This window comes from Rhinichthys klamathensis, unplaced genomic scaffold (assembly GCF_029890125.1).
Source record: "Rhinichthys klamathensis goyatoka isolate OS25496 unplaced genomic scaffold, OSU_Roscu_1.1 h1tg000259l_1, whole genome shotgun sequence".
Lineage (NCBI taxonomy): Eukaryota > Metazoa > Chordata > Actinopteri > Cypriniformes > Leuciscidae > Rhinichthys > Rhinichthys klamathensis.
Window position 1 is genome coordinate 1,987,230 of NW_026606781.1, and position 72,089 is coordinate 2,059,318.

The following is a 72,089-nucleotide window of genomic DNA, read 5'->3' on the forward strand; positions in this document are numbered from 1 at the left end:
AGAGCCTACTCTGCTCTGATTGGTCTACCCGCTTACAGTGCGTGTCATAAACAAAATGACCATATCCATACCATATCTTAATATGATATCTTAATATAAGAGGCTTCCTCAGAACTAGGGCTGTAGCGATACACTAATCTCACGATACGATACGATACACGATATTCGGCTGACGATACGATATATATCACGATATTCAGCCAACGATACGATTCGATATAATTCGATACACTTACATCATTTTCTGAAAGATTTAAAGGGGACAGAGTGATTTTGGTGACATCTTGTGAGTCTTCCATTTACTTGGATTGAATTAATTGAACTGAAAACTGAAAACATCATTTACACAATATATGTCTCTGACTGGGCAGAGAGTACAGCTTGCAAATGCTGGACAAAATGAATCAAATATGTGTAGAGAAAATTAGTTCTATTTATTGAAAGACAACAGTGCAAACTGTAGCTTATAAGCCTTTGTTAATTGCAATACTGCACTTTATTTACTTTTCAATGGAGAGTTAAAAGGTGCAGCAAGTGGCCTGTTGTGAACAGTTTCTTTGCACTGCCTTTTCTTTGACAGCTTTTTTAGCTTGACACTGAACATGTGACGTGCTTCAGTTGTGCGCGAGGTCAAGCCGTCGCACGTCAGGGAAACTCTCTCCGCGCTGGCCAGGGAGGCTTTGACGTGTGCTCTTGCCTGAGTGTACAGCCTGGGAATGCAAACCTTGATGAGGTGTTCGCGGGTTGGAATAGGATAGCGGGGCTCCATCGCGTTCACCATGCGCCTAAAGCCGGCGTTTTCCACCACCGAATACGATTTTTTTTACATTTTTTTTTTTTTTACTAAGCCTATTTAAAATCGTATTTGATTGCAGAGCGCCGCAGCGCATTCACGCAGCACTACCTCGCTCTCGCGCTCTCTCTCTCTCTCTCTCTCTCTCTCTCTCACACACACACACACACACACTCATCCGTACCTCGCGCACTTTCTCACTCACGGAACACCGCTGCACAAATCTGTCCAACACAGCGCTGTCAATTTCGGAGACCCAGCTTTAAAAAAAGCTACTAGCCAGCATGCAAGGAGCCTAGCCAACAAGGAGAGCTAAGTTGTTGTTTGAATACAGCTGGATTTTCGTCAATATCGATGCACGCGCGCAGCTGGCCACTAGCGGCTGGCTGACCAAATCACTCTTCATGCAACGCGAACGGGTTTAACACGGGGGATTTGAATGGGACTTATGTATCGATACTCGCGGCCTAAAAATCGATACTTTCTTGGGAGAAAAAATATCGATTTATATCGCAGAATCGATAAAATCGCTCAGCCCTACTCAGAACTTGTATTTACAGTGATATGAACAGTAACAATGGTGTCTGTAATTGCTTACACATGACAGAAAAGAGCACCTTCTCAACATGATGACAAAATGAACCAAACTTTTTCAGGCCTTAGCTACAACTAGTGTTTGAGGGCGGGTCAAAGCAGACGTTGTTTGCAGGCAGCCAATAAAGACTGTTACGTCCCTTTTAATGTTGTCTAGAGATTAAGGGAATAACACTTTTAAAAATGGTGTGTGTGTGCCTCAAAGTGCAGGACAGAGTAAGAAAAGAAAGCGTACTCCTCAAATTCAGCTCAAAGGGATTTATTAATCCTCAAGGCCATAACGAATGATTGAAGAAAATAATATTTACAATATGTACAAACGATGAATAACAACAACAAACAAAACAAACATTTAAACACAAACAAAACCCCAAGGTGGAAAGGCGAGCACGAGAGATGCCAAATCAAAGAAATCAATAAAACAAAACAAACTAGCTAAAGTTAACTCAACTAATCTAACTACCAAACAGAAAATGTAGAAAAGAAAAGTCTTCGGCGTCAAGACGCTCTGATTAAACTATACTAACTAAATAACAAAACTTACAAATTGGGCACTCTCCTAAACTGGTGTGTCTAACATATTCACAAATATCCTAAGTGCAAAGTGTATGTCGCGCGACCTACTAACCTGCTCTCTTCCCAGCTTTACACACTCCGTGTAAACTGGTCAGGCTGAACAGTATCCTCAAAACACAATGCAACAATTAAACAGAACACGAATGTTAGACACACAGACAAATCACTGACAACAAGTCAAACAAGCGCAACCGACAAGGTGAGCACACAGCTGTCCGACATCGGAGTAATCACGGCATTTAACTGCAGCAGTAAGATGTGATTGGCAGAGGTGAACCGAGACGTCATCGCCCTTCATTAAGATTGGCAGTAGACTGATCCAATGGACACCTGAAACACACAGACCACAACAACAACAACAACAACACCCCCACATGTCCATATTGCAACACTAAACTACGTACGAGTACGTAACACTTCCCCCCTTAAAGATTTAAATTACTTTTAAAGAAAACGTAGATATACCAAAAAAAAAATATATAGTTTAGTTAGCTATATTATACTCTCGACAAGGCGTCAGCAACAACATTTGTAGAGTACTTTATCTGGTGCTTGTTAAATTTTCGTGAAAAATAACAAACTGGATGATCTAGACAAATGTCATCTTCCTGAAGAAGTATAACGCCAGCACCCAACGCACTCGCATCCACTTCAAGCCTAAATGGACGCGAGAAATCCGGAGCGGCTAGGACAGGTGCACTACTTAACAGGGTCTTTACACTATTAAAAGCATGTTGGCATGATTCTGACCATATAAAATCACTTGCAGGACTTAATAGATTGGTAAGGGAATGTACAACAGTTGAAAAATTTCGGCAAAAATTCCCATAATACCCAGCCATGCCTAGGAAACGACGTAACTCTCGTCGTGTGGTGTAGGCAAAGACAGCGATTTGTCAAACCGAGTCGAAACGGGCTGACATTATGCAAATTTGTTACAAACATTTGTTTCTGCAGATAGTGAGACTGGAATTACTGATGACTCGTTTCAGTTAGAATCAGTACTATCTTTTGGGAGACCTCAATTTGTCGTGAAATCTGATCATGGAAACTTTGCGGACTTTTTACATTTACAAACAGCTGTATTTACACCTTACATGAAAGGTAATATCAGAAAAATCACAATAGGGGCACTTCTTTGACTAGATTCACACACACTGATACACAAATGTAAAGACACACACATATATATTTGCACACATCTGTACACCTCCCTCCCCCCTACACACACACACACACACCCTCCCTCATGAGATCAGTAACAGGAAAATTGGTCTCTCTTTCTGGCCCACTTGGGATTGGCGGAACTGATTAGCATTGCAGGGACAATTAGCGCCACTCTCAATGAGCAGCACTGAAAATAACCTCTTCCTCATCATTTTCAGTTCACTGAAACAGCACACATTGACTGGATGTGTTTCCATCGGCCTGGACATAAATAACGTAAAAGCTTAATTCATGTGGCTTTCCTCAAAGAACATGTTTAGATTCTTTGAGCACCTGCTCATCCAACAAGTGTAGGTCATTTTTAATGTTTCTGATTTCTTTTCATACAAATCAGAAAGGAAAAAAAAAAACAGTAAAATTTGACCTTACAACATCTTGTCAATAGGGCAGTACTTTTAAAGGGACACATATATACCGTATTTACTATTTAACATTAAAAAGGTGCATTTCAGAGCTTAGAGTAGAAATATGTACCCTCCTGGTACAGCTATGAACCTTTTAGGGGTAAGGTACAAAGTTGTCCTTTAAGGGTACTTCCTCAGTGACAAGCTGTTGTACATGTTTTCACTTTTTTCCTGAGAGCTTACAAAGTAATAATTGGACCCCAATGACTTGTATGGACAAAAAACAACAAAAATAGTAAAAAAAAAAAAATCTTTTTAAGTTTTACAGGTTTGAAATTACATGACGGTGAGTAAATGATGACAGACTTTCTATTTTCTTTTTAAGCACTTACATTTGCTAACAAAAAAGTAGCATTGATTAAAATATAGACAAGAAAACTAACAAATGAATGACAATGATTACAAAATGCTCCCCCCCTGGTTTTGAGTTAGCAGCAAACTGATTGGAGAAAGGGGGCAGGACATGGAGGTGGGCGGGGCTGTGTGCCAATGAGCCATGTGACATGCAAGTCAGCAGACATATGGCTTTGCTTAGAGAGGGTGGAGAGAAAAATAAAACAGGAGAGAAGTCACATGGAACATGAGGCTAATGGTTCATGTCCATCGACACATTTAGAATGGAGAAAACAAGTGGGATGAACAATTTTTAGTCCACAAATTTGTAATATACAAAATATGTTTGTATTGTTGTTTGTAACAAAATTTGTAGAATACAAATTTGAGTATTATTTGTTAAAGGGACAACCATTCAGTTGTGGCATCTTAATTAAGGTCAGGAAACCTGTGTATCTGATATGAGGTTTCATAGGTTTTCCAAACTGGATTTTATGTGGAGCATGTACATAGTGCAGAGGTCATCCCAACGTACTGCAGCTAGCATTCCTCAACCAGACTGAAACCTGAAGATGAGATGAGAAGCGGAAACCTTTTTTCACCACTTTTTATGCTGATTTTGGGGGTAATGGACAAAAGGATCATAAAATGTCTTGAGTGGAGCTGACAATACTACACTCTTATTGTTAGCTGAATGCATAATCAATTTAGCCCAAATATTTAATAAGCAAACACACAAAGGGCAGTATTTACATGTGCAAAATTTTAGACTTTTTCAGTGAATGTGAGGACCACAAAGTATGTAAAACCAACTGCCATCTAACAATTTAAAGAAAGCGATTGGATGCCTATTTAATACATTAAATTGTTTAGTGCCTAATTAAGAAGCAATACTGCTGAGACCAAAAAGGAAATTATTTGGCAGATGAAGCAAGGTCTCTACGGAACAAGAAAAGCAATACATTTGACATTTGAATTTGGCAAAAACATACATTTGAATTTATGCATTTGACAAAAGCTTTTTACACCGCATTCAAGGACTACATATTATTTATTTATTAGGGCTGTCAAACGATTAATCGCGATTAATCGCATCCAAATTAAAGTTTGTGTTTACATAATATATGTGTGTGTACTGTGTATAATTATTTTTAATACATAAATACCCACACATGCATGTGTATTTAAGAAATATTTGCATGTATATACTGTATATAGACTGACTGTAGCCTATATATAATGTATATTTTATATAAATATAAACATTTTATATATAAATAATATATTTTTCTTAAATATATACATGTGTGCATTTATATACAAAATAATTATACACAGTACACACACATATATTATGTAAACACAAACTTTTATTTTGGATGCGATTAATCGTGATTAATCGTTTGACAGCCCTATTACCGTATTTATGCATTTCCTATGAATCAAACTCACAGCTTTGGTATTGTTAGCACCAAGCTCTACTGTTTGAGCTACATGAACACCTACAGATGGCCCTCAGATTAAAGAAACACTAACAGTCTACACTTCAACCTTAATGCCATTACAGTTAACAAATTACCGGAGTATGCCATAAGAATGAAAAGAAAGCATTATTGTCTGAGACCGGTATGGAGTTCACAGTATACATCTGGCCTAAATGACTAAAAAGTCATGTTAATGGGAAATCCTCCTCTTGGGACCTCCAAATGTGTGGCTCCATGGATTAATGACATGTGTTCACCCCTCTTTAGCCGTTTCTTGTTGGCTCAATAATGTGGCTGTTAAGTTGCGTAAAGACCTTTTGAGTCTTCAGTGCTGCCCCATGTTCTTTCCATATTTCAGAATCAGATAAATTACACATATATTAGACATCCGATGCATTTCCTGATAAATCCTATAAAGAAACAAACTGTTTAGGAAAGTAATAAATATTGAGAAATTAAAGATATGTAAGGAATAATAAACCAGACAAATAAATACATATAAATGGAATATTGAATTGAGGTTAATTTTATTTTATATTGTTACAAAATATTTCTATTTCAAATAAATGCTGCTCAGTTGAACATTAAATTCATCAAACAATCCTGGAAAAACGTTTCATGGTTTCTAGAAGAATATTAAGGAGAACAATGGTTTCTTTTCAACATTGATGATAAGAAGAAATGTTTCTTGAGCAGCAAATCAGCATATTACAATTTCTGAAGGATCATGTGACACTGAAGACTGGAGTAACGACTGCTTTGCCATCACAGAAATAAATGACATTTTAAAATACATTTAAATATTATATTAACAGTTATTTTAAATAGTGAGTAATATTTCAAATAGGTTATATACATGTCAGATTTATATATTTTTTCTTTCTTTCTTTCTCTGTATATCTTTACATCTCCCTGGAAGGAAACCTCAAAGATTTCAGCCTCTTTCTCTTTCTTTCCTGGCACTGGTGGGAGGCGGAGGTTATAAAGATGTTAGTCCTTCTTATTGAGATGCAGTGTTAGAGGTGCTGGGAGGTTTCAATAAAAAAAGTTTAAATTGTATAGGTGAGGCTTCACTTACAGCGTTGGAGCTAATTGGCAATAAATGAGTCCATCTGGTTTCATTTGCAGCTTGCGAAAGCACCTCCTGCTTTGTGTGTGTGTGAAGGAGAGTGAGGAGGTGGAGGTGCACCCCCTATTTCAATCCCCCACACGTGCCTAAACACTATGCTTAAATTGAAATCTAATGCATGTATGGGAGTATGTCCAGACAGCAATGCCCCAAAGTGATCAGTGAGCTTTAGACAAGCCAAGTTACAGCCAACAATGTTGAGAAAAAGTCAAGAGGGAGCACCTCTATAAATAGCCATATGATAGACTATGGAGAATATGTGATTACCTCACGGCTTTGTGCGCCGAACATTTAAGCAAAACAAAACAGTGGGGGTGAAAAATTATTGAGAAGGACAGAAAGATTTCTGAAAGTCTGACCAGAGATACTAAAGGAAGGAGAGCACTGTTTCTGATGTGACGCGCGCCTGTATGTATGAGGCTGTTTGGGGTTGAGGAGAGACGAGTGAAAGATATGTGTGTCCTGGGCTTCTCGTAGATTGCCGGTTATTTTCTTTACCCGGGCAGCTCAATCATGCCCTGTGTGTTTGCGCAGCTTGTTAATCAACGCGAGTGTGATTAGCCCAGAGCCTGGCTGATCAAACCCCGCCGAGCCAAGCGGAGCCAAGGCCAACCCCATCCCTCCCTCCTTCCTCTCCCCCACCCCCTCAAACAGGCTTCATCCATCCCAGAAACATCCTACTTACTGACTGAATTCTTTGTGCATTTGCAAGATTCTCCTTCCCATCGCCTGCTCCACCTTGAGGAAATCGAAGGGAGGAGCACCTACAGTAGCTCCATTCTCAGGGTTTGGCATTTGTCTTGCAATTACAGGAATATTCTGGGTTATATAGTTAAGCTCAATTGATGACATTAGTGGTATAATGTTGATTACCAAAAAAAATTCTAATAATCAATTACCAGTCATTTTAGGGTTTATGGCTTTATGACAAAGTTGTACAATTTGATATAATTTTACACAGAACAAGTTAGTACGGGATATTTTCACACTACAAGCACGTCGACACGCATATAATTTATGTCTTGTGGCTTATTCTTGTGACACAGAAACAAACTTTAACGTTTACAGATTGGCCACATTCACTTCCATAGTTAGTGTAACCCATATTTTTACCTTTTATTTAAGAGAAGGAGGGACAAGTGGAAATTAGTGCTTTCAATTGAACCCGGAATATTCCTTTAATGACAAAACAGCTTGTGTTCCTCTCTCACTCATTATCTCGGTTGATAAGGAGAGGACATAAGGCATACACTAGATCACAAGAGAGCAAAGGTGTTGCTTTCCTTTAATTTTTCATAAACAAAGCTGAACCTAAGCACCTCCGGTTGGTCGCCTGAGAACCACTGATGCGATCCGGTTTGTGAATGCAATCCGGTTTCACAGGACGCTACTGTTTATGCTGGTGGTCAAGGTCACACATGAGCTCTCCCTCTCTCTAGCTCTCACTGTATGTCCCACTCTTAAGGCTTCTCTCCATTTCTGTCTGATGCCCAATTGGGTTTCCATCCATCAACAGAAGTCCTAAATCTCCATATAAAAATATCTGGCCAGTGAACAGCCCTCCTGGCTATTGTTTGAGAGGCACTTTTAGGGTGGCCTTACTTCCTGTATTAAAGCTATGGGGTTAGATCGATGCTGTACATTCTGTTTCAAATCAAGATTTTGGCCATAGCAGAGGGAAATTTCCCAGGTTGACTAACACACTGTCAGAGTTCCACTGTCAAATATAATCTAAAACAATAATTTATGCTAGGGTTCATCATATGGAGTAATGCAGCAAAAAGTTTTCTCAAAAGTTTCAACTATGGGCACTTTTTTAAACTCTCCTAAAGGGACAGGTTACCCAAAAATGTCATAGGTCAACACCATTGTTGAGTATTTTCTCTTTAAAAACTGCAGTGAAAAAAAAAACGCGGTTTGAAATCACTTGCGTTTCTGACGTCACAAACTACCTTGTAACCAATCATTTCAACATGCTTTAGCATATCCTCTCAAGAGAAGCCAGGTTATCCTGGTATATTTTTCTGTTGATATGAAAAATCGAGTACATTTAGTAATACAGGGGGTTGAATTATGTATATGATGAATATACGTAATGATGACCTATATGCCGTTCTCCACTGACGTTTTGAGTTGTTCAAAGCGTTTCTACGGATACTGATTGTTAGAAGGCAGCTGTCTGACTCTGAGATGGCAAACAGGGAACATGGTTTGTGTAACATTAGCAATACATTATTAGCTGTTTGATAATGCAGTCAAGCCAAAGACTAATATTAATTACCGTTATGTATCCGACGTTGTAGAGTGCGATACTTAAAAACGCATTACCATTCTGATGCATCAACTTGTAGACGAGCCTGTATGAGCGAGTGGAGGAGGCGGAGCTCATTTGCATATCCTTGGTTCCGTGTATACGAAATAAAGCAAGGGTGCAGAGTTACATTCAAGCAATTTTTAGGCATGAATGATTTTTGTTTCACAGGAAAAACATTTAAATTTAAAACATTTAATCAAAGAAGAGTTTTAAGGGAACAATTATTGACTACAGGGGGGCTTTAACATTTCCAGCACACTGTCATTTCCACCACATCTGTTCTGTTGTGGAAATTACATTTAAAACTTAACAAGTCCACCACAGAGAGGTGTGACAGTGTGTGCTCCAGTCTACCTAAATCTCTGTCATCACGAGCCCTAATCTCAGCTGACTGAGGTTCAAGGGAAGCGCCAGCCCTCGCTCACTATCACAGTCACAAAGTCTAGCTACCAAACATAGTAGCATTGCCTTGTTTCACACTAGTTTGTGAGAGGTGCTATACCTGAGGGGAAGGAGTGAGCTTCATCTGCATAAGCTGTGACAAGCCGATGGTAATTAGCAGGAAGACGTAGAAGTAGATGGTGGCTCAGGTTAAGAGAGTCTCTGCTCATTAGGAAAGATGGGGAGACGGGGGCTCGGGAAAGTGATAGCTCAGTGAGGGAAACAGGATGAGCGGATATTGGGATTTGGAGCTGAAGAAAGATGTAAGTGAAGAAGGTGATGACACCTGTATTTCCTCACATGCTCTTCTCCTTTGTTTTTTTTAGTTTGTTTTTTCACTTTGCTTTCTTTTTTTTATAATTTCAACTCGTTTAAAACAGCCAGCAACATGCACTTAATAAACCTTCATTCTCACAAGCTTACTTGCTGAGGTTCACACACACACGATAAAACCTCTTGTGTAAAGGACAATTGCTGTATTTACTCTTTGTCACGAACATCCTAACAGACATCCTTTCTGAGACCTACCTATTGAAATGGGTGACAAAAGAGGGAAGAGACAGCATGGAAAAGTGCCCAAACCTGTATCTGTTTTCCTCCGCATGCACAAGGGAGAACAGCCGGACGCTGTGTTTGGGTGAGTTCTGATAGCGGCTCTTATCGAGCCCAGTCTCTCTCTCTCTTCCTCCTCTCCTTCTGTCTTCCGACCTGCGCCTCGAGGGGAAGGCGCTTATGTCATGCCGATTCTCCGGGCCTTGTGGGAGAAGGAATGAAAGCAATATATTGAGAAAGAAATGGGAAAAGGTGCATGCACTGCGTTTGTAACTTCATCTGCATGTTGAAGTAGATAGTGATTCAGAAAATACAGATGGTTTAAAAGAATCTTTATTCTGTCTTTACCAAAAAACTGAAAATTAGGTCCTCATTTATTTACCCTCACGTCTTTTCTAAACCTATAATCACTTTTTCTTTCTTTCTTCTGTGGAAACACAAAAGATGATATTTTGAATGATATTTGATTGAAGTCAGTGGGGTTCAAAACAAATTTCACTTTTGTGTCCCACAAAAAAAAAGAAAATGCATCATACAGATTTGGAATGACATTAGGGTGAACAAATGATAAAAGACTTTTCATTTTTGGGGCGAACTTAAATGGCTTCAAAGTGATTTTTACTAACTTTATAAGCAGCTGAGAAAAAATAAATAAAGATGGAGAGACCCAAACAACAGCCAACTGAAAGTAAGAAAGAAGAACGGTGCCAAAGAAGAGAAGTCGTCCAGGGTCTGTGAGAGGAAATGAGCATTGTAACAGAATGCTGTGTGGTGTTGAGGCCTGAGGGCAAAACTCAAAACCTCATATCCAGGAAAAAGAAGCCCCCTTTCTCTTTATTTCTCTCACATCCTCTCCTCTCCATCTCCCTTCCTCATCTCTCTCCCACACAACTAGCATTCGGGTTTGTCCTACTACTATCGCTGCCCCCTCCCCCCCCAACAGGAAATGAAATCCATTTTAAAATCATTTGGAAAACCACAGGGGCTTCAGACCAGGAAATAATCAGCGTGGGTGAGAGAGATGAGCGAGAGAGATAGAGCTCTATGGATGGATACAGGACAGAGATGCTCCATGATCTCAGATTTGTCTGCCCTCCCCCTCACTCTCCGGCTTTTTCTCTCCCTTCTGTGTCTCGTCTATTCCCATCCCTCAACGGAAACTGGATATTACACAGTGGGTGGCCAGTCCTGGACCTGGATCTCCCTTTGCCTTGCCAGCCTGACCCCGTTCTGACCTTCAGTAAAAAAGTGCCACCTAGGGGGCGCTGTCCACTTATCACTACACTGATAAGATCTGGGCTGACATTTCTTTGGTGCAGTATCTTAAAGGCTACCACTGAAGTCAAATGGCCAAAATCCCTCCTTTTCATTATTCTGTTTTCACCCATGAGACTCTCGCTCCCCCTGGACAGTCTGAAGGCAGTACTGAGAAAGTAGACTTTTCTATACACGAAGGACCCTAGAGAAGGTTACGGTGAAACATTGAGGCTATCAGGATAAATGTGTTGAATTCTGAAACTAAGTATGAAGTATACATTCTCATACAGCTTTTACATTCTATTAAATTTGAACAATGACTAAATAAGTGGTCAGAAGTGAGAGACATTTACAAAACATTTCTCTTTCAAATAAATGCTGGGGTTTTTTTGAGCATCAAAGAATCCTGACAAAAATGTCATAAGCAGTACAACTTTCAACATTGATAATAATAAAATATGTTCATTGAGCACCAAATCAGCATATTACAATGATTTGTGAAGGATCATGTGACACTCAAGACTGGAGTAATTGTGCTGGAAATTCATCTTTTCCATCACAGAAATGAATGAAAATAGAAAATTTTATCAAAATAGTTCACAATGTTAAGTGTTTTTAATGAAGCAGTAAAACCAGTAAGAAAACATACCGAGCCCAAACTTTTGAACAGTAGTATACAGTGTGCTTAATGTTGGAATTATCACATTTGTGAGTCAACTGCACATGAAAGTCATCAGTCATAATAACCGGTGGGCAATTTTTTTTTTTTTTTTTTTAAGATTTAAGAGCGATGAAGCCTGCCTGAAAATACTACATAGAAAGCCGACCTGTGTGACCAAACTACATTTCCCACAATTATCTGTAGCAGCAAAATATATATATATATATACACACATTAAAAAATTAATTACAAACCAAAATGGGCCTACTTCCATTTGAATGCACAGCAACTATACTGTAAGTGAACAGTTTTATTAACTTAAAAAAAAAACATTTATAAAAAAAAAAAAACAATTGTCCCTTTTAGAGCAACTTTGTAATAGGTCAAACTGACTTATATTCACCATGTACATTTACAGATATATCATACCAGATATATTTATGCTGACTTTAAATTTGATCTCCAAAACAATAAATGGTATGATATCATTAGCAGTTAGCATAGCATTCCTACAAGCAGTTGAACACATTTTTTAAAACATGACTTCAGTGTTTAGAAGGCCTCGGTATGCTTTTGTGTACTGGTTGCAATTGAGCATTCTTGGCACGTAGCAGGCATATCAATTTCCCCCTGCTATAAAACGGGCATGCTAAAGAGAAACAACCCAGAACAGATCATTTTCCAGGTGTGTTTAGTACTGGTTAATTTACACCAAAAGCAGAGTGTGCCACAGCCTGCTCCAGTGGTTGCCTGCCGCTGCCTCCTGGTGGTTAAAATCATGCAACCTCAAAGTCGTATCTGTCATCAAGGTCCATTAAGTATCTACTTTTGTTTTTCTAATAAATTTATCGGGGTATAATAAATCAAATAGATTGATAAAAACGCTTAACAATAGCAATAAGCCTGTAAAGACGAACAATGATTTGGTATTAAAAAATTATCCATTGATAGAGTAAAATTACATTTCTAATACAGTATGACTAACTTTAACCAAGTCAATCCAGCACTGTTCCAAGAACAACACAGAAACAGAGTCATGCTCCACTTAGGCCTGTACAGACATTCAGATACAGTCTCAATAAAAACACAGCAACTAATCTCCCAAAGTCCACTACCCTGACCAAATCACTTTACTTCAAAAAATGTGAATCAGAATTTCGCTGTAATCATGTCCTCGTTACCCCACAAATTGTGAAAAAGTGGAATAGATTGTGAAAAACAAAGTCAGTTTTGTATTGCAAGACACAATCAGGAGGAAAAGCCCCCACGTTCACTCATCAATCAATGTATGCCATTAGTGATGTGTACTGTTCTGATTAAAGGCCACCACAGAGAGGTGTGACAGTGTGTGCTCCAGTCTACCTAAATCTCTGTCATCACGAGCCCTAATCTCAGTTGACTGAGGTTCAAGGGAAGCGCCAGCCCTCGCTCACTATCACAGTCACTGAGAGACTGATTGCTTTGAGGACTTTCACAAACATCAATGCATTTACAAATAGGCAGACTATACAATAAAGGTGTGAAGAAAAAAAATTACTTTACAACATGGAGTTCTAATATATATAGAGTACAATACAAAGTATTAATATTTTGGTAGTGGTCAACAAGATTAATTGCTAACCTTTTTTGACTTTCTTAATCTTGGGCCTGTACTATTACTGCATTAGGAGTTTTATAGATATTTTATAGGTAAATAATGAGATGGTTCTAGACCAGTAAATGTAAAATTGGTAAATCAATAAAATATATTTTAAATAAATGAAACATAATATTAAAATAATATAATAACAATCTTTCACATTTTATTCTGCATCTCACTGTCTCTTAAACATAAAAAATAAATATTATTAGTATTAATAATCATTATTATTTATAATATTAATAACAATAATGGTGATTATTATTATTAAATAATATTATTAGGGTCATGTCTGTTCTGGAGTGATATGGTCACTTATTTAAAGCATCAAAATTGAAATGCAAGAGTTTAATTACAAATTGTTTGCTGTCTGTATACAGTACAGTATACATATAGGTCATTTTGACTGCTTCAGTACTGTGACATTTTTGCAATTGACCTTGAATACAAAAATGTAATCTTCACAGGCACAGCCAAATGTGTCAAATGAGAGTGTAATCATTGCCAAAACCTGGTTCACACAATTTTTTTTATATAGATTTTCCATTTGACAATTTGGCTCCAGTATTACGAAACCTGTCCTATATTATAGGCTACTTAAGTTTTGCCACTAAGAACAAAGACATAAAATATATATACGTCTACTGAAGAACCACATACTCTCATAAAATTATACAAAGCTTAAAATAAAGTAATCCAAGCATCTCAGGAGAGCACAAACTCCAGAGGGAAAATCCAAGCACCAAAAGTATTTTCCACTAATGTCAGTTTGTAAGTCACTTTTTCAACTTTGAATTCATACATGTGTGAATGACATCTAATGTGTGTGCGCTCCGTGTACGAAGTGTCGCCACGGCGCGTGACGCACCCCAGGATTAGACAGTTCCAGCGTGGTGGGGCTTGATTGATGAGCCCATTCCAAATGTTTTCGCGTCCAAGTCAGTGGGAGTTTGAGTTGCCTTTGCGCATCTTAATACCAAACAAAACATTAGCGTCGGATTCCCAGGGCTGGCTGCCTCTCACTGGATTTCATTAGTCACCCCTCCACAGCACACAAATGCGCTGCATGGCTCCGGGACATGGAGAAGAGGGAGAGGAAGGGCAGGGGGCCATTAAGGGATCATCATCTCATCCCTAGCTTCCCTACCGCTAAGGATCAGTGTGTTAGAGGAGGAAAAAGGAAAATAGAAAAAAAATGTCCTTATTCTTCAGTAGTTTCTGATCAGCTCTGCCGCTCAGTGACACATCATGAATCTGGACCAAAATGTGGATACACATGAAATAATTCATTTTAAATCAAAGGCCTCAGTTGCTATTTGCTTATTTAATTTCATGTTTTTGCAGTGCAGAGACCCCCAAGATCCAGCTCACTTGTCTAAACTGCTATATTTAAACGATCCCTGCCACATATGCAACCGGCTCCATCAGGAGAAACACTGATCTCATTCCCCCACTAATGAGGGCACTCATCTGTGTGTTTGTCTCCCCTGCCTACTTTTCCTCCTGCCAAGCCTTGATGCAATTACACCCCCACATCTGCAGGGGGCTCCCTCCTCCCATCAGCACAGGGCTTTCGAGGGGCCCTGGTGCTCCTGATTCACGGTTAATCAATCATGGTGCCTGGGTAATGACGCCCCACTGCTCCCCTAATGTCTTCTGGCGGGAGCCTCTGCCGCTGGCATTGAGCTCACGCAGGCACACATATGGCCGCTCTGAGTGAGTGACAGGACCCCTTTTTGCGTGTGTGGCACCCCGCACGACAGAAGCCATCAGCTCCACACATAGACACGCATGCTGACAACCACACACACGCGCCTGAGGCAAGGAGGAGAGAGGGAGGAAATAGAGAAGTGCCGCTTGGCCAATCTTCTCACGTCAAAGTGAACTGTCAAGAACAAAGCAAGTAGGGCAATGTGATATTTTCCAAAGCAACTTGGTTTAGGGAGCATTTGGAGGCCAGTGACAGAGGGTTTATGACATTGAGAATTCAATTTAGAATATATTTTTAACTTACAATTCAATTCCTGAACCTGAGCAAACAGGATGCAGAATTGCAATTCAGATTTGAATACAAGGAAGTAGATTTAAAATGAACAGAAATTCACAGAAAGTTATATAACTAAGTTTTAGCTGGAAAAGCAAGGTTTGTCAAGTCAAACTTTGAATATTGGCTTCACAAAGCCCTGCTTGAAAGTTTTAAAAAGTTTATGGGCAGTTCCTCACATTGATAATAATAGGATATTTTACTTCAGCACTAAATCAGCATATTCAAATGATTTGTGAAGGATCATATGACACTGAAGACTGAATTAATGATGCTGAAAATTTAGCTTTGCCATCACAGGAATAAATTACAGTTTAAAATATATTAAAAACATATATTTTAAATTGTAATAATATTTCACAACATTACAGTTAAAAAGTTTGATGAATAAAGTAAAATGTGAATACAGTAAAAACAGTAGTGTACAGTATCTATAAACACAATTTTGTTTAACAACACTTCATTCCTCAGAATGCATTTCCTGCATTGAATTTATTTGAATTGCAATAAATTATTTTTGTTACTTCAGATCAAATTCTAATTCAACTTCCTGTGGGGTGTGGTCAGTACAATTCAATTTAATTCAGATTTCTGGTAAACAAATGCTGTTGATATTTGAAATCACCAAAACAAACTCACCCCTACCCAAAAGGATCACACCCCTATCTTTAAGCCTCTGCCCCTTCATTCACATACGTACACGCTATGCAACACAGGCAACAACTATGGCGGAATCTGTGCCCGCCGCCAGAGGGTATGATGTCATCAATAAGTGAAAGCAAATTGAGTTACTATGATAATTCAGGTCGAATGTCTAATTGTTATTTAGTTATGTTTATTATGTATCTGCTGTGATTATTTTATGATTCTTTTTATGTAAAGCACTTTGAATTACCATTGTGTATGAAATGTGCAATATAAATAAACGTGCCTTGTCTTCTCCTCTAGTCTTCTCTATATAATATATATATAGAAAGAAATTGTTAGAATACACCTTGTATAATATTTATTTCCTCCCTTTCGTTTCATTTACTTGTTAAACCCAAGTCAGCAATTAAAGGGGTAGTTCACCCAAAAATGAAAATTCTGTCATCATTTACTTACCCTCAAGGTGATATTTTGGAGAATGTGGGTAACCAAACAGTTGATAGTATAAAAAAATACCATGGAAGTCAATGGGGCCTAAGGAAGTCAATGGGACCAATCAACTGTTTGGTAACCCATATTCTTCAAAATATCTTATTTTGTATTCAGCAGATGAACAAAATGACATTATGATATTAAATGACATCATTTTCATTTTTGGGTGAACTATCCCTTTAATTAACCTGCTTCTTATGGTCATTCTTAGATTTCATTCTTCATATACTCTTTGCCAGATCAATTTTATTTAGTACACTTAGCACATATGGCTTTAATAGATTTGGCTGGATTTCCAAAAAGCCCTTGTCAAAATTCAAAAGTAAAAAAAAAAAATACAAGAAATTTCAGATTAAAAAAAAGAAAAGACTATTCTGGGAACTTAAGTGAATTTGTGAGATTCATTGAGCATAATTTCATTAAACCCATCTTGTCGACTGTCTGTGTCTTTGTGGCTTATATGGGTGGCCCATTCAATCTGTTTGTATGAAGAGATGCTCCTCAGGCTCGAAGCATTTGTATGCAGTATATAGAGTGGCAGAGGCCCATCTGTGCAGCCTAAAACCATACTAATTTATGTTTCACACCTCTTGCTGCTGCTACACTTTGCATCTCATAGCACATACTCTCTCTCTCTCTCTGTCTCTCCCTCCCTCCCTATCTCTCTTTTCAGTGGCAGTGACAGTGACAGTGAAGTTGCTTTGGCTGTTAAAGAGCAATCCATCATCTGTTTAAAGCGCTTCATCAACATTGTGTATATAGCAGTGCTAAAACAGAGAGGATTTATTGTTCAGACAGAAGCTTTTTCTAGTGCCATATGGATGAGATATAAAAATCACAAAAACCAATTAAAAGGAATAACGTGCATGCATTAGGTTGTGAAAGCTGAGACAACAAAAGATCACATTGGCAGCTCTTATATGAGCTTGTGCTTACAGTATCAGACTGAGGAATACAATCTGGTTCTTTCACAGTATGAAAGTCTCGCCATTTGCTGTAGTCTTTTGATCTGATTTTTTTTTTTTTATTGTATCGTGCTTGTATTGCCACATTTGAGCATGATATGGATTACTGTGACTATAAAATAGAACTGAGCTTTTACAAGAAACGACTGTGGTTCTTCTGTACCATGGTACTTTCAAGAACGTCATGCACTAAGAAGCAGAATTCAGTGTTCACTCAGATTTACCAAATAATTGTTAAATATTTTCTAAGAAATAATTAATGATGCACCAATATTAAAATTCTGTACGCTGATAATTATTTTCATGTTATGACTGATAACTGATAAATGGTGGCTATTAACTACACGATTGTGTCTAAAGACAAACAAACAAAAACAGTCAAATTAAAATCAATAATTTTACAGTATGACAAATGAATATTCATTTTGACATTTAATAAAGATTATATTTTACAGAGTTAGAAAATTAATGTTTTTAAAGAGTAACTTAAAGTGTGAAACTTCAAGTGTTAAAGTAGGAGAAATTGGCATGTAAAATTAAATATCCACTTGGTAGATATAAATATTTTAAAGGTCTCTAAAAACCAATAAGGTACCGATATATTTCCCATCCCTATAATACGTTGCAGGGATTATAGACGTAGGCTATGTATGAAGTATGATGATCTACTTTGAACCTCCAGGAATTTGATTTAGAGAAAAGGCAATGTCAATGGTCACTGTAAACTTAAGACACGATTGCTCAGTAAATGAAGTCCTCCTCTGCGATTTTCAACTCACAACACAGCTAGTTGATTGAATTAATGTTCCTTCTTCCCCCTCTGCTCTGGTGTCGACTGCAATTCAACTCAGAGCTTCCTTCCTTCAATGTTCCATGAAATTGGGCCAGATTGTTGTGTCACGTTAATTAATGTAATCCTCGTTGCATTGAAAGAGCTTCAAGTTAATAATTAGACCGTCTTGGTGACAAGATTTAATATGACAAATCTCATCTAAGATTAAGAAAGGTGTGGACACGATTCAGCAGAGCTGTTATGCAACTGTTAAGCAAAACTTTATATAGCGTTTCATTCCGTATTGTCCTAGGTTGGTATAACCTAGTACATGTAGTTTTCTGTAAATCTGGCTCAGTCACATACCTTTCAGGTTTATGGAGAGAATACTTCGGCAGAAATCCGGGTTTAAAACATCACAGGATTTTTATCTGTGAAGTGTAAACCAGTCACATCAACTCTCCTCTCCTTCAACACTCAAATCTCATGAGCGACCTTTTCAGTGACTATCCAGCGCCACCTGCTGGTGAGAACAGAAAAACCACAAAATTCCACAACATTAACGCATTGTACTGAATGTTTTATGATCAATTGAAATGTGAAACACCAGCAGTAATCAAAGTAACATTTTCGTATCAATAAACAATTTGTAACTTTTGCAGTCTGGAGCTTTTTATGATGTAGATAAAACAGTGGAGTGGTAGCAACGCCAATGACATGGATTAGATTCATTTAATGCACTGTAAGTCGTTTTGGATAAAAGCAAATGCCAAAAGCATAGGCTACATTTAATGCACATTCCGAAATATAAATATTTCATATGGATTTAATCAGGGACGTGCAGAGAGATCCTCAGGGGCAGGGGCTCAAATGTAAAAAAGGGCCATAGCCTATATATAGACTATGCTTTGAAACACAGAAATAAATTATATTTTTTAAAGTATATTAAAATAGAAAACCATTATTTTAAATTGTAATCATTTTTTTTTCTGTATTTTTGATCAAATAAATGCAGGCTTGATGCGAATAAGGGCCTTTACATATATATATATATATATAGTATACTATATATATTATAGTATATATACAAATTACTATATATATATTAAATTACTATATATATATATATAGTAATTTGTGTGCAATTTTTTTTTACCAATAGTACTGTATTATTTTAACATTTTTGATAATTTTGCAGCAATAGTATAAAAGTAAAGTCACCATTTCGCGTGTTGTTGTCAGCCTACACCATACTACTAGGCCTGCTGCAGGCCTGGGCTTCATTTAACAAACTATGATAGTTTCATGGTAAACGGTGTATCAATATAAATACAAGTGACTTGAATACTATACTTACCATTAACGCTACTTTTGGTGCTGTTTTTGTGCAGTGCTTTGCAGTCAATTAACATCCACTAGTTCAATGACGCAGATTCAGATCGCTTCATAAATGTAAATTCGTCTGTCCGTGTAATTTTCAAACGATTTATTTATAAATGACCGCTCCACTTCACATATTGTCCAATGAAATTTGAACTTTTGTTGTGCCAAATGACGATTGGTCGGTGTATTATTAATGACAAACAAACAGACTTCAATGAATTATGTAATATTTTAAAATATGTGGATTTTTTATTGAATCGACACACAACCTTTTATCATTGAAGTAGAAAAAAAAGACTGTGGCAATCGGATACCTACGTACGTTTCATAGACTGTAAAAAAAAAACCGTTTACACTAGTGCATTTTCATTTTAAAACGCATAACTTTTGCTACGGTTATGCCTGCCGTCCACACACTACTCCGGAGTTTTAGACCCTCGAAAACGGACACTGACCCCGTCAGTCGAGTCCGAAGCAAGACACACGCAACTTGACGCAAGTGACGCAACCCATAGCAACGCGTTATAGCAACGACACCTCAGACTGACAGAGAAACGTAAAAATAAACGTAAATTTAGGCTACTTTACACATTGTCATGTTAATTATAATCAAATACATTTTAATTTATTGACTACAATATTATCATTGATAGTTGTTTGAGATGGGCACTTTTGATTAATTAATCGAGTACCCAAAGCCCCGCACGTGCCTGGATTTAATTGTAACAGCCTATTCCCCAGTTTCACAGACAAGGCTGAAGTCCCAGACTAAAATGCATGTTTGAGCTGTTTTAACTGAAAGCAACTTGCACTGGCATATCTTAAAATATGTCAATGCCATTGTTTTGTCTCAAGATACACAAAAGTAATGTTTTTTTCTAAGGCACGTTCATAAGAACTACTTGAATATCGTATTTGAACTAAGGCCTAATCCTGGCTTAATCCAAGCCCTGTATGTGAAACCAGGCCTATATGTGTGGTTAATAAAAGTAATTTATTAATCTTGGCTTACGCAAACATGCTGTTGATTTAGTTGCATAGTGACCTTAAAAATGCTTGTTTAAAGATTTCTTAACTTATGTTAAATAAATTATATTCAAATTTTTCTAAATAAGACATTGATATCAGTGCTACATTTGATTAAATCTGAGAGAAAATCTCTAGTGTACTTATGGATACATATTTTCTCACCTGATTTTTTTCCCAATCTATCTCGTTTTAAACGCTAGATGGCGGTCTTGTATCATTGAATGATCTGCACACTAACATGGCTTTCATCTAGTTTGCTCTACTGTAACTGCAAAGTATTCAAATTAAACATTTTTGTAATTAAAGAAAACACTAATCTTACTAATTTAACATTTTTATATATTCTGTAGTTACACAAAGAATGAATGGTAACCAATACAATTAGTAATGTTCAACCGAGCTTCATCTACAATTCACTTCAACACATCAGCAAGGAAAAAGGCCAAAGACAGACAACACACCCCAAAAGACTGCTATCAAATTCAGAGATTTTTATTAGACATTGTTAGACATTGTAGGAACATTGAGAGCTTTTTAGCAGCTTGTGAAACTGCTTGGGAGGAAGAGATCAAAACAAAAAGACAAACCAACGAATAAGGAAACTGAACAGAAAAACAATGAACAAGAACTTGAGCGGTCAACTCTTTATGCAAGCTCCTCCTCTCCCTCTTCCTCGAACTCTCCCTCCTCTTCGGCAGTGGCGTCTTGGTACAGCTGGTACTCTGACACCAAGTCATTCATGTTGCTCTCGGCTTCCGTGAACTCCATCTCACCCATCCCCTCACCCGTGTACCAATGCAAGAAGGCCTTGCGCCTTCATAGACATGCGGCCTCGGAAAATGGCGGCCACGGTGAGATAGTGACCGTGGCGGGGGTCACAAGCAGCCATCATGTTCTTGGTATCGAACATCTGCTGTGTGAGCTCAGGAACCATAAGAGCTCGGTATTGCTGACTCCCCCTGCTGGTGAGGGGGGGCGAAGCCCGGCATGAAGAAATGCAGACGGGGGAAAGGCACCATATTGACGACCAGTTTGCGCAGGTCAGCATTGAGTTGGCCGGGGAAGCGCAGGCAGGTGGTGACCCCGCTCATTGTGGCTGACACGAGGTGGTTGAGATCGCCGTAGGTGGGTGTAGTTAGTTTGAGTGTACGGAAGCAAATGTCATACAGCGCCTCGTTGTCGATGCAAAACGTTTCATCCGTGTTCTCCACCAGTTGATGGACGGACAGCGTGGCATTGTAAGGCTCTACAACAGTATCTGAGACTTTAGGTGAGGGCGCCACGCTGAAGGTGTTCATGATGCGGTCTGGGTACTCCTCACGGATTTTGCTAATGAGGAGCGTGCCCATGCCTGACCCGGTGCCTCCTCCAAGGGAGTGGGTGAGCTGGAAGCCTTGCAAGCAGTCGCAGCTTTCCGCCTCCTTACGGACCACATCAAGAACAGAGTCTACAAGCTCAGCACCTTCTGTGTAATGACCCTTGGCCCAGTTGTTTCCAGCACCACTCTGACATATGATTGAAAAGAATTACAGATTATACAGGCTCAATTTAAACATCAAGAATTTAACATTCAGTCAAATGGCATATGAAAACAGGCTTACCAAAGACAAAGTTATCTGGTCGGAAGACCTGCCCAAATGGTCCAGATCTCACCGAATCCATAGTACCAGGCTCCAGGTCGACAAGAACAGCACGAGGAACATACTTTCCACCTGCCGTAGTAAAGTGCACATTTCCACTCTTAATGTAAAATTTTGAATGCCATTTTTTCTCTGTTTTAATACATCACAAACTGACCAGTGGCTTCATTGTAGTACACATTAATCCGCTCCAACTGCAGATCACTGTCCCCATGGTAAGTTCCTGTCGGGTCAATAGGCTACGTGCACAAGCGTAGTGACGAACTTCCGCTATTGTCAGAAGTCGGCATATCAGTTTCCGGTTTACGACTGTTCATCCACATCCGCTAATAAACAAACAAGATGAGTGCTGCTGTTGTACGAGAAAAAAAAAAGAGTTCTTAAATACATCTAAGTTTCTAAGAACTGTAGGTGGATCTAACGCCCGTTTCACACATAACGTTACCCCGTTTGCAGTACGTGTTGCGGTGCAGGAGCAACGCGTGCTATTGAGAGTGAGGAGTCACGTGCCGATTTGGGCGGGGTCTGAGCCGGTGTGGTGAATAATCCCAAGGGGGTAATCCATCGACCGGAAGTTGAAGCCGGCCGGGTGCCGCCATGTTGTAGCAGAACTTCACTTGCGTTAGCATTTCCATTGACTCCCATTCATTTTTGCGTCACTTTGACAGCGAATAACTTTACATCTGAGGCGTTTAAAGACTCCATTTGTCCATTATTTATTTCTAAAGAAACACGACAATGTATAAAGGGCTCCATTACCTTCTATGTTACACTATGGCCCCGTAGAAACAGATTTAGTAAAAATAGGCTAACGATTGCGTCATAACCACTCGACTCTCTGTCGCGCTGTACAGAAGTTACCGTACAGACAGGAGGAGAAGCTCGCAGGCGATCGGGGGGACGTCCCGTCAAGGGAGAAGCCCATAGATAATGAGTCCATAAAAGCAACGGAATTCTTACTCCTGCTCACTCACGCCAAAGAACTCTTTGCTCAAGTTCCCCGTCTCTGCAAGATTAACGTTGGCAGTTTTCACGCACAGCTACTAGAAGATTAACGTCTGTCAGACAGGTTGCTCACGTCATCAAGCTTAGTTTGAGTCGGTCTGAGTCTGCGCGTCAGGAACGGAAGTTCTCAAAAATCGCTAAAAGTGGGCTTCAACTGTCTCAACTGAGTTCCAATGAGATCGCTCTGTCCATTTCTTTTACTGTCTATGGAATAATCCGGTTACTCGGTGTGAATAGTCCGGGCGTAGGACCCCATTAGTATGCCAGTAGTATGCCTGATCTGAATCTGTTCTCGCGATAACTTGTAGCTAACGTGAGCTGTTTTAGTGTTATTATTAGTAGTGGGAAGTTCGGATCATTTTACTGACTCGGATCTTTGAGTCTCGTTCAGCAAAATGAACGAATCTTTTTTCGAGTCATTTCGTTCATTTCAGCAGTGGCGGCTCCTGCAAAATCTCTCAGGGGGGGCAAATGTTTGGATTATTGATAAGGATAAGGTCCACCCATGCAATGGATAAATTAACAGCTTAAGCATGTAAAGGCAACTTCATTACTTTAAGATTGTGTTGCAGACCTGACAAAATAAATACATTTATTTTAGTTATAAAATTATTTATTATAATATAAATATAGAGATACAAGGTTTCCATTCCGACAGCAACAATGTATCAGGCAGAATCCATATTGTATATTTCCCTATTTTTTCAAAAATGAATGCTATTGGTCACCCTTTACATCTGTCAATGTGTTTTACCAATATTTTACCAATGGAAAGCATTAAAAGAGCTTGGGAATTATTTTGGGGGAAAAACAGGTTTTCTTTCGTTTCCTGAAAAGTAACAGTTTTGGACATACAAGGCTTCCGTCCGACAGCGATGATGATGTGTGTGTGTGTGTGTGTGTTATTACGTTAATTAACATTTTACCAAAATTCAAGCTCAAATGGAGTTTGACAAGGGTTTTTGACCAGTAAATGCATTTTCAATCCACTCAGATAGTTTAAGTTATTTTATTAAAGATTCCACTAGGTGGCGACAAATAATATTGTTGACTGAATCGTTGACATGTAGGATAAAGATTGTGTTGGTGTTCGAATGGAAATGTACAAATTTCAAAGTGCAATGCTAGGAGTAAAAAAGACTGCTACCATCCTTTCCTAAACTGATTGTAAAAACAAAGTGAGATTTTCCAACACTCGAGTATTAAAATGTTCAGCAATAAATACCTCTTTAGACAGCCTCTGCTTGTCTTCTTCTCCCAAGGCCCTCCTAGATCTTGTTGTTCCTGTTGCTACTTGCTCCTGCTCAATGTATGCTGATTACTACGACGGGCTGAATGGTATTTATTTTAATGACACGATAAATGACTGTGTTATGACTGCGTTCGCCATGACGTTGTTCAAGTTCAACTGGTCCCAACAGTCTCTCTCGCTCTCGTTCTTTTTTATTTTTATTTTTTTAATCACATTTGATAAAGATATTATAGTAGTGTTTCATTTTTTCTTGTTATTCAAATTCAAAATTGTTTTCAAATATTATTTGTCACTTAATCTTAAAGATTTTTAATAGTGTGTTTTTGTTCCCACCAATCGCTGCACAAGTTAAGGATACGTATGATGACGTAAGCACGTTAGTGCGAGCAGTGTTGCCAACTTAGCGCCTTTGTCGCTATTTTTAGCGACTTTTCAGACCCCCTTGGCGACATTTTTTTTCAAAAAAGCGACTAGCGACAATTTTAGCGACTTTTTGGACAAACCTCAGTAACCTCCAAATGTTGCCAGTACTATCCTGCGAGCGCGAGGTCTTGCTTTCTCCCTGTTGTCACTCTCTCCAGCTGCGTCTCCTCTGTTCAGTGAATGGCTGAGAGGAGCGCACGGCCGCTGACAGACACAGTGAGCAGTGTTTTTCCATGGACTTATCACTTATCTGCTTTTCTTTTGTTTTATATTTAAAGAATTTAGTTTGACCATTTTAATTTTATTTCTTTTCTTGTGCTTATTACTTGTAAACACAATCACAGAGCTTAGTTCATCCGGTTCCCATTCAGATAATGTGCCACATAGGCCTATAAAAAATGTAATCATTCACTATATCATAGCTACTCGTTCAATTGTCTGACAACAAAAAAATAGGAAACGAGAACAGCTTTATTTGACATTCGGCTATATTATATTGAATAGAACATTAATTTAGAGAGAAAACGCACTAGGCTGACAGAACGCAAGTACGACGCGATGACGTCATTAATATGCTAATTGACGTATGACGTCATTTAGCGACTTTTAGGGAAGGCCTTAGCTACTTTCCTTTGAAAATAGTTGGCAACACTGAGTGCGAGCCCTCCCGGAACCCATAGAGAATGCATTGCAGTGCCTGCAGTTAGAAAAAAAACATCTTTGAATGCAAGTCTATGGGAACACTCTGGGCGATTCTCAGCCATAGTGAAATCGCCCAAAAAGAGGCGGTACTCTACAGAACGTGACATGACGCTGATTGGACTATAGTGACGGCTAGCGTAACTCTGTGGTTGAATGAGATTGTGAATGTGATTGAAAAAGTCACTTTTACACTTTGGTGGTGCGTCGCCCAATCGCCCTAATGAAGAAACCGCCCCAGCATTTCAGCATAATATAATTTAAAAAACGCATTTTAAATATCCCAACACATCTAGAACTTACGAAAATGTTGATTACATTTGTAAAAAGAATAAAAATAAATTATAGGGTAATGCAGCCAAAGCCAAATTATAAGAAACCGAAATTTTTATGAATTGATTAGTTGTTGGGTTTTAAGTTCAGGCTATTGCAGTCTGATTCTGTTAGTTCACCTCACCTCCTCATCCGAGACGTTCTTTCCTTTGCAACTTCATATTTATCAGGTTTGTTCTCCTCCTCTTGTGTCTCGAGACGTTAGTTGTCGACTCGTCAGTGTCTGACTCTGATCTGTCTGCTGGGCCGTGCCACTGCGGTCACGCCATCTGTGCTTCAGAAAAGCGCGGTCACGCCATCTACGCTTAAAAATATATTGCGCGTCTACACGAGGTTGCGTGGTAGGCTCAAGGTGTATGCGCTTGGTGTCGGCAGACTTTAAAAAAAATATTCATAACAAAATAAATAAAATCAAATTGTTTTCTGCAAATTCCACCAGATTATTGTTCTACATCTCACAGACTACCACTGTGGTGATTTTCATGTTGATCTACTGTTTTATTATTTAATAATTAACTGCCAAAGTCCTATACTGTATACCTTGTTATACAGCAATATTTAATAAATTCATACAAATTTTAAATCAAATTGTTTTCTGCAAATTCCACCAGAATATTCTTCTTCATCTCACTGACTACCACTGTGGTGATTTTCATGTTGATCTAATGTTTTATTATTGAATAATTGCCTGCCAAAGTCCTGTACTGTATACCTTGTTATACAGCAATATTTAATAAATTCATAAAAAATGCTAATCAAATTGTTTTCTGCAAACTCCACCAGATTATTGTTCTTCATCTCACTGTCTACCACTGTGTTGATTTTCATGTTGTTTTACTGTTTTATTATTTAATAATTACCTGCCAAAGTCCTATACTGTATACCTTGTTATACAGCAATATTTAATAAATTCATAAAAAATGCAAATCAAATTGTTTTCTGCAAACTCCACCAGATTATTGTTCTACATCTCACTGTCTACCACTGTGGTGATTTTCATGTTGTTTTACTGTTTTATTATTTAATAATTACCTGCCAAAATCCTATACTGTATACCTTGTTATAAAGCAATATTTAATAAATTCATAAAAAATGCAAATCAAATTGTTTTCTACAAACTCCACCAGATTATTGTTCTACATCTCACTGTCTACAACTGTGGTGGTTTTCATGTTGTTTTACTGTTTTATTCTTTAATAATTAACTGCCAAACTAATGAATATTTACATTGCTATACAGCAATATTTAATAAATGAATAAAAAATCGAAATCAAATTGTTTTCTGCAAATTCCACCAGATTATTGTTCTTCATCTCACTGACTACCACTGTGGTGATTTTCATGTTGATCTACTGTTTTATTATTTAATAATTAACTGCCAAAGTCCTATACTGTATACCTTGTTATACAGCAATATTTAATAAATTCATAAAATGTTTAAATCAAATTGTTTTCTGCCATTTCCACCAGATTATTGTTCTACATCTCACTGTCTACCACTGTGGTGATTTTCATGTTGATCTACTGTTTTATTATTTAATTATTAACTGCCAAAGTCCTATACTGTATACCTTGTTATACAGCAATATTTAATAAATTCATAAACATTTTAAATCAAATTGTTTTCTGCCAATTCCACCAGATTATTGTTCTTCATCTCACTGACTACCACTGTGGTGATTTTCATGTTGTTTTACTGTTTTATTATTTAATAATTGTCTGTCAAAGTCCTATACTGTATACCTTGTTATACAGCAATATTTGATAAATTCATACAAAAAATAAAATAAAATTGTTTTCTGCCATTTCCACCAGATTATTGTTCTTCATCTCACTGACTACCACTGTGGTGATTTTCATGTTGTTTTACTGTTTTATTATTTAATAACTAACTGTCAAAGTCCTCTACTGTATACCTTGTGATGCAGAAATATTTAATAAATTCATAAAAATGCAAATCAAATTGTTTTCTGCAAATTCCACCAGATTATTGTTGTTCATCTCACTGTCTACCACTGTGGTTATTTTCATATTGATATACTGTTTTATTATTTAATAATTGTCTGTCAAAGTCCTCTACTGTATACCTTGTTATACAGCAATATTTAATAAATTAATAAAGATTTTAAATCAAATTGTTTTCTGCAAATTCCACCAGATTATTGTTCTTCATCTCACTGACTACCACTGTGGTGATTTCATGTTTTTCTACTGTTTTATTATTTAATAATTGTCTGTCAAAGTCCTATACTGTATACCTTGTTATACACCAATATTTCATAAATTCATAAACATTTGAAATCAAATTGTTTTCTGCCAATTCCACCAGATTATTGTTCTTCATCTCACAGACTACCACTGTGGTGATTTTCATGTTGTTTTACTGTTTTATTATTTAATAATTACCTGCCAAAGTCCCATACTGTATACCTTGTTATACAGCAATATTTCATAAATTCATAAAAAATGCAAATCAAATTGTTTTCTGCAAACTCCACCAGATTATTGTTCTTCATCTCACAGACTACCACTGTGGTGATTTTCATATTGATCTACTGTTTTATTATTTAATAACTAACTGTCAAAGTCCTCTACTGTATACCTTGTTATACAGCAATATTTCATAAATTCATAAACATTTGAAATCAAATTGTTTTCTGCCAATTCCACCAGATTATTGTTCTTCATCTCACAGACTACCACTGTGGTGATTTTCATGTTGTTTTACTGTTTTATTATTTAATAATTACCTGCCAAAGTCCCATACTGTATACCTTGTTATACAGCAATATTTCATAAATTCATAAAAAATGCAAATCAAATTGTTTTCTGCAAACTCCACCAGATTATTGTTCTTCATCTCACAGACTACCACTGTGGTGATTTTCATATTGATCTACTGTTTTATTATTTAATAACTAACTGTCAAAGTCCTCTACTGTATACCTTGTTATACAGCAATATTTCATAAATTCATAAACATTTTAAATCAAATTGTTTTCTGCAAATTTCACCAGATTATTGTTCTACATCTCACTGTCTACCACTGTGGTGATTTTCATGTTGTTTTACTGTTTTATTATTTAATAATTGTCTGTCAAAATCCTCTACTGTATACCTTGTTATACAGCAATATTTCATAAATTCATAAAAAATGCAAATCAAATTGTTTTCTGCAAATTCCACCAGATTATTGTTCTACATCTCACTGTCTACCACTGTGGTGATTTTCATGTTGTTGTACTGTTTTATTATTTAATAATTAACTGCCAAATAATAATAATAAATAATTATTCATATCCCCAAAAACACAGCATAAACATATAGATAGATGGGAAGTACAAAAAAAAGGTATTTCATTTATATATTAAGAAATGTATTTAAGTTGGCTTGAGAAAGCCAAGCTACTGAAATCCTATTTAAACGTATTATTATTATAAATTACGTACTTATACTTTTTAATATGAATTTATCAAATATGCCTATATGTCAACGTATACAGAATAGGACTTTGGCAGTTAGTAATTATTAAATAATAAAACAGTAGATCAACATGAAAATCACCACAGTGGTAGTCAGTGAGATGAAGAACAATAATCTGGTGGAGTTTGCAGAAAACAATTTGATTTAAAATGTTTATGAATTTATGAAATATTTCTGCATAACAAGGTATACAGTAGAGGACTTTGGCAGTTAATTATTAAATAATAAAACAGTAGATCAACATGAAAATCACCACAGTGGTAGACAGTGAGATGAACAACAATAATCTGGTGGAATTGGCAGAAAACAATTTTATTTCGATTTTTTATTAATTTATTAAATATTACTTTATAGCCAGGTATACAGTATAGGACTTTGGCAGTTAATTATTAAATAATAAAACAGTAAAACAACATGAAAATCACCACAGTGGTAGTCAGTGAGATGTAGAACAATAATCTGGTGGAATTTGCAGAAAACAATTTGATTTCAAATGTTTATGAATTTATTAAATATTGCTGTATAACAAGGTATACAGTAGAGGACTTTGACAGACAATTATTAAATAATAAAACAGTAAAACAACATGAAAATCACCACAGTGGTAGTCAGTGAGATGTAGAACAATAATCTGGTGGAGTTTGCAGAAAACAATTTGATTTGCATTTTTTATGAATTTATGAAATATTGCTGTATAACAAGGTATACAGTATGGGACTTTGGCAGGTAATTATTAAATAATAAAACAGTAAAACAACATGAAAATCACCACAGTGGTAGTCTGTGAGATGAAGACTCATATTAAATATTGCTGTATAACAAGGTATACAGTAGAGGACTTTGACAGACAATTATTAAATAATAAAACAGTAAAACAACATGAAAATCACCACAGTGGTAGACAGTGAGATGAAGAACAATAATCTGGTGGAGTTTGCAGAAAACAATTTGATTTGCATTTTTATGAATTTATTAAATATTGCTGTATAACAAGGTATACAGTAGAGGACTTTGACAGACAATTATTAAATAATAAAACAGTAGATCAACATGAAAATCACCACAGTGGTAGACAGTGAGATGAAGAAAAATAATCTGGTGGAATTTGCAGAAAACAATTTGATTTCAAATGTTTATGAATTTATTAAATATTGCTGTATAACAAGGTATACAGTATAGGACTTTGGCAGTTAATTATTAAATAATAAAACAGTAAAACAACATGAAAATCACCACAGTGGTAGTCAGTGAGATGTAGAACAATAATCTGGTGGAATTTGCAGAAAACAATTTGATTTCAAATGTTTATGAATTTATTAAATATTGCTGTATAACAAGGTATACAGTAGAGGACTTTGACAGACAATTATTAAATAATAAAACAGTAAAACAACATGAAAATCAACACAGTGGTAGTCAGTGAGATGAAGAACAATAATCTGGTGGAATTTGCAGAAAACAATTTGATTTAACATTTTTATGATCTTATGAAATATTGCTGTATAACAAGGTATACAGTATAGGACTTTGACAGACAATTATTAAATAATAAAACAGTAAATCAATATGAAAATCACCACAGTGGTAGACAGTGAGATGAAGAACAATAATCTGGTGGAATTTGCAGAAAAAAATTTGATTTAACATTTTTATGATCTTATGAAATATTGCTGTATAACAAGGTATACAGTAGAGGACTTTGACAGACAATTATTAAATAATAAAACAGTAGATCAATATGAAAATCACCACAGTGGTAGTCAGTGAGATGAACAACAATAATCTGGTGGAATTTGCAAAAAACAATTTGATTTGCATTTTTATGAATTTATTAAATATTGCTGTATAACAAGGTATACAGTATAGGACTTTGGCAGTTAATTATTAAATAATAAAACAGTAAAACAACATGAAAATCACCACAGTGGTAGTCAGTGAGATGTAGAACAATAATCTGGTGGAATTTGCAGAAAACAATTTGATTTGCATTTTTATGAATTTATTAAATATTGCTGTATAACAAGGTATACAGTATAGGACTTTGACAGACAATTATTAAATAATAAAACAGTAGATCAATATGAAAATAACCACAGTGGTAGACAGTGAGATGAAGAACAATAATCTGGTGGAATTTGCAGAAAACAATTTGATTTCAAATGTTTATGAATTTATTAAATATTGCTGTATAACAAGGTATACAGTAGAGGACTTTGACAGACAATTATTAAATAATAAAACAGTAAAACAACATGAAAATCACCACAGTGGTAGTCAGTGAGATGTAGAACAATAATCTGGTGGAATTTGCAGAAAACAATTTGATTTAAAATCTTTATGAATTTATTAAATATTGCTGTATAACAAGGTATACAGTAGAGGACTTTGGCAGTTAATTATTAAATAATAAAACAGTAGATCAACATGAAAATCACCACAGTGGTAGACAGTGAGATGAACAACAATAATCTGGTGGAATTGGCAGAAAACAATTTTATTTCGATTTTTTATTAATTTATTAAATATTACTTTATAGCCAGGTATACAGTATAGGACTTTGGCAGTTAATTATTAAATAATAAAACAGTAAAACAACATGAAAATCACCACAGTGGTAGTCAGTGAGATGTAGAACAATAATCTGGTGGAATTTGCAGAAAACAATTTGATTTCAAATGTTTATGAATTTATTAAATATTGCTGTATAACAAGGTATACAGTAGAGGACTTTGACAGACAATTATTAAATAATAAAACAGTAAAACAACATGAAAATCACCACAGTGGTAGTCAGTGAGATGTAGAACAATAATCTGGTGGAGTTTGCAGAAAACAATTTGATTTGCATTTTTTATGAATTTATGAAATATTGCTGTATAACAAGGTATACAGTATGGGACTTTGGCAGGTAATTATTAAATAATAAAACAGTAAAACAACATGAAAATCACCACAGTGGTAGTCTGTGAGATGAAGACTCATATTAAATATTGCTGTATAACAAGGTATACAGTAGAGGACTTTGACAGACAATTATTAAATAATAAAACAGTAAAACAACATGAAAATCACCACAGTGGTAGTCAGTGAGATGTAGAACAATAATCTGGTGGAGTTTGCAGAAAACAATTTGATTTGCATTTTTATGAATTTATTAAATATTGCTGTATAACAAGGTATACAGTAGAGGACTTTGACAGACAATTATTAAATAATAAAACAGTAGATCAACATGAAAATCACCACAGTGGTAGACAGTGAGATGAAGAAAAATAATCTGGTGGAATTTGCAGAAAACAATTTGATTTCAAATGTTTATGAATTTATTAAATATTGCTGTATAACAAGGTATACAGTATAGGACTTTGGCAGTTAATTATTAAATAATAAAACAGTAAAACAACATGAAAATCACCACAGTGGTAGTCAGTGAGATGTAGAACAATAATCTGGTGGAATTTGCAGAAAACAATTTGATTTCAAATGTTTATGAATTTATTAAATATTGCTGTATAACAAGGTATACAGTAGAGGACTTTGACAGACAATTATTAAATAATAAAACAGTAAAACAACATGAAAATCAACACAGTGGTAGTCAGTGAGATGAAGAACAATAATCTGGTGGAATTTGCAGAAAACAATTTGATTTAACATTTTTATGATCTTATGAAATATTGCTGTATAACAAGGTATACAGTATAGGACTTTGACAGACAATTATTAAATAATAAAACAGTAAATCAATATGAAAATCACCACAGTGGTAGACAGTGAGATGAAGAACAATAATCTGGTGGAATTTGCAGAAAAAAATTTGATTTAACATTTTTATGATCTTATGAAATATTGCTGTATAACAAGGTATACAGTAGAGGACTTTGACAGACAATTATTAAATAATAAAACAGTAGATCAATATGAAAATCACCACAGTGGTAGTCAGTGAGATGAACAACAATAATCTGGTGGAATTTGCAAAAAACAATTTGATTTGCATTTTTATGAATTTATTAAATATTGCTGTATAACAAGGTATACAGTATAGGACTTTGGCAGTTAATTATTAAATAATAAAACAGTAAAACAACATGAAAATCACCACAGTGGTAGTCAGTGAGATGTAGAACAATAATCTGGTGGAATTTGCAGAAAACAATTTGATTTGCATTTTTATGAATTTATTAAATATTGCTGTATAACAAGGTATACAGTATAGGACTTTGACAGACAATTATTAAATAATAAAACAGTAGATCAATATGAAAATAACCACAGTGGTAGACAGTGAGATGCAGAACAATAATCTGGTGGAATTTGCAGAAAACAATTTGATTTCAAATGTTTATGAATTTATTAAATATTGCTGTATAACAAGGTATACAGTAGAGGACTTTGACAGACAATTATTAAATAATAAAACAGTAAAACAACATGAAAATCACCACAGTGGTAGTCAGTGATATGTAGAACAATAATCTGGTGGAATTTGCAGAAAACAATTTGATTTAAAATCTTTATGAATTTATTAAATATTGCTGTATAACAAGGTATACAGTAGAGGACTTTGACAGACAATTATTAAATAATAAAACAGTAAAACAACATGAAAATCACCACAGCGGTAGTCAGTGAGATGAAGAACAATAATCTGGTGGAATTTGCAGAAAACAATTTGATTTCGATTTTTTATTAATTTATTAAATATTGCTTTATAGCCAGGTATACAGTATAGGACTTTGGCAATTAATTATTAAATAATAAAACAGTAGATCAACATGAAAATCACCACAGTGGTAGTCAGTGAGATGCAGAACAATAATCTGGTGGAATTGGCAGAAAACAATTTGATTTCGATTTTTTATTAATTTATTAAATATTGCTTTATAGCCAGGTATACAGTATAGGACTTTGGCAATTAATTATTAAATAATAAAACAGTAGATCAACATGAAAATCACCACAGTGGTAGTCAGTGAGATGCAGAACAATAATCTGGTGGAATTGGCAGAAAACAATTTGATTTCGATTTTTTATTAATTTATTAAATATTGCTTTATAGCCAGGTATACAGTATAGGACTTTGGCAATTAATTATTAAATAATAAAACAGTAGATCATCATGAAAATCACCACAGTGGTAGTCAGTGAGATGTAGAACAATAATCTGGTGAAATTGGCAGAAAACAATTTGATTTAAAATGTTTATGAATTTATGAAATATTTCTGCATAACAAGGTATACAGTATAGGACTTTGGCAGTTAATTATTAAATAATAAAACAGTAGATCAACATGAAAATCACCACAGTGGTAGACAGTGAGATGCAGAACAATAATCTGGTGGAATTGGCAGAAAACGATTTGATTTGCATTTTTTATGAATTTATTAAATATTGCTGTATAACAAGGTATACAGTATAGGACTTTGACAGACAATTATTAAATAATAAAACAGTAGATCAACATGAAAATCACCACAGTGGTAGTCAGTGAGATGAAGAACAATAATCTGGTGGAATTGGCAGAAAACAATTTGATTTACAAATTTTATGAATTTATTAAATATTGCTGTATAACAAGGTATACAGAATAGGACTTTGGCAGTTAATTATTAAATAATAAAACAGTAGATCAACATGAAAATCACCACAGTGGTAGTCTGTGATATGTAGAACAAGAATCTGGTGGAGTTTGCTAAAAACAATTTTATTTTATTTATTTTATTATGAATATTTTTTCAAAAGTCAGCCGACAGCAACCGCATACACCTTGAGCGTACCACGCAACCTCGTGTAGACGCGCAATATATTTTTAAGCGTAGATGGCGTGACCGTGCTTTTCTGAAGCACAGATGGCGTGACTGCAGTGCCGTACTGCGTGTGATACAGCAGGGCCGGAAAGAGTAATGATTAGTTCATCTTTCGAGTCTCGAGTTCGGGTTCGGCCGGGTCCGAGTCCTTCGTTCTTCCTGTCAGTCCCATAGAGGCTATGCTGTCAGTACCGGAAAGAGTAATGATTAGTTCATCTTTCGAGTCTCGAGTTCGGGTTCGGCCGGGTCCGAGTCTTTCGTTCTTCCTGTCAGTCCCATAGAGGCTATGCTGTCAGTACCGGAAAGAGTAATGATTAGTTCATCTTTCGAGTCTCGAGTTCGGGTTCGGCCGGGTCCGAGTCTTTCGTTCTTCCTGTCAGTCCCATAGAGGCTATGCTGTCAGTACCGGAAAGAGTAATGATTAGTTCATTTTCTTCAAATCTTCGGGTTTGAGTCCTTCGTTCTTTTGTCACGTGACCGCTGGTATCTCGCATCAAATACAATATTAGATTCGTATCTAATATTCGTATTCGTGTCAGACTGCGTCTGAATGTATATTGTTTTATATTTAGGAATTAAAATACAAAATATGTGAAATAAACATTATCTGAAAAATAAAAGTTCCATCTTATTATTGTCCCTGTCCGTTTCTTTAAATGTTTCTTGTGCATCTGTGGTGTGTTTTATTATATATTATACATTAATTAACTACTATTATATTATACATTAACTACGTGCTTGTTTGTAAAAAGGTTGTGAATTAGTAGGCTATTCAATACGGTGACAAGTCACGTGACAAAAGAACGAAGGACTCAAACCCGAAGACTCAGAAGATGAACTAATCATTACTCTTTCCGGTACTGACAGCATAGCCTCTATGGGACTGACAGGAAGAACGAAAGACTCGGACCCGGCCGAACCCGAACTCGAGACTCGAAAGATGAACTAATCATTATTCTTTCCGGTACTGACAGCATAGCCTCTATGGGACTGACAGGAAGAACGAAAGACTCGGACTCGGCCGAACCCGAACTCGAGAGAGATGAACTAATCATTTCCAGTACAGATTCAGAAACCATATGTTGCGCAATGCACATGCGCGATCAACACAAAATGAACGAATCACTCTCTGAGACAAGTAACTCGGTAGTCCCGAGTCATATTAAAGATTCGTTCAAAATGAACGAATCGTTCATGAATGACACATCACTAGTTATTATGTGGTAGCTTTATGTAGAATGCTAACTCCCGTTGCTATTTGCAAGGTAAGATGAAATTAAATTGCATATTGTATATGTAAATTGTGTATATTCTATATCTAATATTTAAAATCTCAAGTTGCGTCAATAGCAGAGGAGAAAGACCGCGAAATTTAAAAATACTACTGTTATTGTGTATGAAATGTAGTTTTAAGAGTTTTTCAGTCGACAATGTAGTTGTTTCAATATCAAATATGTTGTTTGTTTATACAGATAGCGCCTATTTAAAATTATGATGTGACGTTTTCGGAGATGTGAGATCCAAGGGATCACCGGACGCTCAGCGCTCAAGTACCCCGCCTGGACCAGCCCACCTCGGCTAGTCCAACCATTCCTTCTTTCCTAGGAGACTCTTGTAGATAAAAACATATTGCAGCATCAAGCAATATCTAATGAATCATATCACAGTTACATTTTCCAAGTTTTGATTTTAGATTGGGAGAAAAATCTGATTAATCATCTGTCCACTGTAGTGGACCTCATGCATCAATGCCATGGCTATATTTCAGCTATAGTTCATACTTATACTGTGAATATTGTTTTTGAAAATACTTTATGTAAATAAATGTATTTGTATTATTATAATGTAACGTGGGAACAGAGAACATTACTCACTGCTCCTAACTAAAGAACTTTTGTAGCTTTAAAAAGGATTCATATATCTAATTTATACATTATGCAGTGCAGAGTGTTGTACGCTTTATTCAATTTCTTTTTATTTCCCATATTTATCAAGACATCAGTAGCCTTATTAGTATCAGTGATACTGGCCTTCATGTACATATTAAAAAAATATGTCATTAAACAAGTAGTTAAAATATAATGTCTCTATTTAGTTATTTTATGTTTTTCTACATTAATCTGGAGATTAAATGTGAAGTGATTAAATGATAAAATATAGTAAAAATGTATAGAGACTTGGGTAACACTTAATAATAATGTTCAGTTGTAGGCCATTAATAAGTGGTTAGTTAATGATGAACTAATCATTTACAAAACATGCATAAATGATTAACAAGTGATATACTAACATTTTATGTATGTTTTTTGTAATTTCCATTACACGTGATTAGTAAATGATTACCTAATTATTTATGAAACATGACTATGCGTTCATAAATGATTAATAAGTGATATACTAACATGTTTTGTACATTTCGTTACAAGTCATTTACAATTGATTAGTTAATGATTAACTAATAATTTACAAAATATGGCTATGCGTCTCATAAATGTTCATTATGTTAAATTTTTTGTATGTTTTGCTCACATTAGGTGCACAGTGGTTAAAGATTCTTGTGTTTCAGAGAAGACAGCTGTCTATACCCTCACCAGTCAGCACTTACATTGCAGTGCACACTACACTACACACTACAGTGTTCAACACCTGTTATAGATGTGTAAACGCATGAATAAATATTTTACAACACTTTTTGCATCCCCCAATCTAAAGTGTAAACTATTAATTACTTGTTAATGTGTTACATTTACCTTTTATAAATGACACTTACCCGTTAAAAATTATCTGTATGTGCATTCAAGGCATTTACAACGCTTTCTGCACCCTCTAACTACATACATACACATTTTTATTTTATTTATTAACCCCGTATGAAACGCATATTCATGTTTTATAAAAGATTAGTTCCTCATTGGTAACACTTTACTTGAAAGGGTGTGCATAAGACTAACATGACACCGTCATAATCTTGACATGACACATGTCATGAATATGCAGGAGTTTTTATGCATGTTTATGACAACTATCATTAAAGGGGTCATATAATGCCATTTTTGTACAAGCTAATATGATTCTTTAGGGTCTAAATTAAAAGTTTGTAATATACTTTAATTAAAAATTCTCATTAGTATTGTAAGAAAACACTTATTTTATCTGGTCAAAAACAGCTCTGTTTTCAGCACGCCGTTTCAGTGCATATGACTTTAAATGATCATGAGCTTTGCTCACCCCGCCTCTCTGTTCTGTGCATACACCGTTTGTAACACAATAACCACGCGTTGTTCATTATAAACGTGGGATTATGAATTATATTGAGAACGTTGTACATAGAAAACATGCCGTAATGTACCCTGAGTGTAAACCTTAGACGCATTCATCGTGAAGCGTGCAGCTGGCGATTTGCAAAGATTAATATAAATATTAATATAAAGATTAATAAAACGTTACACTCACTTTAGTTCTTCTGAAGGTTCAGCAGGAAGACGAATAGCTTCCGATCCTTTATTCAGGTGCAGCTTCTCAGCAAAACCAGCTTTACACTGATCCTCGTTTATAAAGCAGTCCACTGAGAAATGATTCGGCAAACATGAGAGCATTGACGTTGCTCGTGGGGAATATTCCCTTCGAAAACAAACTCAGCCACTGCGTCTTCAGCGGTTCGGATTCAGGAACATTAAAATGACTGTGTTCGTTATTACACCCAAGAACAGAACACCACAATCGCTTAGACGCCATTCTGCTCATAGACAGTGCTCCAGCATATCAACAATGACCGCGCCGGTCCGCGCAGACTATGATTGACAGGACGAGCGAGGGCGGGTCTGTGTTGAATCACTGCTGTCAATCAACAATCGTGGGAGGGGCGTCCGTTTTATTGACGTCACAAAAACGAACGGCTCAATTTGAGACGGGGGAAAACATATAAGGAGATTAAAACAAAAACACTGGATGGATTTTTATCATTATATGATGGTTGTGTACAGGCACTGCCAACACACATTTCAGTACAATCAACTTGTAAAAGTGCATGTACCATTATATGACCCCTTTAAGTGTCATTCGCTCAATTATGACATTTTGAATGCAAATATGACATTGTGTGAGATGTCTTTGTTCAAACAAAAAGCTGCAAAAGGGCCAAATTTCATCCCAAAATTTCACTGTATGCGAGTCTCTATTTGCCCCAATGGAATAAATGCTTTGTGGGATCTCCATATCTCAGCTCTGGAAGGCTCTAGAGCCTCCAATCATGCATTCATGTCTATGTCTCGGCACCTTCTAACAGAATACAAGATTTCGAGAATATCCAAGAAACTTTTTTTTTAGACCCAAAATATCTATAAGGGGTACGTGTGTACACCTTATAGTTTTTTTGGGTCGAAAAATAAAGTTTCTTGGATATTCTCGAAAACGTGGATTCTGTTAGAGGGTGCTGAGACATAGACATGAATGCATGATTGGAGAAATTTTGGGACTCAGGCGAGCCCTCCATATCCGTCCAATGGCAGCTTATTTGTATGGTCGTTTGTACAGGAACCTCCTATATGTACTTCTTATATTATTCACCAAAATTTGTATTGATATCTACTATTTCTTTTAGATTCTTGACACAAGGATTGCACAGCTCTGTAAAGCACATGGTGGAACTGCTTTGCAGGTGCACACGTTCGTTCTCTGGTGGCGATCCTTCACTATCAAGAAACATGTGGATGACAGTCACATTTCTTGTCTGAAGGTAAATTAAAATCTTATCAAATAAATTTCAGGGGCAGGGGACACATTTACTTACTTATTTACTTAAAAACATTTTAAAGGACCTTGGTGAGATTGACACAGTCCTTATTCCAAGAATTGTTGGTGGACAGAGCCCCGAAAAGGGAAACCACTTCATTTTGTGGGTATGTATGGATAAAAAAAATTTTTACATTTTTGCTCAACAGTTGTTACTCTGGTTACAGCGGTTTCTGTTTATGTTGTAAAGGTCTTGGATGGTTTGCTGAATCGTATTCGCGTTTACGACCCCACTGGCAACTACAAGTCAATTTCTGCGATGGACCTGGCTATACTATGGTATTATGTGCTTTGTAAATGTCAAAATTGTTATCTTTATTTACTAATGTACATTTATTAATTTCTTTTTTCTATTGTACAAAAGCAATGCCTTCCGAAATACTTGGGACTTGGGAAAATGGACTGTTGAGTACCCAGAACAGTGGAGGCTGGCTGACTCTAACAACTGTGGGGTTTTGGTTTGTACAGTAAGTTAAACAAATGCTTTTATTTATTTATTTTATTATTTATTTTTAGCTACATTACTTTAACAACTGTGTTTATTGCATTAGATGGCAGAAATGGAGGTGAGGGACAAATGGACCTCTATGAAAAACGAGGTGATACAGGGAGACGATCTGTGGCATCTGAGAAGATATCACGCATCATCAATGGCAGCATATGCTGTTCAGCATATGACGTATAAAAGGTATGTGTAAAATGTGTGTCCTCATTCAAATAAATCAACATAAAAGTGTAATAGATCAAGTAGATCGATGATTTTTCAAATATAGGACAGTCGAGGAGGTGGAAAAAAAGGGAATTTGTTCTCTTGTCAGTGATACTGAAATTCAGGTACATATAAGACTTTACAAAACTTAAAATGGCTAGATATTGTTTGCTATATTAAATATTTTTTTCAGGAGTTGTTCCAAGGAATTGTGAAAGGCTCACTGAAACCTACGTGGAACAAATGGTGGCAAACGAAGACTGGGAAAATGTCACAACCAAAGAGCTTTCATCCAGCCTTGTCAGCACATGTTGAGGAACTTCTAGGACACATTGACAACATTGTGTTTAAGCAAAAGAAGGAAAAAAAGCTTGAACATATCGACCTTGTAATGTGTGAACTGATTCCTGAGGTATGCAATTTAAGGTATCATTTTGGTACAAATATATACTATATAGTATATATTTTAATTAAGAAATTGAATCTTCTGTTGTTCAGATCAGCCTTATAATACTGAGACGAATGGAAGGTTTCAGTCAATTTTAAGCTGAGATATCTTATCTTGTGGAGTGTGTCATTAAAATGGCCTTGTAATGTCACAACATCCTAACAGTGAGTGATGTTACACAGCACAACAGACTTTGCGTGTACAAATGCATGTGTTACAGGATGTTTGTGTGTTTTGCAGGTCACGACCCAATCATACCAAGGGGAAATGACGACAAGGTTCAGCGAGGTAACTACGCCTGCTGCGTTGTGCCTTCCAGTTTGCCCATCTAAGTAAAAACAGTGAGTGATGTTACACAGCACAACAGACTTTGCGTGTACAAATGCACGTGTTACAGCATGTTTGTGTGTTTTGCGGGTCACGACCCAATCATGTGTTTTTTTGCAGAGTTCCCTCAAGCCAGTCCATCTATGACACCCCAGGTTCAACGAGCTAACTACGTTCTGCTGCGTTGCACCTTTGGGCTTGCAGATCCAAGTAAAAACATTGAAACCCATTTTTAACGTGTTTTTTTGCAGAGTTCCCTCAAGCCAGTCCATGACACCTCCTCGCCTACCAGGTCACGACCCCACCATCTAAAAGGGAAATTGACTGACTGCATCATCTAGGCCTTAGGATGGTTCCACAAAGAATTGACTGCATATACAACATGAATTTACTTCAAACTAAAGATTTGACTTTTCATACAGCAAAAGACACTGCATCTATTTGTGTCTCATTAGTTCTCAAACTTTAACCTTACAGTTCATTAAATATTTAAACACAGCTAACTCGACATTAATTGTTTTTAAATCTTCACAATGTATAGCCAGAGAACTATCACAAAAGTATTTAGGAAAGTAAAGACATACAAAAGTATTTCTGTTTAAAGCTGCTTTGTATTGTTGTGAAAGCTCTATAAATGTCCTAAAACGATGTGCATTTTGCTTGTAGTTTTGTGTTAATAGAAATGTAATATATTACATCTCATAATTAATTCAGTTGAATTCATTATGTATTGTGAAATTTAATTAAAATTTTATACAAGTTTTGGTTCACTAATTTTATTACATTAAATGTTATTGTGTTGTATGATGTTCTGTATTAAGATTAAATTATGCCATAAATCATAATGCATTAGTACACAAATGACATGCTTGTAATAAAAAAAGCATATTATGCCCTATTGCTTAATAACAAATAACTTTGTCACAAAACACACTTAAAAATGGTATTTCTTTAAAATAAAAGATTATTATATGAATTAAGGTGTTTGATTACATTAAGATTTGTGATTCCATAATGTTATTATACTGACTTTAGTCAAGGCTTGACAACCAATTAAATATTTATACCCACAAAACATAGCTAGCATTCTGTAATTTATTTAAATGTCTAAACTGTTAATAAGAAAATAGTAATATACACAAATAAACATTATGTTAGGGCTCTTTTAATAAATAAAAGTGTACCTGTAACATATTGTGCCGATTATTGCTTAAAAAATAATGAATTATAATCGCACTATTAACTGCTGTGAATACAGTAATGTAGTATCAGTGCAGTATAAGCTCAGGTAAAGCTCATAGCACGATCATCGGATAACGTTAGCTGTATGCTATGCTACTATCTAAGCTAACTAAAAAACACACTAACAACGAGAAATGTTTATTTTCACAATCTATAGCTTCGGTTAAATACTAGTATATGAAACGTATAATTTAAAATACATTAATGACTCGTTATATCGTAGTACAAACGTCTTCTATAATAAAGTGATTTTGTATGATTTGTAACCAGGCACCAAAGCGATTACCTATAAAACGTGCTTTGAACCAATCGGATTGCTTGGGTCCTACACCCGGACTATTTACACCGAGTGACCGGATTATTCACCACACCGGTCGGCCATGATGGTAGGAGACGCTATCGGTTGCCAGGGGCAACGCCTTCAGAACTTCACAGAGGCGCGACACTAAACATTACAGAAATAGCGAAAGAGAGACAGCACAACTTAGTATTTGTTTACATTTTACCGATACGCCGCAGTTTCTTTGGAAGATATGGAGAAGGAAGAGAAATGAAAGGGGTTCTATCGGGAGAGACTAAATAACAATGCTAGCCAGCTTAGAGAAACTGCTTGTCAATAAATTGACAGCAGCAACAGCGAGCAAAGCTTGCTTTCAAAAGCAAAACATTTCAGGACAGTTCGCCTTTTATTTAACACAAACGAACGAAATTAATACTCTGTTATTCAACTAGAGTTGTTTCATTTGTTATAGATATATCTGTACCGCGAAATGTTTTAAAAAGACACTTTTTTAATGACGTACGATTCGCATTGACAGGGGAATGTCCGATCTGTTGAGATAGGTCCGACTGCAGAACCGCAGAACCATACGTCATAGCAGTGTGAGGATGACAGCGCCAGCCTAACCGTCTGATGCCGGAAGTGGGCGTGGCCAGGCATTGCGCTACTTCTGTGATTTAGAACGTTTCAAAGTTTAAAACAATGCTATTATAAATATTTGTTTAAACGATTTAATTAAAGATATGTTTAAGATGTGTGTATATATATATATATATACACACATCTTATGTATACATCTTATGTGTATATATATATACACACATCCTACACATCTTGTGTGTATATATATATACATCTTGTGTGTATATATATATACACACAACTATATATATATATATATATATATATATAGTTGTGTGTATATATACAGGTGAAACTCGAAACATTAGAATATTGTGCAAAAGTTCATGTAATTCAGTAATTCAAATTAAAAGGTGAAACTAATATATTTAGTATATATAACTATATACTATAACTATATACTAGCATGATTATACTTTTCAGAGGGCCGACATTTCTGTATTTAAAATCCTTTTTTGTATTGATTTCATGTAATATTCTAATTTTCTGAGATTTTAAATTTGGGGTTTTCATAATCTGTAAGCCATAATCATCAAAATGATAACTTTTGCATGATATTCGAATTTTTCGAGTTTCACCTGTATGTATATATATATATATATATATATATATATATATATATATATATATATATATATATATATATATTATATATATATATATATATATATATATATATATATCAAATATTATAAAATATAATAATTATTTGTCCTATTAACAAAAGACAATATACTACTATTAAAAATGCTTTTCAATTCAATCAAATGTTCAAGCTTTGTTTTAATTTTATTATTAATTTTGTTTAAAGCTTTATTCAATTTATATTGTTCATTTGACACAACAAATGGATAAAGTATAATTTTAACTTTTAAAAAACTATTTTGTTAATACTCAACCATTTCACAACTAACAATTTTTTTTTCAAAGACCAAACAACATAATTCTATGGTGGATTGAAACAAAAATTATTAATTAAATACAATTATTTTTTTCCTCTGAAATGGCAAAAGCATCACACACAGATGTACCTGCTCTAAATAAATAATAGTAATTAAATAAAATTAAAAAATCGAACTAAATAAAATAAATTATAAAAAAACAAAATCAAACCAAAGAAAATAAAAGCGAGTGTCATGACGAAAGGCGCCTCAGGAATCATCAGGATTAACTCCATGCGTATGGAGTTTTGATCTATTTAGTTTATTTGTCACTTGAGAAGTATTGTTAAATGTGTGCCTGCATAACTTTAATAAGATTTATTTTCTTTGGTTTGATTTTGTTTTATATAATTTATTTATTTTGATTTTATATTTTGATTTAATTACTATTATTTATTTGGAGCAGGTACAGCTAGTGTGTGATGCTTTTGCTATTTCAGAGGGGGAAAAACACATTTTATTTAAAAAATGCTTTTCAATTAAATCAAATGTTCAAATGCTCAAGCTTTGTTTTCGTTTTATTATTTTGTTTGTTTTAAGCTTTGTTCAATTTATATTGTTAATCATTTGACACAAAACAGATGCATAAAGTATCATTTTAACTTAAAAAACACTATTAACATTTGTTAATAGGCTACATTGCCAGTCTTTTGTTAATAGGACAAAACATAGTTATTATACTTTATAATTTTATAAATATTATATTTTATAATATTTTATATATATATATATAGGCCTATCTCTTAAATATACATTTTTAATGAAATCGTTAAAAAAATATATTCATAATAGCATTGTTTTAAACTTTGAAACGTTCTAAAACACAGAAGTAGCGCAATGCCTGGCCACGCCCACTTCCGGCATCAGACGGTTAGGCTGGCAGGTCGTACGGGTCCATGTTGATGTCAAGTAGTTTCTCTAAATAACGCTGCTTGGTGTTGTTATTTAGTCTCTCCCGATTGAGCCCCTTTCCTTTTGCTTCCCCCTTCTCCATTTATTCCCAAGAAACTGTGTCTTATCGCAAAAATGCAAACAAATTTCAAGCTGCTCTCTCTCTCTGTCGCTATTTCTCTCGGTCTCACGGTCGAAGTAACCATGACAACGGATAGCGTATCCTACCAAGATGGCGAATCCTTCCCACAATGCAACGCGGAGTGATACGCGTGACGTCACCTTCTCATTCTCCATCCGGTTGTTAAGTCGTGACGTAACCGCTCTCCGATAATACTGTTTCCGGGTCCAAATGCCGGGTCCTCTCTACCTACTCACCGCTTTCGCCCGAGTTTTAACATGCCGCAGTGCTGTGTCCCGTGTTGTTTAAATAGATCGGAGTTAAAAAAAACAAGTGACATTCAACTGTCATTCTACCGCTTTCCATGTGACGAGAAAGATAAGAGAAAATGGCTGCAGTTGATAAGGTAAGTTACAAATCTTAAACGAATGAAGAAACTTTGGCGCCAGTGGGTGCTATCAGAGACTATTTATATAGCTGCTAGGTGCTATCCCTTAATCCCTAACACCCACTGACGACTTTAAGAAAAGGGCTTATGTAGTCTATGGGTTTTATATGTTGTTTGTTGCTATAAACCCAAATCTTGCATCATGTTTCGGTTGTCAGGCCTTGTTCTGCCGCCTAGTTAAGATGAAACTAAGTTAGCTAGCTAAGGCTAACTTGCTAACGTTAGCTTTGGCAACAGTCTATAGACAAGTCGAGCATGAAGATGTGTGTACATAGCAAGGAAAAACATTAGACCAGTTATAGTATGATAATCTGCTAACGTTTCTCATTTGTCTGAGATATAAGATCAGACTCATGTCTATTAATGTACTACAAAAAATAAACAATGAGTCCGCACACCAGAAAATGCTCCTAAGTGAATTTAATAGTTGCTCACCACTTGTAACGTTTCGGGCCCAAGCTGTCTGATGAAGGGCTTGGGCCCGAAACGTTACACGTGGTGAGCAACTATTAAATTCACTTAGGAGCATTTTCTGGTGTGCGGACTCATTGTTTATTTTTTGCAACTACCTGTCTGCCCAGCACCCAGCTTTATTGTTTTGGATGTGCGTGCTGCACCTCTATTAATGCACACTCTATTAATGTACTACAACCTGAAACAAACAAACCCCCTTTTAGTGAATTAAAGTAGTATATTATTATGTAAGACAGTATTATTAGGTATTATCAAAATGTCACATGTAGTAAGTCAGACAGGTCACTAGGAAAATACTACAACCTTTGGAACATGAAAAAGTACTTTAGGTGAATTACAGTAATTGTTTCATAAACCTACTTGATTGTTGTATGTACAGTAAGCGAGCTGCGAGGTATTGTCAGAATTTCACCTGAAATAAGTCTTTCTGGTCAATAGGAACATGGTACAAATGTTTGAATAATAAAAAAAATCCCTTTGGTGAATGAATGTAATTTGATTCTAAAAATAATAAAAAGTAAAATTTAAAAAATTCTTTTTTTTACAGACGTGAAAACTTCATCCCAAACTGCAACTCTAGGGTGTGCAGTTGGCATTTCCCCAATGGAAAAGCTGCTGGGCCATCAAGATTTGCTTGGAATGAGGGGAAGACTTTCCAATTCCCAGAGCACCTCAGCCATCTCCCTAAACGAAAGAAACAACTGGTCCCTAGCAATGGTGAGGATGAGGGAACGGATGCTGACATGGTAGAGACCCCTGCATGTACTTCAAAAAGTCTTGTGGCACTTGAGGTGGAGAATGAGATGCTGAGAGAAGAGAATGAAAAATTGAAAAAACAATTGGAGAACCAGAAGCAAATTTTTTCCTTCAGTCAAATTTCTAATAGTCCTGACAGAGTTCAATATTTTACTGGATTGCCTGATGTTGCCACAGTCCTGTTTTTGGAAGCGCTTCTTTCTAAATTTGAGTTAAAATATCATTCTGATTGGATTGTCCAAATTATGCCCTTAGTTGATCAATTGCTCCTGACCTTAATGAAGCTTAGACTAAATTGCGGCCACATAGACCTTGCAACAAGATTTAATTGTAGCACAGCCACAGTAACCAACATCTTCACCACCATCATTAGTGCCCTGTATGAGATTTTGTATGTCGGTTTGCTTGAGAACAACATCCCCTCCACAAGCAAGAATCAAACATCGCTGCCAGACTGCTTCCAGCCCTTCCCTAACTGTAGGATCGTGCTCGACTGCACAGAGGTTGCCGTCTCCAACACAGAGAGGCTTGATGCACAGTGCCATTTGTACAGCCAGTACAAAGGACGAACCACACTTAAGGCTTTAATCGGTGTGGCGCCTAATGGAATTATTACATTTGCCAGTGACCTGTACGGTGGGAGTGCCTCAGACAAGGCAATAACAGCTGACTGTGGACTTCTCCAACATTTACATCCTGGCGATATGGTTATGGCAGACAAGGGCTTCACAATTCGGGACATTTTGCCAGAAGGAGTTTCCCTGAACATCCCGTCTTTCCTCGTCAATGGACAATTTACGCAGGAGGAAGTGAACAATAACAGATTCATTTCAAAAGCTAGGATACATGTGGAGCGTTCAATTCAGCGACTGAAATTGTTTCACATTTTGGACCACATTCCATACCAGTTCAAACAAAATATAAACAAGATACTTAAAGTGTGTGTGTGTCTTACAAATTTACAAACACCCATTTTCCGTGAAATTGGATGAGTTAACTATTGTATATACATAAATTTCTGGGTGTAATTCATGTCTGTATATAAATAACTGTATTTATAGTTTTATTTTAATTATATATATTTTTTATTTTAAGGTGTCATTGTAACAGTGTAATTATATATTTAAGAACTGAGTAATATTAATTAACTACATGTACTTACTATAGGGTTAGGGTAGGATTAGGGTTTGGTTGAGGGTTAGTTGCATGTAATTATGCATCATTTACTGATATTACTATGTAAGTACATGCAACAAATGTAACACACTGTGAAATAAAGTGTTACCTTTATAAGTTCTGTAGCATGAAGGGCCTAAAAACTATACTAATAAATATGTAATATTTGTGACATAATATAGATGTTAAATAATAATTAATAATAAATATGTATAATAAATAAATTACCTGGCTTGTGTGAAATGTCACATTTTCATTTATTTGCAAATTTTACAGCACTTACAACTGTGAGAGAATGTATGGTAGGAAACAATCTTTATAAAATATTTCCAGAATGTCAATGTTCACAGCCCATGTAGGGTCTTTGAGCACTGGTAGAAGGACAAGGTCAAGAGGAGTCCACACAAGCAGGTGACAGCTGTTAGCTCCAGTCAGGTGCAGGTTTCCTTGGATCTGATGCCAGTATTTGTGAGTTTGTTTTAGCGTCAGGGAACCAATCACTTCATCAAACTCCATGAAAAAGTCCCTACTCTCCGCTGCCTGCAGGATAGTCTTGGTTCTGGCTGACCACGGACACTTGACTTCAATCATGCAGTTTCCAAACACCGTCCCATCCGGAGATCCACCAAGCAGGCCGCTATCAGACAGGAACAGTCCCCTCTCTTGTATAACAACACCAGTGCGCTCAGTGTATTCCTGCTTTGCCCTTGGCTCATGCAGGATTCCCCAATCACATGCCTTGGCGGGAGGGGACAAATACCACTTAGTCTTAATAAGTGTATTCTTAGACACAGATGCCTTCATTTTAAATATTCACTTATTAACTACAACTTACTTCCTTCTTTGAGGTTGTACTGGCCAAGCAGGGTTTTGAATAAGGAAGGCGGGTAAGACTTCCGCTTGACTGCTGCCAAGACCAAACCAAAGTTACTTGCTGTTATCCTTTTCTTGCGATATGCAAACCTGTTAAAAGAAACCAACCACGAGAAAGATCAATTTTGCTCAACAATTGGCATTACAGTTTCATGTAAAAACAATCTGATATTCTGCAGCGCACTTTCTAAATTCTGAGCAAATTTACAGCCTTTAGCAGACACTTTTATCCATATCAGCTTACAATAAGTAAATTTATCGAAAGCAACTAACATTCTCTTAGAGCAGGGGTGTATTAATTAATAAGCTTTCTTACCATAATGCATTCTTAGCCTGGCCAACTGTTGCTTCCTCAATCTGCTGCTTCTCCTGATCATTAACAGCAAGCCTTGACAGCACATATAGAGCCTTGTCCTCAGCTTGGACAAAACCTGGGCTGGTCACCAGCCCATCAAACATCTTGATTGGGAGAGTCTAGATTTAAAGTTAGGCAAAAGTTGTAAAGTCAGTGAGGTGTCCACATACTTGTACATACACATACATACACATAGTGTATACAAAATACATTTGAAATGAAAGCAATAGTTTACATACATACATACATACATATGTGTAGTTTACCAAATTTTTCATGAGCCTAAACTATGTAATGTTACTTATTAACTATATTACAGTTTGATTTGGTTCAAATTTCAAGAATTTTTTAAACATATAACATTGTACAAAATTATTGTGTTGGATGACAAAACCCTAACCAAATTGTCATCAATTTAATGTAGTGTAGTTGTGATGTTTCTGCTAATTTTAAGGGAACATGAAAGTACCAAAGTAAAAAATCTTACCTGAGGCGTCTCTGGACTCAAAATCCACCCCATCCCTGTAAAACGCCCAAGTTGCACCAGGGATGCCTGAACCCATTCTTTGTCCTCCTGGGTGACAGGTCTTTTGATGCCAGCTGAAATAATGGTATAAAACTGGTTATAATGATGAAATGAATAATGATATTTATCTCAATATAATAGCCTTTTATTATGATCATCATTTATTTATAGCACACAATCTAAGCATTAAAAAAAACTACAACACACCGTGAGTTTATGTTAGAAGAGTTTCATAAATGCGATTAATATTATTAGCAATAGCTTTAAACCACATTACGTAGTTAAGAAAATAATTAAAACCCTGCAACATCAACAAACTTATGACAAACCTCGTGTTGTGGATGGTGTCATCTCAGACACTCTCTTGGCTGCAATTTCGTCCCCCTTCGGAGTGTTGGCCTTCTTCCACACACATTCCACGTCGGTGCGGGACACATTTTGTTCTGCCCAAATCAACAAAGCTGCCATATGATGGCACTTGTCTCTGCCGATTGGGCACTCGCATGTGCTGTACCTGACTGCCTGACCCTCAACGTGCACCTGTATTGAAAACAATTTAACCCTCACCCTAAACCCTTCTAAAACACATTGCTGCCAGCGCTGTTTATCATAACAATACTTCTGTAGCTAGCCCGGGGCTGTCAGATCATACTACTAAATTGACTAGCCTCAGACTAGCCTTAAGTTCACTAAACCCTATAAAACCTGTCTGTCACATTTTTACTTTTTAATCTTCGTTTTTAAAATAAAATAAAAAATATATTTTTGAAATACCTCATCCAGAACAAGGAATATCACCTTATGTCAACTAGCTAGCTAGCTTACAGCTAACTCACCTCAACCTCGTAAACCTTCTTTTTCATTGATGCCTGGACTCTACCCTTAATTATGCCACCTGAATGATGAGCTACACTAACCACTCTGTTGGAGTTAAAAGAGTTTAAACCCTTTTTGACCGCCAAGGGTGCATCACTAAAGTAGGACGTGATCGTAAATAAATTAACAGGTTCCGCCATTGTTATTAGATCTGGACCTATGATCTGGACGAGCGGAGCGCTTGGACCCGGAAGAGGCTAAACGTCACGCGTGACGTCAGACTTAACAACCGAATAGTGCTTTCACATATTATGATGCGTTTGCAGTGAATAACTGATCCGCGGCTGTACCACAAACACATACTTACTATTTTTATTTAAAATCCAGAAGTTATGCTGCAACTTTTATTTAAAAAAAAAAAAGTTGTCAGCATTGCGATTCTTTGTATGCACGTTTATACACAATTTAAACAACGTAAGTTAGGGCTATTATTCCATGCATTACTTATAAGTTGCTCAAGCAAGTGGTCAAATATATACTATATTAAAATCGCAAATAATTTAAATTAAAACTTAAAATGCTCTCTGCCCACGCAAGGTCTCTCGCTCGCTATACGCGGTTTGGAGCACAATCTCTGTCTCGTGGCAGTGGCGGATCTAGAAAATTTTATATGGGGGGGCAAAGGGGTGGCAAGAGGTCTTGGCAGGGTGGCAGGGGTAGACGGTACATGGGAATCCCTATATGTGAATTGCTTTAACAAAACAAACACAAAAACACTTTTAATCATTATTAAATGATTAACGTTATTGTTTAATCATGCCCTTACACACTACAAAGGTTTTTAGGAATGATTTATTAACAAATCCCTCTGAAAATATCTTCAGAATACTGCTAAGTGTATAACTGGAAAGTTTGGTGTACATAGGTGCTACACCGGCTGAGATGTTTGTACTGGAGAATGACAAAAAACTAATTTTGAGAAAACAGCATTTAAAGATTTGTAATGTAAAAATTCATACTTTTTTTAGTGGAAACAACTATTTACAGACACAATATCTTACCAAATCATTAGCAACAACAATACAAACCACCTAAATCACAGCATTTATGGCCTTCAACTGAACAGAAAAACAGTCAAAAACGCATATCTAAATGTCAGAGCACGTCACGTGATGCATCTGAACGAATCACGTTGTCAGAAATTGACATCAGCCAATGAGATTTCGGTTTTAGAGTTAAATGCCCATTGTACTTTCACGATTGGTTGCTGATTAAAAGGAAATGACCATATTTGGATACGACAACAATGTACAGGAGAGAGAGCTTTCCAACAGAGATGTATGTGATGACATTGACATGCAGCGATCGCGGAGCAACATGTTGATTTAGAACGACAACTTCTGTTGAATTTAGGAGAATACTGACGCAAATAGACAAAGTGTAGTAAAATAAAGTCCTAAATGTGTTTTTTTGGAAAAAAAATTTCACCACAAGTCTGAAAGAAGACATGTTATTGAAGACAAATAGCCCAAAATCTTCAAATTAACCAGTGAAAAAACCCCCGATGTTTTTGTGTCTCGCCTTAAGCTGTTCTTGTCTTTACTAAAATCAAAATTAGGCTAATCAAAGGGAAGAGTGCTCTTACAAATCACGAGGGAGCGAATTGACCGCTGATTTTGGCTAACGTAATAGACGCGCTGTTTTTGCTGATGCTGAATCGTCTTTAGTATACAATACATTCATTACAAATGTAACTTTAAGTTAAACGTGTGTGTTTAAACTACACCTGGGGAAACTCACTTCACCTTCAGAGGCTCTGGGGAAGCTCACTCTCTCCAGTCGGGTTGCAGGGCCACCTCACCGCAGCAGACTCGCTGTGTGTGTGTGTGAGCCGCCAACCCCGCTCTGCACGTTTGAATCAGGGACGCAGGGGGGAGGGGCTAATAATATATTAAAAATTAAAAATTAAATTGTTCACTTTTGGTAAATGTATTGTTTAGTTCACTGTTTTGAGAAGCTTGTGGACATAGTGGCAGGTTGTTTTTACAAGTACAGTTTTTGGATCATCAAAGTTAGGGGGGCAGCAGGGGGGGCAAGGCTCTAGAGAGGGGGGGCACCTGCCCCCCCTTGCCCCCCTGTAGATCCGCCCCTGTCTCGTGGGCACGCTCGCTCTAGATTGCGGGAGATTTTTAACGAATTTGCGGTATAACTAGTCGATCACGAGTGGCTCAACAGGTAGATCTGTAGATAAACTCATCTTTCAGGCATTTGACCGGCCGGGTTTACACTTCAGCGTGAGAAATCGGGAGTGTGGCGTGTGAAACCAATCAAATGCGGGTGTCTCACGGCCAATGCGTGAGAGTTGGCAGCTCTGACACTGACCACACAGAAGAAAAGGAGTCAATATCAACAATTATATCACCTTAAACGTCTTCAAAAATTATTTAATTTTTAACGGCCACTTTTGAAGTGTTGTCATGGCAACTTGCAAAACTACACACAGGGTTTAGGAAAAAAAACTAAACGATAACGTTAGATCGGTAGTTACTCATCATCTTAGCAGATGTTATTTTTCTTTAGAAAAGCACTTAAATATTAATATTCAGTTATAATTAGTTCTACACATGATAACTAGACAACACACAGACTAAAGTTATGCCCCTCGCGACAGGCCTTTACTGGCCTAACGTCGTAATCAATACCCTTAACTGTTACTCACTTTGGCACCGATTTGGTTTCCACATTGACCAGCTTGCAGGTTAACAATTTCTCTCATGTTGATTCGTTAAGGAAAAAGCACTTTCTTATTAAAAAACAAATGTAGTGGACTCTCTCCCACCGCGCGTCGTCTAAACTCTGCAAAGCCCAGCGTCAGCGAACGGTTTGTGGATGAACGAGACGTCAATCATTATCCGTCCGCTTTTGATTGGTCGAGGAACCCGCGCTCTCTTGGAGCTTCTGCTTTTAATTGGATTAGAGATGTTGTAATCTGTTGCCAATGGTTACAACGCGGATCACATTTCACACAGAAACCGTTTTGTATTGGTAACCAGAGACCTGCTTTTATGATCGAATAGAAGAATCGTGTTACCAAGCACACCTACCTACACCAAACAGTAGATTGCATGTTTGGACTTGTTAATTTGTTACATACAGTACACTGAATGCGTTTGCTATAATATTATATCATATTTTAAATCAGCTTCATACCAGCTCAAATTCATATGAGAAAAAAAGGAATTAACTGAAGTAACTTAACTGCATTAAGAAGTTTTGCTGGCATTTGAAATCTTTAAAGGGGGGGGTGAAATGCTGTTTCATGCATAGTGAGTTTTTTACACTGTTAAAGAGTTGGATTCCCATGCTAAACATGGACAAAGTTTCAAAAATGAAGTTGTAAGTTTGATGGAGTAATTCTGTTCCAAAAATACTCCTTCCGGGTTGTCACAAGTTTCGGAAAGTTTTTTTCGAATACGGGCGTGTGTGACGTCAGAGTGGCCGGAATTTCCTTATACGGGTCTTAAGGGCACTTCTCCCGGAAGGGCGCGCGCGCATCTGTAGCCTAGTGCGTGCGAGAGTACGCCTATGCCCATCAGAGCGCTGGGCTCGGTCGGCTGCGCTGCAATTAAAAAAAGGGCAAGACAACACTGCACAAATTTCCAAAGAACCCAGCGTTAAGGGACCAGTGGATGGATTTTGTTTTTCCAGAGCAGCAACGGAGTTGTGCAAGTGTTTTTGTTTGTTCCCTTTATTTCGACGGTAATAGTTTTATAAACAAGGCCCAGTTCAACGCCGGATTTGCAGATCGCCTACTACTTTTAAGATGGAGCAGTCCCAACGATAAAGGTTCACGGTCGTGCGTTGGAACCGCAGGCGGTGAGTAAAACTGCTTAAATGTCTGTGAGTTGTTAACTATCGGCGTGTAAGCACAGCAAGTAAACAACATGATCACATACAGTTAAAGTCCCTGTAAAGTCAACATTAAGTATGTGTTCTGAGTTTGTCACACCACAGGAAAATGTGTTATTAGTCACCCAGCCAAATTTGAATGATAAAAAAAGCCAGCAAGTACATAAAATAAGCTATCAAAATCTTGAAAAAATGAGCAGAATACTGCTCTCAAACGCTGGGGGCGTGTCCGCTGGCTGTGCTGAAGCCACGCCCACTCGCGGGAAAGCTGCCGTCGCCACACTCAACTCTACAGCCGAAATGGATGCTCGCACGGTGGGCACCAGTTGTCGGCGCGACTGGAGGATGAAGGCCGAGGCGGGAGATAGTCGGTTCGGCCCCATTCACCAGTAACAGCGGATTATCAGTGAATCCCAGTTGTCTCTGATGAAAGTTTATAAAACTATCCCGTGTAAAATGATCACTTACAGAGGTGGGTTTTGGCGGTGATCCTCAGCTCTCCATCAAGGTGGCTCTTCACAAAATTAATCCACTTCTTCTTGATGTAATCGTTTTTCGGAAATGTAAATAAGGACACCAATCTGTTTTGTACTGATCCGGTGATCGCATCCAGATAGTAACGTTACGCATTTCCGTGACGAAGGCATAGCTAGCTAGCAATCTGTAGGCCGTTACTAATAATAGTACTGACAGTAACTCGCGAATGAGCGGCAAACTGATGTGAATGTGCTCTATAATATTGTTAGGAGCGGCCAGCCTCAGCGGCTTTAGTGCGTCATCAAGTAGGGGCGTGTCCAGGAGCTCAAGGGCTCCAGTGCGTCATCGAGCCCCATTTTAGCCCCGCCCAGAAAATCCGGAAAATAGCAATGGTGAAAAACTGTTTAACGGTCTAACTCCACAATTCAGTACTTCACAGTTCACAGTCTTTGTAATATGTTTAATCAATACATTTATAACATTTATAATGTGTTTAGAATTTTTTTTTGAATTTGCCTTTACAGGGACTTTAATGTATATATGGAGCATGCGATGTATGGTGTGTGTGTGTGTTTAAATACATTTGTTTAGCTGGCCACTGTAGGTGTCAGTTTGTTTATTGTAAAAATAAATCATGTCCTCATAAACCACGAGTCTGTCTGTTTACAACACACAAATGTTATAAAACTCGCGCATGACATGGTGTTCTAAAAACACTGCGCTCAAGTTCAAATCATTGATATTTTTTTTTTAAAACGCTCGAGACCTTATGGTTTTCACCCATGCATTTCACTGCCCATCTCACGTTTTTGTGAGCAAAAACGCGTTCTGTATGAACGAGCCCTTAGTATTGTTTAGATCCTTGTTCTGCATGGGATTACTATCTGATTGTTAGCCATGGTTTATTTTCGGATGTCACTCACAGCTTCCAGACGCTCTCAACGCAAAAGCTTCGCGCGCTCGTGTCGTGATTATTTAGCTCCGCCCACACGGCAAGCCTCCACCCGCTCGGGTTTTTCCGGAAAGACTCGGTACAGCCTATCTTTAAATATAATAAAACTAAAGACTTTTTGGAGATATGAAGGATGCAATACTACTCTATAGGTACTCAAGATTAACATGAGATTGAGTGAAACTGAGTGTTTCACCCCCCCTTTAAAAAGCATAACGTGTGTCATGGCTGGGGAAGTTACTTGTAAAGACATGCTCTTTTTCAAGTAATTTATGTTACTAATTAAAAACATCTTTGGCCAACATTTAGAAGCCAAAAGGGTACATTTTCTTGTCAGACTGTGTTATGTTAATGGTTTCGCATATTGTTGGACTTTTCATGGTAATATTAACCATTTTCATGTTTGATATATGGACTGTCAGTGGAGCGTAAGCACATGGAATGAAAATATATGAACGAGATTACAAATTCATACAAATGATTCACCAAAATGTAAAATAGTAACAATTGGCCTATTTTGCTGTAGTGCAAGTATCACTGCCCACATCCTAATCTGCTCATTGTTTAAGATATGGATCTTTTCAAATAGAGATCACAAAAAATGTATAGCCCACTTCCTACAGTACGTCTTTGTATTTTTTTTCTGAATAACAGAACAAACCCTACGCCCCCATTAGTTGACCCATTCTGATAAAGATCTATAGCTGTTGATGAAAAGAACTGAATGAGAGCTTTGATATCTTTGACCCTGTTTCACCTCTTTATTTAAATCGACACAAACTTGACAATATACACAGGGACAGACAGAAACACACTCATAAATATAAATGCTTAAAAGAATAAAGTACTTAGACAGTAAATTGTTCCTTGCTGATGCAAATTTCCAATACAACCAAGTATTTGTGAAGGCCAATATTGTGCTGCCATCCCTGAAGCACTGAGTGTCTCAGCACAAGTGGGATGCGCAGCATCGATTAATTAATTATGAGTGTCTGAGGTGTCATACATCCTTATAGAGGGCATTCAGTTCATGCATGCTATGACAGAAGCACACGTAGGCTGAACAAAACGAAATAGGAAATAATGACGAAGGCATGCAGAATGAATTTCAACAGCAGAGCTTACGATGCATTATGCATTATTTGTATTATAATAATCAAGTCTACTCATCAGCATTTTGACAGACCACAAAAAAGGTCAAAATCATGTTGACCTTTAAAGGATTAAAGGACCCAAGATTCTATGACATAACTGGATAGTTTTTTTTAAGCCTATATAACATAGCAAAACTGTTTCATCAGTAATAATAATAATAAGAAATGTTTCTTGAGCACCAAATCAGCATTATAATGATTTCTGAAGGATCATGCGACTATGAATTTTGGAAAATGGCTGCGGAAAAAATTCAGCTTTGCCATCACAGGAATAAATTACATTTTAAAATATATTAAAATAGAAAACAGTTATTTTAAATTGTAGTGATATATTCAGCCTTGGCGACCATTTAAAAACATTAAAAATACTTACCGGCCCCCAAAATTGTGAACGATATTGTAGGTTTCCGAGATATTAGTAGTTATTGTTTGATATGAAATAATGTGTGTCCTCTGCTCAATATGTAGCAAGGCTCATGAAAACTAGGGAACTGGTGTGAGGTACTCCCTCAGGGATTGGGAAAGTCTGAACTTGACAGGTTGTCTGTGCATGTGTGTAAGTAAAACTATGCACTGCATAATTGATTAGCATTCAAAGTGTAGCAACACTGGCAGCAGCTGCCTTGCACGCACGCACACACACACATGCACACGCACACACACACACGCTGAATACACAAAAGTGGGACATAAGAAAGAATACCTTCCTGCCGCTTTTGACCTGAAACACTGTGATTTCACCTTTTTTTAAGTTGACTAGACACATAAATATAGAAATATTTTTTAGTCTCGTGTACCAGACACTCAGGTTTACATGTTATTTTGGCAAGGCTTGACCCTGTTTTCATTCCCTTACTGTTGCTGGTGATCCCTAGAAGGAAAGATAACCTAGCTGGAAAACATCCTCCTCAGCACAACAAAAACAGCTCTATAGAAACGGCAGCAGTACTATAGAAACTCTCCCCACACTGTATCTGTTGCCTCATTCAACTGTAAGTACTATATATTCATGGCCAAGGAAACTCAAAACAAAGCTGATTTTTCTGTTTGTGGACTATTTAACATGTATACATGTACTTTGATGTGATTAAAAAAAAGCCAAAAAACAGGAAACCTCTGTGTTTTCTTGTCGTATACCTCTCTGAAAGACACTGAGAAGGAAAAGAATAACTTAAGTACTTAGAGAAATTTAGATTAGTATGTTTATATCCTTGTTCTTTTGCAGGATAGACCCAAAAACACCATCAAGTAAAATTGTATTAACAAATGCATGGACCTAAATAAGTCCTCAATGCCAGCCTTGCATAATGTTGGCAACTTGAGGCTCTTTTGCATACTCCTGTTTTACAATGCAATGTTCTTGTTATTTTTTTAAATCATACTTTTATCCTAAAGGCTAATTATATTATTGATAAAGTAGTTTTATTATTTTAGTTTTGGCCAAAGTGCGCTGAAATGTCAACCATAAAGGTATCTCCATTTCAGTTTATCAGACAATTTGTTTGACCTTGTTTGAATTGAATTGTTTGACCTTCATGTTATTCATGAATGAGGGCATCTATAAATGAATATAAGAGCGCCGTCTCATGTGTCTCCAGCAACACAATGTGATAAGATGTTCACACAACATGACACACCTCGGCATTTCAGTTTTGCATTTCCGCCCAAGCTCTCTGGGGCTGTGCAAGAAAAGCATTCACATCTAGATGCAAAATGACAGTGATTTGTGTATGAGAATGCAATTTATACGAATGTGCTTGAGTTTTTGGGGAAGAGGTAGACTTGTTAGCATTTCAGTATCTTTATATATCTGATGAAAGCTGAAGTTTAGGATATGAAAATATGTAAAATTAAATTGTTGTTTATACAATTATTTTTGTCACATGATTATCAATCACACCATAGACTGCATTTAAGATAAATGGCTACATGGACAGAACATTTGCATTCATTTAATGATTATTTTATGTCAAAATATATGTTGATTTTTATTTATTTATCACACCTTCTTTCTATATAAGTAATTTCCCATTTAAAAATTCCTGTATCATTCAAGAGCACATATACACACCATCTCTTATTACAGTCAATGAGTGGATATCACCTTAACAAAGAATGAGAAATGATTTATATGTATATCAGAACCATTAAAACAAGCATATTGTCAAAGGTGCAGTTGACATTTGTGAACTGATGTTTTTGTACATGCAATATATTCTGTTGACTGACTTTCTGTTTACAAATGAATAATAACATAGATCAATTCCCACATTCTGATTTTTTCAATTATTGCTGTTCATTAGTAAAATGGATAAAACCTTCTTAATCTTTCTTATTCAGCAGATCACCTCCCAGCAGGTTTGACATTATCCTGGAAGTAGCCAGGGTTGGTGATGTTGCCAGCAGGTTTGTAAAAGGCCACAGTGATGAACTTGCCCTTTCCATCTGATGCCAGGCCGACCCCAACCTGGTCTGTAGACCTCCAGATCATCTGGGTGAAGTTACCTGTGCGTGCAAATATAAAAGTTTTTTTCAGGTGTAAATTTTTAGTTATGGTTTGTGATATGTATTGTCTTTGATCTGTATTTTAACATAAACATACATATTGAATCGATCAATATTTGCTATAATATTTTACAGCTTTGTAAGACTTGAGAAATTAGATAAATGCCAGGCAGTCTACTTGAGGAACGACCACTCCCTGAGAAGACAAAGGACCTTTCTGGAAATTAACATTTGAACTCTCTCTTGTGAAGGTAGCATTACCATTTGAGATGCAAATCTCACCTCAGAATCATCCACACTTCCCCCACTCCCTCTCTCTCATGCTTAGATCACCTGAAACTCACCCAAAATCTATATGGTTTATATATGAACAATTATCATACAGTTTTATAAATGTTTGGTATAATTTGAAATGTCTCAGTGCGACTGGTACAAAGGTCTCATTCCCAAAGAGGCCACTAAGACACTTCAAATTATACCAAACATTTATAAAACTGTATGATAATTGTTCATATATAAACCATATAGATTTTGGGTGAGATTCAGGTGATCTAAGCATGAGAGAGAGGGAGTCAAACATTCGCTTACATTTAATGATGCACAGATATCATTAAAACCTTTTCATTTATGGAGTCAGATGAAATAACGAGTTAGAACATGAAAACATTTATTTCATTTAATCAAATTAAACTTTGCCACAAGGAAAAAAGTAACACGCAGAGACCTTCACCCGCTGATCGAATGCTGCCATTGGATCAATTGAGTCGGGCTTGCAGCTTTAACCATTTAACCTCTTCAGTTGATATGAGTGCAAAATGAATAACCTACCAGTTCCACTTTGAAAGCCAGGAGTTGCAAAGTTGTACTTTACATTTTCCTTGTACCATGATTCAGCAACCTCTTTTCCTGTAGTTAAAAAAATATATTATTAATAGTTTTTTTATTAACTTTTTCATTCTGGTGTGCTATAGTTTCTTATATAGAGACCCATTTGGGGGAATAACCAATTTACCTGTTGGATGCACCATGTTGGATGTCCATTTGTAAGACATAGTCTCTCCATGACCTTTGCCGCTGTTCTTCAGGGCGTTAATGCTAATCAGATGTGCTGCCCAATCCTGAGCCTCTTTACTGAGGATGGGGCACAGCGAGAGAGGCCGTGCCCCATGTTGCCGCCGGTACTCATTTTGAGCTTCAAGCAGAGTCTGACGAAACTGGGACAAGATCTCACCTTTATCACAGGAAAAGAAAAAGCTGTTAATTCCTGAAGAGACTTTTGAGTTGAAACTGAGGCTTTGGTCTTTTTGACGTCACTTTTTACATGATTTCAAATAAGTTTGTGCACAGCTTTATACATCAAATAGTGCTGCAAAATGAAAACAATGGACCTGACTGTGTGTCTTTATTATGTTTAATTGCAAGTGTTCCACAAAGCAGTCTTTGTAGGAGCTGATTTTCTCAAACTAATGACCAATTACTGGTAACTACTCATTAAAACTACTAATAGTTTTTGAGTAAGTACATGTTGGCATGAAAGGAAGCATTTATTCTGCTGAATTCAAATAGATGCAAAAAATAGCATTGTTTTATTAAACAATAGTGTACTGTGATGATCAGAAAAGGGTTATAATAGTTCACTCATAGTTAAAGCTCCAGTAGGGAGTTTTGAGAAAACGTTGACTTAGCCTGAAAATTTGAACAAGCACAACTTACAGGCCCCACCCCCTTGCTCTCTGCTGCGCTACAGCCCTCCCTCCACAGCTCGTCCTCCACAGCGGAGCCTGTCGTGAACGCGCAGGCTATTAAACAGGGCCACCGATAACAGCGGATAAAAAGTTACATGGCACATTCACTAATAGGGACTAAACGTCAATAATATGCTTTACATTGACTATGGCCTGCCCATACTTTGACTACAAACTTGGTCCTCAAATCATTATGTATTTTCCAATAGCCTATGTAACTTTATAACGTTGCACTCTTTCTATAAGTTATAAATAGCTAGTAAGATAACGTTAATATAACGGTAACTAACGTTACAGTATGTAAGTAATTATTCTAGCGATATATAATGCTAGATAAGGTGTGCTAGTACATTATTTCAGCAACATGACAAGCCAGTGAATTAGCAGGTTTCAATTGTTGCTTAGCAGAGTGCGTGACATTTTATCTACATGTTATGCGGCTAGAGTTTTGACACCGAGTCAATGGGCTCTGTGTAATTCTTTCTTTTTCGCTTGTTTATCGTCATCAGTCTTTTTCCTTTTACCTTTTTTGTTTTATGAGCAGGTGTCACTCGAGAATTGGCAGTTTAGGTTGTTTCTCCGTCATAAGCACAGCTGCAGCACGCCGGCAATCTCGAGTTTGAACGACGGCTCGCGCAACGCGCTGTGCAAGAGAGGGGTGTGATCAGCGCGTACACGAGCGTGATTGACACTGCTAAGACATTCCTCCTGGCTCTGATTGGTTGTTTCTGACCGGGAGCGTGTATTTCTTGCAAATGGCAATAGGACCACTGGGAGGAGCCAGAGGAGCTTGATTTTTACAGAGATTATCTGTCTCATATTCTACTGTCAGGACATAATGACAGTTTTAGCAAATACATGTTTTCAAAAGTTACCTACAGCAGCTTTAACCCACTATAAAACAAACAATTCTGTTTTTTACGGAAGTCCATTTCTGCTACATAACTGGAAAAAAATCTTTATTATGACATATTAAGTCAAAATTATGACATAAATTGAAATTATGAGATCAAATGTAAACAATCTAATAAAAATCTCATAATTTCCATAAATCCATCATTTTGACTTAACTGATTCATCAAAGCATGCTTTATTTTCTTATGTGGCAGAAAATAGTCCTCCATAGTTTCTTGAGGTATTCATGTCCTCATTGCTTACCTTCTGAGCTGCTGCTCTGTGGAGACTGACTCTTACATGGTGCTGGTCCAGAACTGTGAGATGATGAAGGCAATTGGTTTGACTTGATGCTGAGAGCAGCAAGTGCTTGTCCAACTCTGTCAGCTGAACACCAAAAAATATGTTTAAAACTTTCTGTGAACATTATACAATAAGAGTTATAATAAATATAATTTAATTATATTGAATTTATTTTAATTCAATTAATTGATATATTATTTATAATTATACAATAAATATAATTACAAATTATAATATATATATATGTATTAATAATAAATAGTCATACTTTCAATCTACATCTACTTTATACATAGTCATACTTTCAATCTACATCTACTTTATACAATAATCATACAAAATATATTCAGTATTATATCCCTGGACAATGTATGCATATCAGACTCACCAGATGGGGTGGATTTGAAGTCGAGTTTGGAACCTTCCGGTAGAACATTTCTTTCAAAATATCCAGCATTGCTGATGTTTCCTGCTGGGAGGTACTGACCCACCACAAAAGTTGTGTTCCCGTCAGTGGCCAGTCCAACTCCCAACTCCTTCGTGTCCTTCCACACCACCTGTGTGAAGTGACCTGGAGAAACCACCAGATGTCAGAACAGGGACTAAAGCAAACGTCTAACCACCCCAGATTGTTTACAGTAGATTCACCTGTTTTGGAGGTGAATCCAGGCCTGCTGAAATTGTAGTCTTTAATCTCACTGTACCAGCTTTCCACTGCCTCACGTCCTGTATAAATTACAAACACGCGATTTTCAAAACATGCAAACAAGATCATGAAACACAACTGGTAATGAAATAATGATTGCTTTAAAATAAATAACCCAAGCTCCAATTTTATGCAAAGAATTCACATCTTAAGATGCCTGACTGAAAAGTGAGCAAGCGAAACATTAGCAAATGATACAGACAAAGTAGCTACTAAACTCTGACCTGTGAGTTTTTTGTTAGCTGAGCTCCAAGCGTAATATACATTTTCTCCATGATCTCCATTGCTGTGTTTGAGGGTCCTGATTGACAGCAGGTGTTTCGCCCACTCCTGTGAGGAGCGGCACAGGTTTTTGTTTACGGTGAGCGGCGGGGCTCCATGATGTTTGCGATATGCATTGTGAGCCTGTAGGAACTCAGCTTCAAAGCTGCTGTCTGCTACACACAAACAAAAAGGTAGAAAAAATTGAGATTCCTGAACAAAACATTTAAATACAAACTCCCCGTTATCTTACTGACTGTGTATCTTGATTGGTGCACAATACACATTTGCACTTTTTTTCACTGTTTGTATTTATATTGTATATTTTGGTGTAAGGGAGACTTGCAAAATAGAATTCCATTTTGTGGTCAAGACCGTAGTGTTTTACTGTGCATATGATAAAAAATATATATTGTATCTTGTATAAAGAGTTATTTGATGTGCAGATAGCACATTTCATGCTGACTGAAAGGAGCCTCACAGCCTCACTTTCATTCCTGTTAAAAATCAAAGATGGCACTGCTGTGAATAAGGTCTATTGAGGTGCACATGCTCTGTTTCAGAAACCATAAAACAACAGTACAAAGAAAGAGTGGACTATCACATTTCATTTGCATTACGGCTAGACAGATAAATATGCCAAAAGGTGCATTTTAACCTGTGTGTTTGCATTTGTGCAAAGAGGACACCATTGGAAAAGTGCTGAGAAGAAAAGCTGCACAATTTAAAATATATTTAATGGCCATTTATTCATCATTATACAACATTTAGATTAAACAAATTGCATTGATTTTTAGGTACCTTTCCCACACCAAACTTAAAGGGTTAGTTCACCCAGAAATTAAAATTCTGTCATTAATTACTCCCCATCATGTCGTTCCAAACCCCTAAGACTTCCGTTCATCTTCGGAGCACAAATGAAGATCTTTTTGATGAAATCTTAGAGCTTTCTTTCCCTCCATAGACAGCTACGCAACTGGCATTTTGATGCTTCAAAATTTCATAAAGAGATCGTAAAACTAATCCATATGAATTGAGCGGTTTAGCCCAAATTTTCTGATGAGACTCGATTGCTTTATATGATAAACAGATATAATTTAGGCTTTTATTCACATTCAAACACTGATCAGCGAACATAAACAGAAGCTCAACCGAACCTGCTTGACGCGTGATAACAAACCTCATTGGTTCTTGCTGAAGCTCAAACGCGCTGCGTAACATGCACATTTATTTGTGTTCCGAAGGCTTACGGGTTTGGAAACGACATGAGGGTGAGTAATTCATTTTTTTTTTTGGTGAACTATCCCTTGAACTTACCTTTTAAGCTGGTTGGCACATGAAGATCCCCTCTGCCTCCTGATGGTGATATTTCAGTACTGCGAGGAACTGAGGGTGCTCTGTTTGAAGGAATGCCCAATACACCATGCGTTGGACCCACTTTGTCAGCTGAATGTTGCCAGATAAATCAAATTTTTACTATACTGTAATTAACATAAACTGTATCTAATATTTGAAGTACTCTGTAACATTTTATTAATGTTTAAATTAATTGTTATAAATTAATTAAATAATTTATATTTATAAAGTGTAATATTAAGGATATAGAAAAAAAAAACATGAAACAAATATCTTCACAAATACATAAATAAATAAAAAGTGTACTCACTCGTACCAGAGGGCTTTGAGTCTACTTTGGAGCCTGTCGGTAGGACATTTTTTTCAAAATAACCCACATTTGTGATGTTTCCTGCTGGGAGGTACTGACCCACTACGAAAGTTGTGTTCCCATCAGTAGCCAGTCCCACCCCCACCTCTTCAGTGTCCTTCCACAGCACCTGTGTGAAGTGACCTGGAGAAACCACTAGGAGTCAGTTTTGTAGAAGAGACAAATTAACCACCCAGAGTGTTTACAGATAAGGTGCGTTCCATTCGACAGGGACCCTATGCAGTGTTCACTGCTCCCTACTCCCTGAACACGGTACATCAGTTGAAGTGGACTTCGCTGACAATAATCACTCATTTGAGTCATTTGGAATGCCCTGCAACGTCATCAAAGAAAGGCAACAACAGGGTCGCGCAGATTATGATATAACTTAACATATAATCACTAATTTGGACATATAGACTCACCTGTTTTGGAGCAGAATCCCGGCCTACTAAAGTTGTAGTCCTTAATTTCACTGTACCAGCTTTCCACTGCCTCACGTCCTGTAGAAAGCAGAAAAAGATTGGCCTATGTAGCCTAATTGTTTCTACAATGCCGTATATGTCAAAACACCACTGGATTGGTTCACAGTGTGCAATAATAATTGCATGTATTAAAAGACAACACAAATGCTTTATCTCCATCGTTTAGTGTCTTGTAATTAAGTTAAAAAGTTTTGACAACAACAGGAGAGGATTGACAACATCTAATTATAGTGCACCCCGATCGGTCTGACTGGATATGACTGTCCTGGGCTGCGTTTTCCAAAAGCATCGTAAGCGTCACTAATGGTTTCTACTACAATCGAATGCTTTTGAGAAGCCCTGGTCAAAAGACTGGTTGCATTTATGGGAGGTTTGATTACCCAATTAAAATAATTTGACTTTCATGTTAGCCTACTGATTTTGAGAGCAGAAAGCTGACCTGTGAGTTTTTTGGTAGCTGAACTCCAGGCATAATAAAGATTTTCTCCGTAGTCCTTGTTGCTGTGTTTGAGAGTCTTGATTGACAGCAGATGCTCCGCCCATGCCTGTGCGGAGCGGCACAGGTTTTTGTTTACGGTGAGCGGTGGGGCTCCATGCTGTCTGCGGTACGCGTTATGAGCCTGTAGGAACTCAGCTTCAAAGCTGCTGCCTGCTATAGAAGAGCACAGTTTAATAATGCGCTGTAACAAAATGAAATTAAGTTTAAAAGTTTATTTCAATTACTATTAGATGCTCTAGTAGTCTACATCATTATCGTTGGATGAGTTTTGATAAACTTAAGGTTAACTATAAATGCTACTAAAATAATAAAAATGATTTTAAATACATCAATAGCCTATTAAATAAATAAACGTATTAATTATTTAATAAGCTGGTGCACCAAAAATAGAGAAAGAGAGTTATAATTGGAAAATAGATTTGAGTTTGGCCAAAGTTGTCTTGACTCACCTGCCATAGATAAAGTTATGTGAGAGACTGAAAAAAAAGAAAACAGTGAAAATTTTCAGAGACTGAAACCAACAGAATATCTGAACCACTCCCATTAAAGATGGATATGATGGTATGTTTTTAAATCTATTCAATTACATGGAGTAAATAGAAGTCTACTCTGTTCACTTTGCAAAACAGTGTTAAGTTAGACTCCTCATAGATAGTTTTATTAAATAAAATGTAAAAACAAATCCATCCCAAGATATTCGATTTGTGTAATATTAATTTTGATTGATTACCTTTTGAAGTTTTTTTAAGAATTTTTTTTTAATTGAGATGTTTTCTTTAAGTATCTCTTGTAGACTTGGAATACATTGCATTGACAACTGCGTCAGCGAGTGATCATGACATACTGTACAACTAGTGCTCAGACTAAAGCTAAATGGCAAAAGATATAATATATACTCAGACCAGTATCTTCATTCAGTAAACTAGAGATGATCTTGCTTGTTGTGCATACTCGCAGACACAATCATATTTTTAACCTATTTCATAATACACTTCTGTTGATGTTAAAATAATTAAACTAACATAGGCTAACATTTTGTGTTTGTTGTCAAAAGAACCAAGTCATTGGATGCTCTCTGTGACCTTAGGAGACAGTCAGGAATGTGAACCAGTTTGTTTTTCCATTTGAATGAATTTAACCTTTAACTATACTTGGTTTGCACATGAAAATGTTTCATTTCCTTTATTGTGATTAGGTGTCCGTGTGTGCTTGTGTACATGTAACAGGAAACTCTGCTCAGTCATTCAGTGAAAGAGCACAAATTTTACTGTCACAAGACTGGTTATTCTTGTGACACCCTTGAACACTAAACTTCTAGAAGGACAGCTAGACTCAACTGCAGGATACGATACGGGTTGTGATTTGCATAGTCAGACGGCATTAAAATTAAGTGGAACTGAAAACTCGAAGACCACAGAACATGCCTTAAAGGTATGAACAGTCAATTTGCATTGACTGAAGATTTGCAGAAACTTATCAGGTTACTCAACATAACCATGGTTCCCTGAGGGTATAGGGAACAAGACATTGCGTCACTGGCTGACGCTTTGGGGAAATTCCTTTCTACAAAAATGCTGAAGCAATGCCTCATTCCCTACTCTTATGTTGAGTAACCTGAGACAATCCCTTACTAGTTAGGTCTCTTGACATTGCGTCACTAGCTGATGCTTTGGGGAACGTATAAAATCACTGCCGTGTAAAAACTACTAAATTCACAAATCTAAACTTATAAGTATAAATCTAAAAGTATAAGTAAGCAGGAGAGCGCAGAGCTCCCTTAGGTCGGCCACCGGACCTAGTGGAGACACTCAGCCAGTCAGCTGGCAATCGGCCAAGACGGCGCTGAGCCGCTTTTCCACTGTTGGGCTAGTGTGAACCAGGGCTAAAAACATGCTGGAGGGGGTACGGGGGGTAATAGCCTTGGACCTCAAGCACCGAGGCCAAAATCAAGTTGCGTTTCCAGTGTCGGGCCAGTAGCCCCACAGCACTACCCTAAAATCTGCCCATAACATGCCTCCATAGAACGGTCACACAACTTCACCATTTCACCAGCTTACTGAAAACTAGCTAGATCGCAAAAGGATCATGACAGAAGCAAATGTTTGGTCTTTACTTAAAGATTCCAGCATCGATATTTGACCAATGTTTTACAATAAAAATGTTAAAGTGACAGTAATTTATTAATTTGTGTCAGGAGTGCACATAAATCATGCTGAATCAAACAGTCATGACTCTTGACTGTTCGGTTGCACCTGCTCCATTTATTTGCGATCACAGGAATGCACAAAACAACTCCATTAAGGCTTTTAAGTCCAAAGGCGTACACATTTAGAAACGTATTGATAAAATATCACATGTTTACATCACAGTACGTTTACGTCATATTTCTATTGATTGTCCACAAAATTTTGCAATCTGAGGAGGTTTGAGCGGTCTCCCCCTTCTCACTATACTGTTATCCTTTCAGCCAGAGCAACAGAGGGAGCTCACAAGAAGAAAACAGGAGTTATGTGAGTTATATGGGTTATATGAGTTATATGTGATCAGAATCCCATAGGATCGCAACGCAAGGAAGTTATTTCAAACACTTGCTGGTGCCTTAAAGTGAGTTCTGAGCTGAAAATTGTTTAAAATGTTGAAGTTAGCTGGTAGCCTGAAATAATTACATGGGGAATGAGCAGTGGTGTTAACCCTCTTCTGACTCTGAAGCAGTTGGCCCGCTTTGGACCAAGGTATTCGGAAGGCCAAAAATCCCAGGCCGTTGGCCCAGAGGAAGCCCAGATGAGGACCGATCAAGCCCTGGAAGTGACAGTGGAAATGCAACTGGCCCTGGTAATCGCACGACTCGCTTTTGGCCCGACAGTGGAAACACGGCTAGGAAAATGCAATGAGAGAAGATTGATGCAACAATAACATTAATGCACTCACAACACACAATCAGCTCAAACTGAGGATTACTACACAGCCCATAAGTGCAAAATAAATAAGCGCAATATGGGTAAAAATAACAATGTCACGCACTTTGTGAAGCAAGAAGTTGCCAGCTGGAGCCCTTAATCACTATGAAAACTATGACGCTGCAGGTTGTGCGGTGAAAATATTTGTTCAAAATAAATAAGAACATGTATAAATAAGCCAGCGTATAGCGCCCTGCAATGAAACACTGGTGCAGGCCCACTCTCTGAGGAGGCCCTGGCTACAATGTCTTTCAGCCATCCAATGACTGCTCACTCATCTCCTGTTTCACAGACAGCACATGCAGTGCAAAATATGGGATTTCAAGGTTATCTATTGAAAGTATTTTGCGAAGACCATCCCGTTGCTAGACTTATGTCTTGTAATAGACATACCTAAGTCCAAGCCCAAGATGCAGCCAAACCCCTACGGAGTGAGTACGAACACCTATAGGGCAGTCCGTTCCCAGACGGATGGCTTCTACTATCCAGTGTGAAAGTGTCTGGTTTGACCTTTCTTAGCTCCCTCGAAGCAGATGAGCAGTTGCTCTGACAGATGAAAATTATTGGTTTCTATCCACATAAGCACACAGCGCATGAACAGGGCACAGCGAATGCTTTCAGGTCTTTCATGCCGGGAGAATCAAACGCTTGAAGGCGTTTTAACCTGAGCTCTAAACGGCGTTGAGAGCACTTCGGTATATAACCACGTCTAGGTGTAAGCCTTATCATACAGTTTTTTGTTTTTTGTTTTTTTTAGAATTGACAATAGTGCTCAGCACAGGTTGGTCATGTAGAGGGACGAGAGGATATTAGCCGCCCTGTGCCATTTGAAATTCTTATTGCCAGGACATTCAACCAGGCGATTCTGAATATGATGGCGACAAGCCGTTATAGCAGCTATACACTAAGAGCATGAAGGGCATACGGTCTCTGTTTGAGTACTCTCGCATAAAAAAAAACAAGGTGATTGACACAGGGAAAATTGCAAACGCCCATGAAAGTAGACATATTTCAGGTCCACTGACATAATTCAGTCCCTTGGTCATGTGCAAGGGTCTGTTTTAATGTGCTCATTTAATGAATGCTCACCCCTGTGGAAGGTGGGCCCATGTGAAAATAAAGCCCTACTCCACTTCCTAAGAAGACACACTCCCTCAGCCCATTCTCATCCCAAGGCGTCATCTAACTGACGCTTTTGACCATGCGTCAACATGCCGACGCACATGGTACCCCTTAAGCGTCAATATGAGACGCGCCTCCTAGTGGTCTAACCCTCACCCTACCCCAGACCTAAACCTACCCATAATGGAAGCGTCATCAAACTGACGCTAAAGGGTGCCATGTGCGTCGGATTTAGACGCATGGTCAAAAGTGTCAGTTAGATGACGCCTTGGGATGAGAATGTGTTGACTCCCTAAATGAAACATTATTAGTCAATCATTCAGCAAGAGAACTCCACTCATTTTAGAGCTGTGATCACACATTTCATGAATGTACACAGAAATGTTTGCTTATTCATAGGGACTGCGAAGTGGCACACTTTGCCTATGAAGCAACCTCAGAAACACTTGTCATGAGGCCTATCTGAATACATAAGTAGACATTCCCCAGGTGCACTGAATAGGTCTTCCGGCCAACTTGCCAGAGGATCTGTTCCGTGTGAGCAGTTTGAGGGAGCGAATTGATAATGCAATCATAATGCTGGGGCATTTCACAGGTTCATGACGTAGTTGAAACGGGGCAACCTGTGCTTTGTATGATATTGAATTATAGAAATTTCTGATACAGAAGCACCCTCTGAATTCAGTCTTCCAGTTTTGTCACATCGGTTTCTGGTTTCATAGCTTGCTCTGGCCCAATACAAGGAGCTGAGACTGGGCTAGACAAAAGTCCCGCAGTCCACTGTGCATAGAGGAAGAACACTGAAAACAGAGGCATAGCCGTGTAGGGCTGAGCAAATATGGGCAGAACTCTTTACTGCCCAAGTACTTCAGGTATCCCTTTAAATGTATACATGTGAATTTAACGTGGCACAATGTTCTTCATCATCACTTGTATGCTAATGCAAGGGATTCATCAATATGCTGATTGAGGACTGTTGGGACACTCCAGGCACAGAATGGTTCTGTCTGGAGAGACAGAGTCGTTTACACCTCAATGACACATCTATACCATTTGCTTCAGAGTACACAATTGCTTTCCACTACATACTATTTATCTACTAGTGTGTTCTAAAATGCAACTATGTCATGTTTGGTCTCATCTGACAGCTTATAAACAGAACTGAATGGTGGTGAACTTAATAGAGATATTAAAGTATCATAATGTACAATCTAGG

General features: G+C 37.0%; 3 protein-coding genes across 6 annotated transcripts in view; all 3 read right to left on the reverse strand.

Annotated features, from left to right (window-relative positions):
• Positions 1-21,245: 21,245 nt before the first annotated feature.
• Positions 21,246-22,616, reverse strand: zgc:55461 (beta-tubulin family protein). The gene is given in 5 exon segments (XM_056267464.1): positions 21,246-21,554; positions 21,556-21,710; positions 21,712-22,242; positions 22,331-22,449; positions 22,535-22,616. Coding segments are annotated over 4 exon segments (927 nt in total). The 5' UTR covers positions 22,400-22,449; positions 22,535-22,616; the 3' UTR covers positions 21,246-21,382.
• A 26,292-nt stretch (positions 22,617-48,908) lies between these two features.
• Positions 48,909-50,951, reverse strand: LOC130101639 (uncharacterized). The gene is made up of 5 exons (XM_056267456.1): positions 50,713-50,951; positions 50,345-50,457; positions 49,819-49,976; positions 49,465-49,592; positions 48,909-49,291 (listed from the first exon to the last, which is right to left on the reverse strand). The coding sequence occupies exons 1-5, from the start codon at positions 50,849-50,851 to the stop codon at positions 48,909-48,911; spliced, it is 921 nt and encodes a 306-aa protein (XP_056123431.1). The 5' UTR covers positions 50,852-50,951.
• An 8,676-nt stretch (positions 50,952-59,627) lies between these two features.
• The window catches only part of glipr2 (GLI pathogenesis-related 2), a 13,897-nt gene continuing 1,435 nt past the window's right edge, over positions 59,628-72,089 (reverse strand). The window contains exons 2-13 of one of the 4 annotated variants that reach the window (XM_056267459.1): positions 67,244-67,270; positions 66,735-66,947; positions 66,236-66,313; positions 65,772-65,954; positions 65,423-65,551; positions 64,069-64,278; positions 63,787-63,864; positions 63,527-63,709; positions 63,100-63,222; positions 61,209-61,427; positions 61,025-61,102; positions 59,628-60,196 (exon numbers count right to left, since the gene is read on the reverse strand). In XM_056267459.1, coding sequence (XP_056123434.1) covers positions 60,036-60,196; positions 61,025-61,102; positions 61,209-61,427; positions 63,100-63,222; positions 63,527-63,709; positions 63,787-63,864; positions 64,069-64,278; positions 65,423-65,551; positions 65,772-65,954; positions 66,236-66,313; positions 66,735-66,947; positions 67,244-67,250 — 1,662 coding nt within the window. In that variant the 5' untranslated portion in view covers positions 67,251-67,270 and the 3' untranslated portion in view covers positions 59,628-60,035. Of the gene's footprint in view, positions 60,197-61,024; positions 61,103-61,208; positions 61,428-63,099; positions 63,223-63,526; positions 63,710-63,786; positions 63,865-64,068; positions 64,282-65,422; positions 65,552-65,771; positions 65,955-66,235; positions 66,314-66,734; positions 66,948-67,243; positions 67,271-72,089 lie in introns of all 4 variants that reach the window. The other 3 variants (XM_056267458.1, XM_056267457.1, XM_056267460.1) reach the window with 3 other exon arrangements.

Coding starts and splice junctions, on each gene's coding strand:
- LOC130101639 (XM_056267456.1), bottom strand. CDS start 50,851: ATGGCAGCTTTGTTGATTTGGGCAGAACAAAATGTGTCCCGCACCGAC. Junction 49,593..49,818: donor CAGGCTAAGAATGCATTATG/GTAAGAAAGCTT, acceptor TTCTTTTAACAG/GTTTGCATATCGCAAGAAAA. Junction 49,292..49,464: donor GTACAACCTCAAAGAAGGAA/GTAAGTTGTAGT, acceptor TTGTTATACAAG/AGAGGGGACTGTTCCTGTCT.